This window comes from Vigna umbellata, chromosome 8, assembly GCF_029865625.1.
Source record: "Vigna umbellata cultivar VRB3 chromosome 8, Vumbellata_1.0, whole genome shotgun sequence".
Classification (NCBI taxonomy): Eukaryota; Viridiplantae; Streptophyta; class Magnoliopsida; order Fabales; family Fabaceae; genus Vigna; species Vigna umbellata.
Window position 1 is genome coordinate 25,097,029 of NC_142172.1, and position 72,089 is coordinate 25,169,117.

The 72,089-nt window shown below is 34.3% G+C and overlaps 1 protein-coding gene, 1 non-coding gene and 3 pseudogenes across 2 annotated transcripts; 2 read left to right on the forward strand and 3 right to left on the reverse strand.

Moving 5' to 3' along the window:
- Positions 1-4,623: 4,623 nt before the first annotated feature.
- LOC148194337 (uncharacterized) lies at positions 4,624-8,809 on the reverse strand (annotated as a pseudogene).
- LOC148194338 (small nucleolar RNA R71) lies at positions 8,172-8,278 on the forward strand. The gene has a single exon (XR_015781809.1). It is a non-coding gene; the product is annotated as a small nucleolar RNA R71 (small nucleolar RNA).
- Positions 8,810-27,515: 18,706 nt separating the features above from the next.
- On the forward strand, positions 27,516-31,522 carry LOC124820806 (potassium transporter 5-like). Its single transcript, XM_047292574.2, has 8 exons — positions 27,516-27,847; positions 27,953-28,178; positions 28,257-28,508; positions 28,596-28,646; positions 29,512-29,772; positions 29,859-30,026; positions 30,146-30,400; positions 30,480-31,522. Exons 1-8 carry the CDS (start codon positions 27,653-27,655, stop codon positions 31,379-31,381), a joined length of 2,310 nt encoding a protein of 769 aa, XP_047148530.1. The 5' UTR covers positions 27,516-27,652; the 3' UTR covers positions 31,382-31,522.
- Positions 31,523-46,274: 14,752 nt separating this feature from the next.
- LOC148194339 (uncharacterized) lies at positions 46,275-48,417 on the reverse strand (annotated as a pseudogene).
- Positions 48,418-53,344: 4,927 nt separating this feature from the next.
- LOC124820556 (nuclear transcription factor Y subunit B-5 pseudogene) lies at positions 53,345-54,418 on the reverse strand (annotated as a pseudogene).
- Positions 54,419-72,089: the final 17,671 nt, after the last annotated feature.

Genomic DNA, 72,089 nt, shown 5'->3' on the forward strand with positions numbered 1-72,089 from the left:
ATTCATCAAATTCTAACCCCCAATCCCTTAGGCCAGTTATATAATTTAATGAAGTTATGAAGAACAATTATCATCTCAATTGCAAACTAATTAGCTATGCCCAATTTCCCAATTGTGACAATTTATAATATACTCTATTTACAATCGTAAGCAATCCCCAATTTCCCAATTGTGAAACTGCTCATAGAGAAAGACATTCAAAGCATAAATAGAACACTGAGATAAATTAAAATTAACGAAACATCAATTGGAAAGGTTCAGAAGTTATAATCAAAGTACTACATCAATTCTCTAACAAAAAGGAAATTAGTTCTGCATACTGAAAATAAAAATCACCAAAAACCCCAAGGAGAAGAAGAAGAAATTTGCGTTCTGGATCCTCTGCGTGTCCGTCCTCTGTTTTCCCCTCCAAAATCGTGGCATTATATTGCCCTCCTACGTGTGTTCACCCTCCAAATTAGTGGAATTGGTCCGTTACTTCTCTGAGTAACTGTCCCTTTTTGTATTTCTCCTTTTTTCTTTAATCCTTAATTCCACGTAATATCAGAGGTTGATTACTGACCGTTTCCACAGTTCATGGAAAAATCCACAATCTGGGTGTGAACCTCTCTGGTTTCCATTCTGCACACCTTAGTTAAATCCACAGGTTGTGGAAAAAACCGCAGCTCAGTTATGGAACGCTCTGGTTTTGAGTTTACATCTCCTGAAGCAAATCCACAGGTTGGGTAAAAAACCATAGTTCAGTTATGACGCTCTCTGGTTTCACCTTTACATCTTAAGCACTTATTCTTCCTGATTTGTGATTTTAACCCTCACAAAACACCTATTAACAAGAAAAAACACAAAATCCAACTGTATGATCCGAAACAACTATAATGCTTAATAAAATGATTCAATTAATATAATTATGCATGCAAATGGCCTAAACTAGACTACTAATGCAACTACATTTTATTTACCTATCAAAATACCTCATACTTAAACTTTTGAGTGTCCTCAAGCAAAGGAAATTCCACTAATGCAACAAAATGATGAATGAATTTAAATGAAAATATACCCTCTTAACTCAAGTTCAATTCAACAATGATATTCCTCAAGCACACATTTCACAATTGTTTTAGACTGATGACTAACTTATTGGGTCCCTAAGTGCAAATAATTATTTGAGATATGACACTAGACAGCAAGGCAGATAATATTTGGAATTTTTGGTGTCTCATTAAAAGGATTTTCTATTAGGTTCCTGACTTAGAAGACATTTACCTACCAACTAAGCATGGATCTTCCACTCAATTACACTCAGTCTCAAAGGAGTCTCTCTTCCCCAGTAACATACAATCTCAAAGGGGTGTCAATTTATTCACTCAATTTTTTTTTTATTTTTTATTTTTTATTATTATTTTTTTAAAACAAAAGATATTTGACAGACAATTCTCCAGTAACCCAATGCATTGAATGTCACCATAGAAACCTAACAAAAAAACAGAAAACTTATTTATGTATATCTCAAAAATTATCTTCCTTAAGTGTCATCATGTCAATTCTCACTGTGTAGTGTGTGAAGTTTCCCAACAAACAAGCTCAAAAGAATTTTAACAGAGTGCTCGAAAAATCTCATTGAGCACACTTAGAACCTAGTGTTAAGATGATACATTTCCACTAAAACATGAGATGCAATGTATGCAGTCCATGCATGCACAAGAATAAAGTAGCGTAAGATGATATATGATATATGAAAATGCACAAGACAAAATAACATAAAATGATATATGCAAATGCACAAGAACACCCCCCACCTAAAAATTAACATTGTCCGCAATGTATAAAGATTGATGGGAAAGGCTAGAACTCACCAAATTACTAGGGTCGAGAACGAAGAGAGGCTAGAATTTCTTGCAAGAGATTGTGAACATCGTACTGATGCTGAAATTGGGCTTCTCGAAACTGGACAAACTCTTCATAATGGTTGAGTTGGTGAGTTTGAAGTTCAGTAGTAAACTGCTGAAGATGAGCAAGTGTGTCCATAGAAGATGTGGTAGAAGCAGAAGGAATCTGAGTAGAGGTAGGAGCGTGAGGAGAAGGACATTGAGCATCAGATTCAACAAAAATCCACCTTTCTTTCCCATGCACAGCAGTGAACTCAGGATTAGGAAGAGGTTGAGGTGGTATGCCTACCAGGTCACTCATTACCAAGTAATAACGATCATCCCTCTTTACCAACATTTCATTATTCACCAACATTTCTAGATCAAGTCTAGAAGTTCCTAGTATTGGTGTATCATCTTCCAAGGGGATGTTGAGATGCAAAGCAATAATAGTGATTAACCCTCCAATTGCTATTTGTCCAGAGGAAGCCCTACCTACCTTTGTAAACTGGCGTGCCAACCAAGCCCCTGAATCTAATTGGACATCATTCACCATACCCCACAAAAATAATAATTCAGATTTTCTGACTGCAAAAGTGTTATCACCCCGAGCAAAAAGAGTATGAGCCATGAGGCGATGAGCATATCGAAAACAGGGGTTATGTATATGAGATTCTTTAGAGTCAGATGAAGCAAAAGCACGAGATAAAGACAATTTATACCAAAATGAATGAGCATCAAATTCTCTGGGGTAATTCCTTTTACCTCCACAGGGAAATCCAAAAATTGCATTAAATTCAGCTAGAGTAAAATTATAATTAGTGTTATGCAATCTGAATGTAATTAACCCCTCTGTACAATTCTTTCCCTGCAAAATTTCAGTCTTTACGGAACTCAGAAATTCAAATGTAATTTTCTCATAAGCAGGATACTTGAGAGCAATAAAAGAACTCCAACCCAGTTTATTAATCATCCCAAATACTTCCTCCCACATGCCTAATGTCCTCAATGTGTTTTCATCTAAATACCGTGTAGGCACAATAACTCTCTTAATCAAAGAATCATACCTTAGCCTTTGTTCTGCATTTTGAAAAACAATACCAAAAGAGTTGTTATCAGGTGAAGAATGTGCTTGTTTGCTTGAACTTGGTTCAACTTCTGGCATTATTGAAGATAGTTGTTGCGTCGAGGAAGACGATGGTTGAACAACATTACGGCGATTGGGTTGACGTCGTTTCGGAGGCGGTTGCTGGTTGGAAAGTGTGGTGCTCTGTGTAGGCTTACGTGATGACTGACGGCGGCTACGGTTCATTTTGCTGGTGTGCGAAATTTATGACCTAGGGTTGCCGCTATCTGCTGTGGAGGAATTGGCTACCAGTGGTGAAGAACAACGCAAAACCTAAAAATGTAGAGTAATCTAGAAACTGCATCAGATTCCCCCCTCTGTTACGTTTTAAATTTAACATTTTTTCTTCTTCTTTCTTTTTATTTTTTTTATTTGTTTATTTTTTTCTAAATTAAAAATTTTAATTTTTTTTTTAAAATAGTTTAGTTATTTTTTTGGTGGTGATATAAGTGAGACACTGGTCCTATATTTTTCAATATCACCTCCTAAATACAATTTTAATCTTTGACCATTTACTCTAAAATTTCTTTCTGAATTAATGTCCGAAATTTCAATTGTACCAAAGGGAAAAACTTTTTTAATAACAAAAGGACCTGACCACCTAGATTTTAATTTGCCTTGGAACAATTTAAGCCTAGAATTATATAATAATACATGTTGTCCTAGGGCAAACTCTCTAAGCAACAGTTTTTTATCATGCCATTTTTTTGTTCTTTCCTTATAAATTCGAGCATTTTCATAAGCTTGTAATCTAAATTCCTCTAATTCATCTAATTGCAAAAGCCTTTTCTCACCTGCATTTGTTAAATTAAAATTCAGCAATTTAATAGCCCAAAATGCTTTATGCTCTAATTCAACTGGTAAATGACATGATTTTCTATACACCAATTGATATGGTCACATTCCAATAGGAGTTTTAAAAGCTGTACGATAAGCCCAAAGTACATCATCTAATTTTCTAGACCAATCTTTTCTAGATGAGTTCACAACTTTTTCTAAAATTCGCTTCAACTCCCTATTAGAAATTTCCACTTGTCCACTGGTTTGGGGATGGTACGGGGTAGCTATCTTGTGTCTAACACCATATTTTCCCAAAAGTGATGCAAATGTTTTATTATGAAAATGTAAACCTCCATCACTAATGATTGCTCTAGGTACCCCAAATCTAGAAAAAATATGTTTCTTGGTGAAAGAAACCACTACCTTAGCATCATTTCTTGGTAAAGGAATAGCTTCTACCCATTTAGACACACAATCCACAACAACTAATATGTATTGGTTTGAGAAAGAAAGAGGAAAAGGTCCCATAAAATCTATACCCCAAACATAAAAAATTTCAACTTCAAGTATATTGTTTAAGGGCATCTCATTTCTTTTTGAAATATTTCCTACCCTTTGGCATCTATCACAATGTTTAATAAAGTTATAAGCATCTTTAAAGAGGGTAGGCCAATAAATCCACTTTGTAAGACTTTAGAAGCTGTTTTTTCAACACTAAAATGTCCCCCATAATCTGACCCATGACAATGCCAAAGAATATTCTCAAATTCGTTTTCAGGGACACATCTCCTAATGATACCATCACCACATCTTTTAAACAACAAAGGATCATCCCAAAAATAAGATCTAACATCATGCAGAAATTTTTTTCCTTTGTTGAAAAGTAAGACCATGAGGAATTATACCACCTGCTTTAAAATTGGCAAAATCTGCAAACCATGGCAAGGAAGTAATAGCTAATAATTTCTCATCTGGAAATTCCTCTGAAATAGGCCTCATATCCTGGTTCATGTCATTAACTTTCAATCTTGACAGGTGATCTGCAACACAATTTTGCTTACCTTGCTTATCTCGGATTTCTAAGTCAAACTCTTGTAATAAGATAATCCACCGAATTAATCGTGGCTTGGCATCCTGCTTAGCAAACAAATATCTCAAAGCAGCATGATCAGTGTAAACAATAACCTTAGACCCAATAAGATAAGATCGAAATTTATCGAAAGCAAACACTATTGCAAGCAATTCTTTTTCAGTCGTGGCATAATTCTTTTGAGCTTCATTCAAAACACGACTAGCATAATATATAACGTGAAACACTTTTTCTTTTCTTTGTCCTAATACAGCACCCACAGCATAATCACTAGCATCACACATCATTTCAAATGGTAAAGACCAATTAGGGGCTGTAATTATAGGATCATAAATAAGTTGTTTCTTTATGGTTAAGAATGCTTGCATACATGCCTCATCAAACACAAAAGGAGCTTCTTTTTCAAGAAGATTAGTCATTGGCTTTACTATCTTGGAAAAATCTTTAATAAACCGCCTATAAAAACCCGCATGACCTAAAAAACTTCTTACCCCTTTTACATTCACTGGAGGAGGTAATTGTTCAATTACTTCTACTTTTGCTCTATCTATCTCAATACCTTTAGAAGAAATGTGATGACCAAGACAAATACCTTCTCTCACCATAAAATGACATTTTTCCCAATTTAACACTAAATTAGTTTCTTGGTATCTTTGTAATACTAAGGTCAGATTAGATAAGCAAGAGTCAAATGAAGAACCAAAAACAGAAAAATCATCCATGAATATCTCAATGCAATTTTCAATCAAATCAGAAAAAATGGAAAACATACACCTTTGAAAAGTTGCAGGTGCATTGCAGAGACCGAATGGCATCCTCCTGTAGGCAAAGACTCCATAAGGACATGTAAATGTTGTCTTCTCTTGATCTTTAGGAGCTACTGCTATTTGATTGTAACCAGAATAACCATCTAAAAAACAATAATATGCATGTCCTACCAATTTTTCTAGCATTTGATCTATAAAAGGAAGTGGAAAATGATCCTTTCTTGTGGCTTGATTCAATCTTCTATAATCAATACATACCTGCCACCCTGTGACTTTTCTTGTAGGAATGAGTTCATTATTTTCATTTTTCATTACTGTCATCCCTCCTTTCTTGGGTACAACTTGAACAGGACTCACCCACTCACTATCAGAGATTAGATAGATAATGCCCGCATCCAAAAGTTTAATTACCTCTTTCCTTACCACTTCCTTCATAGTAGGGTTGAGTCTTCGTTGTGGTTGACGTACAGGTTTAAAGTCCTCTTCCAAATAAATTTTATGCATACACATAGTAGGACTAATACCTTGCAAATCTTCAATTTTCCAACCTATTGCAGATTTATGCTCTCTCAAAACCCTTAAAAGTTTATCTTCCTTAGTGGTAGTAAGTTCACTGCTCACAATTATGGGATTTAGCTTTTGCTCATCTAAGAACATGTATTTAAGGTGAGAGGGAAGTTGTTTAAATTCTATCTTGGATGTCTCTTCTCCTCCGTCCTCACTCTTGTGTAGATCTTCTATTCCTCTCTTGGAATTGAATATTGGCTTGAGAACTTTTAATTGATGAGCACACTTCATCACCTCTTCATCAGTCAATTTTTTATTCAACTCCTTTGCTTCCATTCTTGACAATAGAGCTCTCTCTAATGGATTCTTCCTCACATGACAGTGTATGTCTTCCAACACAAGAGACTCAATTATTTCAGCCCTGAAACAGTCTTCTTTGTCTAATTTATGCTTCACTGCTTCATTTATAGAAAATGTTACTTTTTCATCTGCTACTCTTAACATCAATTCACCTTGTTCTACATCTATCATTGCTCTTCCTGTGGCTAAAAATGGTCTTCCCAATATAATTGGGACTTTAGCATCTTCTTCCATGTCAAGAACCACAAAATCAGCTTAAAAGATAAATTTATCCACCTTCACTAAGACATCTTCTACAATTCCATAAGGATAAGTCATTGAACGGTCTGCCAATTGTAGAGTTATCATAGTAGGCTTCACTTCTCCAATACCTAGCCTTTTAAAAATGGACAAAGGCATCAAATTGATACTTGCTCCAAGGTCACACAATGCCATACCCACCGTTATATTTCCAATCTCACATGGAATGACAAAGCTTCCTGGATCCTTCAACTTAGGAGGTAATTTTTGTTGAATTATTGCATTGCACTCCTTTGTGAGCATAATTGTTTCATCTTCTTGAAGCTTCCTTTTCTTTGACAACAAGTCTTTCATGAATTTAGCATAACTTGGCATTTGCTCCAATGCTTCAGCAAAAGGAATATTAATGTGGAGCTTCTTAAAGACATCAAGAAATCTTGCAAATTGCTTCGCTTGTTCTTGCTTCTTCAACCTGTGAGGGAATGGAATTGTAGGGACATACTCCCGCATTTTACTCCCACTCTCTGGATTTTTTTCTCCCTCATTCGTCTCCTCACATTTTCTCTCAACTTCATGTTTTTCACTCTCTTCTACTGTTTCATCAACTCTTTTATTGTTCTCTCTCTCCATCTTACTCCTTTTTTTCATTCTCTAACACTCTTCCACTTCTCAATTGAATTGCCTTACATTGTTCCCTTGGGTTTGGTATAGTGTCACTAGGAAATGTTCCAGGAGATCTCTCTAAGAACTGTCTTGAAAGTTGACCAATTTGATTCTCCAAATTTCTGATTGAAGGCTCCTGGTTCTTGAAATTAGTCCTTGTTTCATTCATGAAATTAGAAGTCTGCTCCACAAAGGTAGAAGTTTGCATAGTTAGCTTCTCTAATGCATTTTCCAACATAGACATCTTGTTTCCTTGATTGCTAGGTTGTGTTTGATATTGATATGGAGGCTTTGGTTGATTAGATTGGATTGGATTGCTCCAAGGTCTGGTTTGTTGATGTCTCCAATTTGCATTAAGGTTGGTGGAAAACTGATTTTGTTGTTGTCCCACTACATTCACTTGTGCCTCTTGTTGAGTGGCCTGACATTCACCATTTTGATGCATTCCTCCACAAAAGTCACACACTGGAGATATTGTATTAACATTATTTGCTTGCATATTTCCCAACTTCTGAGTCAAATCAGTGATTTATTGTGTTAACAACTTGTTTTAGGTTAGGATAGCATCCAAAGTATTAACCTCCAACACTCCAGCTTTTCTATTTTGACGATCAAACTGCATATTCACTGTGTTGTTTGCCATTAGCTCAAGAGTCTCCAAAGCTTCTTCTGGTGTTTTGAGATTGAATGATCCTCCACTTACTACATCCAAAATTGCTTTAAAAGAGGGTGAAAGACCATTATAAAATATCTGCACCTGTAACCAAACTGGTAGGGCATGATGTGGACACTTCCTAATTAGCTCCTTGTATCTTTCCCATGCCTCATATAAAGATTCAGTGTCTTGCTGCACAAAAGTAGTAATCTCGTTTCTCATTTTAGTTGACTTGGAAGGAGGAAAGTGTTTAGTTACAAATTTTGTAGCCATATCCTCCCATGTAGAAATACTTCCTTGAGGTTGTGATTGAAGCCAACTTTTTGCCTTATCCCGTAGTAAGAAGGGAAACAATCTTAAATGAATTGCATCATCTGAAACTCCATTAATTTTCAAGGTATCACATATTGCCAGAAAATTCTCCAAGTGAGAATTAGGATCTTCTAAATTTGCACCTCCAAATTGATTCTGTTGAATGACTTGCAACAATGCAGGCTTGATTTCGAAATTGTTAGCTTGAATAGGAGGTCTCACAATGCTCCCTTGATAACTATTAGGATTTGGCATTGAATAGTCACGAAGAGTCTTTCTAACAGGTTGGTCTGCCATTGTTAATGCCTCCTTTTCTTGTTCAATTCATCTTTGTTCTTGTCTTCTTTCTCTCGTTCTTCTTCTTGCACTACTTCTACTTCTTCTAGTAGTGCGTTCAATTTCTGAATCGTAAAGCAATTCTTCTGGGGCAACAGTACCTCGCATAAACAACTAAAAAAACACACAATACTGCAACAGAAATTTCGTGACAATAAAATTTGAAAATAAAAAATCAAAAATAAAAACAAAAATTCCCTAAAATCTACAACTCAAATCTTAAGCCAATTAGATCACTAATATCAACAATAATCAATCCCCGGCAACGGCGCCAAAAACTTGATAAACTATTTGGCAAGTGTACCAATTGTTATTATAGTAATTAAATATCGTCCTCTGAGATTGAAATAGTTGAGTACTAGATTACTAATTAGTATAATTTTGAGCAACCAAATTTCAAGTAAAATAGTGAACATAAACAAATGACAAAAATTTAATTAAAATTAACAATGTTAGAGAATTGAATTTTTGTACGCTTTCATATAAATTCTTAACCCTTCCCAATTGATGTGCAAATTATAATTATCTAATTGAGTTTATTAAGAGCTTGTTTGCCCCTAATCCCTTAGATAGGCAAACATATTCATCAAATTCTAACCCCCAATCCCTTAGGCCAGTTATATAATTTAATGAAGTTATGAAGAACAATTACCATCTCAATTGCAAACTAATTAGCTATGCCCAATTTCCCAATTGTGACAATTTCTAATATGCTCTATTGACAATCGCAAGCAATCCCCAATTTTCCAATTGTGAAACTGCTCATAGAGAAAGACATTCAAAGCATAAATAGAACACTGAGATAAATTAAAATTAACAAAACATCAATTGGAAAGGTTCAGAAGTTATAATCAAAGTACTACATCAATTCTCTAACAAAAAGGAAATTTGATGTAATCCTGCCCGACGTAGTCCTTGTTTAGTATTTTTACCTTTTATAGGTTAGCTTGTAAGGAGCATGGGTTACTATAAATATCCGTCTCCATCATTGTATCATTCACTTTTGAGATTAATGAGAATTGAATTTTCTGAAATCAGAAATTATTCTCTCTTGAAAGTCAGGCTAGAGAGTCCAAAGACTCCCTCTCGCCACCTTCCAAGCACCTCTCTCACTTCCATTTTCCATTTTCACGGTGCTTCTCTCCTCCACGCTACCTCTCCTTCACTGCCACCTCGTTAGAGCATGCGTCCGCGCTCTCCCTTTCATTCTTCAACCACGCGTCAACTCCTCCATTCCACTTAATTGGTTTTCCTCTCGCGCATCAGAAACGCCATTTCATTTTGCATTTCATTCTCGCGTCTTCTTCCACCACGAAACAGATCTTCATTTTTTCACATCTCAGAATCCACATCTTTCACTCTCACGTTGCACATCCCAGAGCATCTCACTCTCTCTTGAGAGCTCTCATCATCATGAACCATTGCTTCCATCACGGTAATCCTCTTTTTCCTCACAGATCCATCTTCTTCCATCATTTCTTTTGATTTTCTACCGTTTAATCCACTTTCCACTGAGCAATCTAGCTTTCCCATCGTTCAATCATGAGTTTGAACCGATTAATCGGTTCATTTTGAGCTTTTCCCCTTTTCTAGGGTTTCTATCGAATTTAACCTTCCGTTTCTTGTTCTTCTTCGAGTTTTTTATCATTTTCCGCTGCATTCATCTCTGGAGGAAGCTTCGAAGGAGCTCACGACACGCACATTCGTCATCTCCTCGGGCGTTCGTCCATCAAGTGGTATCAGAGCTTTGGTCGTCCACGCGTCAAAGGTAAGTATCTTTGTTTCGAATCTTGTTTCAGTTTGATTCGCATCTCTGTCTTTGTTCTAGTTTTGTGTTTTGATTCTGTCTTGATCCTGAGTTTGTTCTTCCATTCCGCTGCTTGATTCATGTTCTGGTTGAACACTGTGCGTTTAATTTCTTTCATTTTCACGTTGTTAGTTAATTTCTTTACTGTCTTGTGTTGATTTCGCGTTTGTTGAGTTTATTTTCTGTGTATGAGATTCAAATATGTTTGTTCGTTCTTGGATCTCAATTTCTGCGTTTATGTTTTCAAGTTGATATGTTCACTGTTATGAGTTTTGTGTTTAGGATTCTATAATTTTGTGTATGTGTGTTTTCTTTACTTTGAGTATTGTTCATCATTTTCATCAGTCCAAATTTTTGTTTGAGTCATTTTATTTGAGCATCATATTCTGTCTTGTCTATAGTCATGTGCATTCGTTGAAACTGGTGCAGTTTTTGATCTGTCCTAAAACTGATTTCAATTGTACATTTGATCGTCAAATTGTGTTTGAGCCTTGGTATAAACTCTATCAACCCACAAAAGCAATGACACATTCAAACGAATGAGCTGGTTGATAGATATCCATTGGCCAATCCAATTATTCTTTAAAGTTGAAACTGTTTTAGTCCATATTCTTTTGCTACATTCTTTTCTGGATTTTGAGCTGCTGTTAAAAAGCAAGTGCATACTGCAAAGATCAATGAAAGGCATAGCCTAGATCAGTAGCACGTTGTGAACACAACTTAACATTGTTGCAGCAATTGGCCGATCTGCACATGCTTTGCTTGAGTCTAGTTATTTTGTTTCAAATCTGGTTTAGCACATAGATCATTGCTAAACATCTTTCATCGTTGATTTAGTGTCTTGTTCAAGTTTGAGTTGCTGTTTCTGGTTCAATTTAAGTGTTCAAAGGTCATTTGATTCATTAAGTCAAAATTTGAGTTGAAGAGTTGCTTAATTTGAGTAATTTGGGGCTGACTAAGTCAAATTTTGAGATAGTGTGTTTCTGCATCTAGTTGCTTTACAAACAAGTTTGTTTTAGATATTTGAAACTGATTATGCAAAGAAACCATGAGTTAATAGCTGCCCTAAGCCTTTTCACTCTTTAAACCACCAAACTTTTGGCATTTTTCATTCACAAGTTGCTAGTTGTTTGCCTTTTCTGAAATTTGTGGAATTGGTGCATTTGAAATTGAGTTATCATTGCAGCAAAAGCTTGGCCATTCTGTTTATATGTAAAACAATTCAAAAGAAACATTTATATAGTTCTAAAAAGCTGACAAGCCAGTGCAATTGACTTTTATGAAAGCTGATGCATTAGAAAAGCCTTTTCTCTTAGGCATTTTATGGAACAGTTTCAACCAATTCTGAACTAAATTTGAATTTGGTGCAAATGCAACTTGTTTGGGTTTTTTTTTATTTGCTTTTAAAATCTTTTCTAGAGCTATTATTAGGTTCAGTTTGAGTGCTCACTTTCTTCAAAGCTTTGTTTCTTGCTTGTCTTGGTTGATAACTCTGGTTTTGTCTATCACATGTGCAATCTATTCTGCTGATCTTAATTTGAAGCTTTTAATTACTTTATTCATCTGATCTAGAGTTGTCTTAAGCAATAGATCTGTTGTGCTGTCATTATTTTATGGTTGTCCTGTTCTGTTTTGGTTTCTGATTTTGACCTTAGCTTAGCCATTCTTGATTGAGAAGTTGTTACACTCTGGTTTCTGGAATCTGAAAGAAGGTTTGTGTGCTTGGTAGTATCTTAGGTGGTGGTGGTCTGAAAGACTCTCAAGCCTTGAACTACCAAGGGAGAATCTTCCTTCCAAACCTTTTCATTTATGTGCTTTAAATTTCAAAAGAGAAGCCTGAGTGTTGTGAGTTTTGTAAGGCTGACTTGGCCTAATTCCTTGGCAATTTGAAATACAGAATTTCATTGTTCATCTAACTGTGTTGTTGACTGTTCATTGTGCAGGAAAAGGAGTTTGAGTGATCAAACTAGAGCAGCTGTGATTGTACTCATTTTAATATGCTCTTGCATTCATTTTGAACCTTAATTTGTTTGCTGAATCACTGCTACTTTACCTGTTCTGATTGCATTTTGAACTTCTTCATTTTGTTGTATCAACACTGTTTTAATTGCCAATTCCTGATTACACATACTTCTGCACATACTGCTGCACATTGTATTTCATTGGTTTGATCAGATTGGTCTGCTACTTTTGATTAATCTCGAACATTGTTGTCACCAGTTTGGTCCATTGATTCTGACCAGTTTAATTCACTGATTTGCTATACAGGCTATACTGGTCATTTAATTGTGAATCAACTTATTCTTCATTTTTCCTGCATTGTATCATGTGGTGTATCTACTGTTTTTGGTGTAGCTGTGTAGATCTGATTTAATTGTTGTCATATAACTAGTGCATCAGTTACAAGAATGCAGTGTAGGATGTCTACAAGTGAAGAATGAATCTGCTGATTAGTTGAGCACGAGGAAGAACCTACAACAAAGTCCACTAAAGCCAACAACTAGAAATAGCATTAATTAGGGAAGTTGCTTAGCTATATTGCTTCTGTTTGTTTAAACTGTTTGTGTTATAGCTTGCAATTTGTTGGATGTTGTGATTTGCTGAATTGGAATCTGGTTTGATTTTGATGTGTGCAGAGCTGATACTTGAGACTTTAGCTTGAGCATAAATTTACTGAGAAAACAGCAACCTAAGCACTTAATGTGGAAGCTTTGAACTAAAGGGAATTATTTAGTTTAATTGCTTCTGACTATTTAAACTGTTTTGGATTTAAATTGTTCATTGTTGGATTGCATGATCTGCTGAATTGGTGTGAATTATCTGTGCAGAGTTGCTTTCATTGGAATTCAATTTGTGTACAAGTTTAATTGAGCAGCAGCAGAATTTTAATGGAAAGTTTAGAAAGCTTGTGCAACCAAGAGAAAGGGAAGTTCTTACTGCCCTATATTTTTTTTGTGCAATCTGCTTAGCTAAGGGTTTTTAAGTGACAGAAACTTTGTGCAATTGTTTGTAGGATGAGACTAGCAAGGAGATTCAAGAGAATTGATTCCAGCAACAACAAAGTTGAGCAACAAAGCTGAATGAAGTGGACCAGGACCGTAGCAGCCTAGTATAGTTTTTTTTTTGTAATTGTTTTCTTTAATTTGTTTGTAATAGGCTTGTGTTAGCCTAATGTTAGCTTTAGATTGTTTTGTAAAAAGGCCTTTTATAAAGTCCAAGTTCTTTGGAAGAGTCCTTGATGCTCTTTCAAACTCTTGGCAACTTTACTTGCTTTAATTTTAGTATAGCTAGACAGGTGAGTGTGTCTTGTTAGCCAAAGCAACAAGCCTCACCATAGGAGTAGACTTTAAATATTGATTTGCTTTATGTTTCACGTTTAGGGGTGATTTAGGCTAAAAGGGATTAAACTCTAAGCCTTTTCACACTAGAGTCCGAAGAGTCTAGTCTTTTAGTGTTTAATTATTTGTGATTGTTTGAGTTGTGTACTTTGTTTCTAAAGGTGATTTTAGTTTAAGGGGTAATTAGTTAGTAGCCTAAGACATTTCTGGCAAGGCAAGACTTGGTACTTAAGCAGCTCTTTAGCTCACCTCTCTTACCTGGGACTTGTTTAAGTGAAAGTTTTGAACCCTTTAGATTAAGAAAACTTTTAAAAACAAAGATGTCTTCTTATAGTTCATATAGGTCTTCTAGGTTAGATAAAGTTGATGAAATGTTTAAACAAGCTAGGAATCTTCCATCCTTTGGTAAAGACATAGGTGCATTAACATACCTAGCTTGGGAAAAAGAAATTGATAAAATAAATCCTTGGTTTTATGAAGAGAGTGAATATTATGTCCTTAGCATATATCTCTCTAAGTTAGAAGAACATGCAAGTGAGTGGTGGGATGAAAGACAATATCATGTTAGGAAAGGTAGAAAGTCCTCCATACATAATTGGCATGATTTAAAAGCTTGCATGAGAAGAAAGTTTGTGCCTTCAAGCATTAAAAGAAACCTAGAACTAATTAGGGATTGCATTGATGATGGAAAATTATTTCTTGAGCGTTTAAATGATCATGGGTTTCTTCGTAGAGAATTAGAATTTGGGGCAAGACTTAAAGAACTCAAGAATAAGAAAAGAGAAAGAGAGATTGAGAGAAAGGAAGAGGAAGAAAGGAAAGAAGAAGAGAAGAGAGAGAGAAAAGAAAACGAGAAAAGAGAAAAGAGAAGAAGAGAGGAATTAAGAAAAGAAGAAGAAAGAAAAGAAAAAGAGAGAAAAGAAGAAAAGAGAGAAAGGCAAGAAAGAGAGAAGAAAGAGAAGGAGAAATTGTTGCTGATGACAAATTCTATTTTTTCCAAGACTATGGAACCTAAAAGGGAAGGTTTCCAAATCTTTACTTCTTTTCCAATCATGGTTTATTCTTCAAATATTGACTTCTCTTTCAAACCAATTGTCATTATATACTCTATAAAAACATTTTCAAAATATGACAATTCAAATCTTGAGTTATTCTTATCTTTAAGAAAACACTTAACTCAAGACAAAATTGAATTTGGACTTCTAAAATTTTCAAAGATTACATATCAAAGTATTAGAAGTTCTTATTCTCTTGTCTTTAAAGAAAATTTCTTTCTTGGATTGATATTAACTGAAGATATATTTGATGTGTATTGCAGATTCGTGTTTGATCCAGGAGGAAGAAAAATAGATCTAAAGTAATAAGGCCACTTCATGGCTCTGCTCCCAAGACTACGTGGAGCTTCTTCATAAGGCGATGCCAGATTTGAGGACAAATCTTTTTTTTAAGAGGGAGGGTATGATGTAATCCTGCCCGACGTAGTCCTTGTTTAGTATTTTTACCTTTTATAGGTTAGCTTGTAAGGAGCATGGGTTACTATAAATATCCGTCTCCATCACTGTATCATTCACTTTTGAGATTAATGAGAATTGAATTTTCTGAAATCAGAAATTATTCTCTTGAAAGTCAGGCTAGAGAGTCCAAAGACTCCCTCTCGCCACCTTCCAAGCACCTCTCTCACTTCCATTTTCCATTTTCACGGTGCTTCTCTCCTCCACACTACCTCTCCTTCACTGCCACCTCGTTAGAGCATGCGTCCGCGCTCTCCCTTTCATTCTTCGACCACGCGTCAACTCCTCCATTCCACTTAATTGGTTTTCCTCTCGCGCATTAGAAACGCCATTTCATTTCGCATTGCATTCTCGTGTCTTCTTCCACCACGAAACAGATCTTCATTTTTTCACATCTCAGAATCCACATCTTTCACTCTCACGTTGCACATCCCAGAGCATCTCACTCTCTCTTGAGAGCTCTCATCATCATGAACCATTGCTTCCATCACGGTAATCCTCTTTTTCCTCACAGATCCATCTTCTTCCATCATTTCTTTTGATTTTCTACCGTTTAATCCACTTTCCACTGAGCAATCTAGCTTTCCCACCGTTCAATCATGAGTTTGAACCGATTAATCGGTTCATTTTGAGCTTTTCCCCTTTTCTAGGGTTTCTATCGAATTTAACCTTCCGTTTCTTGTTCTTCTTCGAGTTTTTTATCATTTTCCGCTGCATTCATCTCTGGAGGAAGCTTCGAAGGAGCTCACGACACGCACATTCGTCATCTCCTCGGGCGTTCGTCCATCAAAATTAGTTCTGCATACTGAAAATAAAAATCACCAAAAACCCCAAGGAGAAGAAGAAGAAATTTGCGTTCTGGATCCTCTGCGTGTCCGTCCTCTATTTCCCCCTCCAAAATCGTGGCATTATATTGCCCTCCTACGTGCGTTCACCCTCCAAATTAGTGGAATTGGTCCGTTACTTCTCTCAGTAACTGTCCCTTTTTGTTTTTCTCCTTTTTTCTTTAATCTTTAATTCCACGTAATATCAGACGTTGATTACTGACCGTTTCCACAGTTCATGGAAAAATCCACAATCTGGGTGTGAACCTCTCTGGTTTCCATTCTGCACACCTTAGTTAAATCCATAGGTTGTGGAAAAAATCGCAGCTCAGTTATGGAACGCTCTGGTTTTGAGTTTACATCTCCTGAAGCAAATCCACAGGTTGGGTAAAAAACCATAGTTCAGTTGTGACGCTCTCTGGTTTCACCTTTACATCTTAAGCACTTATTCTTCCTGATTTGTGATTTTAACCCTCACAAAACACCTATTAACAAGAAAAAACACAAAATCCAACTGTATGATCCGAAACAACTATAATGCTTAATAAAATGATTCAATTAATATAATTATGCATGCAAATGGCCTAAACTAAACTACTAATGCAATTACATTTTATTTACCTATCAGGTTACTCCTATCATTAAGTTGATTCTCATTATAATGCTGACCAATATATTTCATATAATACATAATTAAAACTTTATACTTTTAAAAAAAAAAATATGAAATAAATATAAAAATTTATTTAGCATCAATTTTTTTTTCACCTAGCCAAGTCAAACTCTATCCAAACATAAAGACACTAGTACAAAATAGGGATAAGAACACGGGTAATACGCCCCGGTTTTTAGAAAACCGAAGCATATGTAGAAGCGGTGGCATTTTCGCAATTTCGACAAATTTATATGCCTCGGTTGTAAAAAAACCGAAGCATAAACACCAAATTAACTCGGTTAAAAATAAAATCGAGACCTGATGTTCTGCCACATGGCACCTAAAACTGGTTAATTTTTTACTACCTCGGTCCTCTAATCCAACCGAGGCATAAAGGTTTCAATTACCTCGGTCCTCTGACCCGAGGCATAAACCTTTCGAAATGCACACCCATCCAACATAAACCTTTCATTTGCAACATCCAACATCCAGAGCACGCGTTCGCTTTCCCTTGCTTATCCTCCCACCTCTACGAAACCCAGAAGCAACTTAACGTTGGCGGCGACTGCGGCGAGGCATGGTGAGGTGGCGGCGAGGCATGGCGAGGTGGCGGCGAGGCATGGCGAGGTGGAGGCAAGGCATGGTGAGGTCGTGGCGAGGTCAGAGCAAGGTGGCGGCGAGATCTCTTCTTCCCTTGTTTCTTTTCAGGTTTAGACGCGATTTGATCTCCGCGGTGTGACGGTCCGTGTTCGTGGAGGTGGGAGGTTGTCCGTGGCGTGCGGTCGCTGTCCGCGGCGTGACGGTCGCTGTCCGCGGCTTTGATTTAGGGTTTCGATTTGGGGCTTGGCGACACTTTTGGAGGCGCGACTCAGGCTTCGTTGGTGGCGGCCGGCGGCTGGCGGTGGATCTCGCCTTCGTAGGGGATGAACCGAAGGGCGAGCTGATGGTGCGGCGATGGTGGCGCGACTATGGTGGAGCGGCGAGGGTTTCGTTTTTGGCAGCGATGGCTTCTGGTTTTTGGGTTCTCTGTGTTTTGCGTTTTTAGGTTCTCTGCATTTTGCGTTTTTGGGTTCTCTGCCTTCAATTTCAAAACTCATCATTCAATTTTATTTTTGTCGACAGGGGTGATTGTTGGATTGCGAGTGCGATCTGAGAGAGGAGAGGGAAAGAGATTGATTAGAACTGAGAAAGGAAAGGGAAGGGAAGAAGGCTTTGGACATTGATTTGGGTTTTCTTCTTTGTTTTACAGTTTCTTCTGAGTATGGACTGATGAGTCAATATTTTCTCAATTTCACTTAGCTTATTGTACCGAATTTAATCAGGGAATTGTGCTTAAATGTCCAGTATTTTCCCATTTTTCTTAATTGTGCTTAATTTGATCAGAAATTCTTATTTTAATTAATTTGAATTATTTGAGCTAATTATTTTTATTATTAATTGTAGGGAAATTATTGGACAATATTTAGGACATTTGGAGGTGAAAAGAAAATGCCACATCAATTTTATTTTAAGCTAAAAATGAGTGAGGAGGTGTGGATTTAAATTATGGGGTGCACACAGCAGCAAGCACCAAACACGGGTTGTATCCAGCAAAGATGGAGGTGCACGAAGAAGCCACGGAGAGGTGAAGCGGCCCACACTTGGCATGCACAACAGCTCACGGTCCAGCTGATCCAGCAGCTTCACGTCCAAGCAGTCCAGCTGTGTGCGTTGGAAAGTCTTGCATCCAGGAAGCTCACAGCTGGAAGGAGAGGTGTCACGGCCAGCTTCCACACGGCCCATGGCAATTCAATTTTGATGTGGGTTTGGAAAAAGACAGCAAGCACGTCCAACTGGGGTGAACACGGAGATAAGAGGTCCATCACGCTCTCCATGCTGCACTCCACATCACGGTCCAGCTGCCAGCAAATTGAAAAGGTGCACTTGGGGAAATGAAAGGCTACGTCCAGAAGCACACGGAAGAGTCCACCAAGGGCAGCAGCAAGGCTTGGATTCACGCGGAATAGGTCCTGGAAGCTGGAAAAGAGAGGTGATTGGTTTTGGAGAAAGAAAGCATTGCTGGACCCATTTTGGGCTTGAACAGAAGCGGTGCTAGAATGAGAAAAGAAGGAGAATTGGAAGTGCTGGAGCACGCTGTTGGCTAGATCGAGGGGCTTCATTTAGTGGAAAGAAAGAAAATACACGCCTAGCATGGAGAGGTAGCAGCGGGGGTGCAGAAGGGAAATGAAGAGCTACGTCCACGATCCAGGGGCTTCACTAGATGAAGAAAAAAGCAAGTGCTCCAGCAGAGGGGGGGGGGGAATTAGGTTGGAGTGAGCAGCCACCCACGAGGGGGTCTCTCTCGGTTCTCTCTTCCAGCAGCTCTCAGTTTTCATTTCAGTTTTCATTTTTTTTCTTTTCTTAGAGAATAGGTGCTGGGAACATTTTAATTTTGGAAGAAAGAAAAAAAAAGTGTGAATGTTGTTACGGTGGAATGAAAATAGCTTCACTTTAATTTTATGTTGCTGAATTCACTCTTGCCTTTTCATTTTGCTTTTCACGCACTATTTGATTGAAGAATAGTCTAGCACACTGAGAACGTTTTTGTTTCCTTAAATTACATCTTGCACTTCATTTGGCTGGAGGTGACACACGGACATAGTTAGCTGAAGCATGCACACGTTGAGCTTGAAGAGAACAACACGTTTCTTTTCTCTTTTCTTTTAATGTGCAGGTCACGGCTAGGAAAAGTGGGAAATACACAAGAGAAGCAAGTATCGGTGATTACATTCCTTTTCTTTGCATTCATTCGATTTTGGGGAAAAACTGTTGATTCATGGTTGGAATGCATACGGATGCCATGTTCACGGGAGAAGAAGTCCATAGATGTGTTTTATGGTTTAGCAACTTCATTTATAATTTATGCCTTTGATTATTTGTTCGCTTCTAAGGTGTTTCTTCGAAATTGTATTTCAAACTGAAATGAGCATTAATCTTTTTAATTTAAGTGTTGCATTTTAATAATTTTAATTGTGTTTGAATATTTATTTTTTTGCATTGTTGAGTCTAGTTTTACCGTTTATCATGTTGTCCATTTCGTTCAGTTTTTTTTATCTTCCTGTATTTCCAATTTCCTCACTTACTTTAGAAACCGTTCAATCTCAATGTAGAAGCGTTCATCTATAGGACCGTCGGTCCTCATTATGTTTTCATTTACTTTAATGTTTCCAATTGTATTCGGTTGTGTTTAATTTTCATTTTTAATTTCGTCATTTGCATTCACAAAATATTTCACAAACCCCCCACTACGTGTTTGATCTGAGACTCGAACCACATTTGGTCCTTGAGAGACGACCTAGGAGTCACTTCCTAGTCTATACTGCATTCTTTATGCACAACTTTTGTTGGGAGGTGCGACCCTCTCATCAAAATGGCGCCGTTGCCGGGGACCAACGGTTCAGTCTTAGGTCTTTTTGTTGTGTTTGTGTGTGTTGTGTTTTGTCTTGTGATGTGATGTGATGTTCTGTTTTGTGTGTGCGTGTTGCATGTATAAATGTGTTGTGTTTTATTTGTTTCGTAATTTTTAGTATTCTTCTTTTTCCATGTCTACCTATTTTGATTTCGTGAACACTGCTTGTTTTGCTAGTGCCTCTGATTATGATTCTCCTTCTGCATGTTACTCTGATTGTAATTCATATTCTGCTGATTTCTATGTTGTGAACAATAAGACTCATCCTCTAATTTCTGAGAGTGCTCTTTGTGAGCCGGTTTCACTTAAGGAGGATGATCTTCATTGCGATCTCACCCCTGGACTGATACATTTGCTGCCTAAGTTTCATGGTTTTGCAGGAGAATGCCCACACAGACATTTGGAGGAGCTCCACATCATGTGCTCTTCAATGAAGCCTCCAGATGTCCCTCTTGATTACATTTTCTTGAGCGCATTTCCGCATTCATTACAAGGAGCAGCTAAGGATTGGAAAGACTCTCTCCCTCTGAGATCCGTTACCGATTGGGGATATCTTGAGCATCAGTTTCTGAGCAAATTCTCCCTTGTGCAGTATGGTTACAGCAACGGTCTTGGATGGAATGACCCTACCTTGGAATGGTATAATGCTCCACAGCATCATTATCAAGAACCACCATTCCAGAGTACTTTCATACCTCCACCAGTCCAGCAATACCAAAGTCAGCAATATGATGCTCCTGCCCAAATAGCTCCTCAGCCTTCTACTTCTGAGCCTACATTGCAGGAGTTGTTGGAGCAGATGACCATGCAGAACCTTCAGTTTCAGCAAGAGAACATGCAGTTCCAGCAAGAAATAGGAGCTGCCATTCAGAGTATGACTGATCAGATAGGGCAGATGGCCACTCAACTCACTGAGGAACAGTCTCAAGATTCAGAGTCATCATTTCAGACTGTTTGGATTCCAGATGATGATGGTGGCATCCACATAGGAGATGGGGAGCAGAGTTATGAGCTTACCACTGTGCAACCTACTTTCCCACCTTCAGATGTCCTTACTCTTGCATCTGAGGAGACTGATAAAGATCTTAAGGAACAGGCAGAAATAAGCAGTAATTCTGAACCAGGTAGACCACCTTCATTTCCCCACAGTCTACCAATCTTCAAGGAAGTGGAGGTAAACATACCTAATTTTGACTATGCTGTTGATGAATATGTTGTTGATAGGTATGTTGATGATTGTATTGTTGATGAGTCTGTTTTTAATTCTTCCTCTCTGCATGATGAGAATCAATTTTTGATATCAAATTCGTATGTTTATTCTCCATGCACTGAACATGAATCTGAATCTGTGGTTGATATTGTTTCTGAATTTGAAATTGATTCATGTTCTGAGAGTTTATCTGTTGTTCAGCCTGTTACACTGGGATTGGGTGGTATACCCCTGCATGTCATTTCTTTGGAACCACATTGCACTAACCATATTGCAGGAGGTACAAATGAATTTGATCAACAAACACCCACAATGGACAACAAAGGTGCTGACACTGACAAAAGCTTCAAGATCAATAGGCACCTGCTGAACCCACTCATCAACAATCACTTCTTCTTAGATCCAGCTGTGGAAGACATTTCCCTGCTCGATCAAATATGGAGGATGAAGCAGTTCTTCCTCAAAACTTCTTTGCTGGATCCATTGGTGGAAGACATCTCCCTACAAGTCCAAAATTGGCAACTGCCACCATGAGCAGGGGAGTTTTCTTTCTCTCTTCTCCCCCTTTCCCTACTTTTATTGCACTTGTCCATGATCTGTTGACTGTTATGATTTCTGATCTTATGCTTATGACACATTGAGGACACTGTGTAGTTTAAGTGTGGTCTATTGGGGGAGATTTTTAATTTTCTTCGTTAGTTTTTGTTTTCTTGGTTAAATTTTTTTTCTTTTCTAGGTTATTTTTGTCGTGTCTTGTGTACAGTTTTACATGTTTCTCTTGATTTCTGGACTTTGTTTAGGTTGTAGATGTATCTTTCACTTCATTGATACTCTGATTTGTTTGAAATCCTTGCTTTTCTCTGCTTGAGAAGATGATCATGATGATTGAGAGTTGAATTGATTGTGACACAAATGCCCTGTGTGAGAATTTGAGCCACTTTATGTTCTTTCTTGTGTGTGATATGTCTCTTGATTGCTTGCACATATGCCTTGGCTTGACTCTTTTTGATGATTCTTGATTGATATGCATGTTTGGAAGTGATAAAGGCAATTTTGTTCTTGAGCCTCTCTAGCCAAATAAGCTTACCTTGTTTTGATCCTTTGATAACCCCTTTTGAGCCTATACTTTCCCCTATTTCTTTGTTTTGAAGCTCATACACTAGCCCTAAGTGAAAAACCATGATTACCTTAACCTTAGGGAATTTTGGAGCTTTGGAAGTGTTTTGGGAACAAGTGTGGTCTCCCTGGGGATTCTGATGAATTGGCTAGTGAGTCCTTTTCTTATCGTGTTTTTGTAAATATGTGGTGTATCTTGTCTCTTGAAATTGTGTGCTGAATAGAGTAAAGAAAAGAGACAGGATGAAGAAAAAAAAAATATATAAAAAAAAAAAAAGTGAAAAAAAAAAAAAAATTTTGTGAATAATGAAGTCAAGAAGAGGATTGAATTAGAGGTCTGGGTGTGATTTTACTGTGTTTACACTTGTTCCCCATTGCTCCTCTATTTCTTTTGGTTTGTAGCTTCTCATCCATATTTACCCTCCTTTGTCCTTGGCCCCATTTCACCCATAAAAGACCTTTTGATTTGAACATGCATATGTTTTGAGTGTTGATATTAGAGGTTTGCCAAGTCTGTTGTGTTTGCTTTCTTGAGTGCATTGAGTTGAAATTCTTTACCTTATACACTTGAGAGAAACACTGATAGTGCATCTGTGAGGTTTTGTTTCTTTTGATTCACCTCTTGAACTGATTGATCATTTTGCCATGTTTTGAATTGCTTGGATGAATTTCATGAGTATCTGCTTTCTTTGATTTTGTGTTGGATATTGTCTACTTCCTTTCTTGGTCCAGATTCCTTGAGAACTGTGTAATTCTGTTTCTGTCATTGTTAGTCTTTGTTTTGTGTTTGCTGAGTTGTGTCATTTCCCTGGATGTTCTCTGAACTATTCCTTGATTTGCGTCTTGATTTTGCCCAGGAGTGCAAAAGACTAAGTGTGGTCTATTTTGATGAGTCAATATTTTCTCAATTTCACTTAGCTTATTGTACCGAATTTAATCAGGGAATTGTGCTTAAATGTCCAGTATTTTCCCATTTTTCTTAATTGTGCTTAATTTGATCAGAAATTCTTATTTTAATTAATTTGAATTATTTGAGCTAATTATTTTTATTATTAATTGTAGGGAAATTATTGGACAATATTTAGGACATTTGGAGGTGAAAAGAAAATGCCACATCAATTTTATTTTAAGCTAAAAATGAGTGAGGAGGTGTGGATTTAAATTATGGGGTGCACACAGCAGCAAGCACCAAACACGGGTTGTATCCAGCAAAGATGGAGGTGCACGAAGAAGCCACGGAGAGGTGAAGCGGCCCACACTTGGCATGCACAACAGCTCACGGTCCAGCTGATCCAGCAGCTTCACGTCCAAGCAGTCCAGCTGTGTGCGTTGGAAAGTCTTGCATCCAGGAAGCTCACAGCTGGAAGGAGAGGTGTCACGGCCAGCTTCCACACGGCCCATGGCAATTCAATTTTGATGTGGGTTTGGAAAAAGACAGCAAGCACGTCCAACTGGGGTGAACACGGAGATAAGAGGTCCATCACGCTCTCCATGCTGCACTCCACATCACGGTCCAGCTGCCAGCAAATTGAAAAGGTGCACTTGGGGAAATGAAAGGCTACGTCCAGAAGCACACGGAAGAGTCCACCAAGGGCAGCAGCAAGGCTTGGATTCACGCGGAATAGGTCCTGGAAGCTGGAAAAGAGAGGTGATTGGTTTTGGAGAAAGAAAGCATTGCTGGACCCATTTTGGGCTTGAACAGAAGCGGTGCTAGAATGAGAAAAGAAGGAGAATTGGAAGTGCTGGAGCACGCTGTTGGCTAGATCGAGGGGCTTCATTTAGTGGAAAGAAAGAAAATACACGCCTAGCATGGAGAGGTAGCAGCGGGGGTGCAGAAGGGAAATGAAGAGCTACGTCCACGATCCAGGGGCTTCACTAGATGAAGAAAAAAGCAAGTGCTCCAGCAGAGGGGGGGGGGGGAATTAGGTTGGAGTGAGCAGCCACCCACGAGGGGGTCTCTCTCGGTTCTCTCTTCCAGCAGCTCTCAGTTTTCATTTCAGTTTTCATTTTTTTTCTTTTCTTAGAGAATAGGTGCTGGGAACATTTTAATTTTGGAAGAAAGAAAAAAAAAGTGTGAATGTTGTTACGGTGGAATGAAAATAGCTTCACTTTAATTTTATGTTGCTGAATTCACTCTTGCCTTTTCATTTTGCTTTTCACGCACTATTTGATAGAAGAATAGTCTAGCACACTGAGAACGTTTTTGTTTCCTTAAATTACATCTTGCACTTCATTTGGCTGGAGGTGACACACGGACATAGTTAGCTGAAGCATGCACACGTTGAGCTTGAAGAGAACAACACGTTTCTTTTCTCTTTTCTTTTAATGTGCAGGTCACGGCTAGGAAAAGTGGGAAATACACAAGAGAAGCAAGTATCGGTGATTACATTCCTTTTCTTTGCATTCATTCGATTTTGGGGAAAAACTGTTGATTCATGGTTGGAATGCATACGGATGCCATGTTCACGGGAGAAGAAGTCCAGAGATGTGTTTTATGGTTTAGCAACTTCATTTATAATTTATGCCTTTGATTATTTGTTCGCTTCTAAGGTGTTTCTTCGAAATTGTATTTCAAACTGAAATGAGCATTAATCTTTTTAATTTAAGTGTTGCATTTTAATAATTTTAATTGTGTTTGAATATTTATTTTTTTGCATTGTTGAGTCTAGTTTTACCGTTTATCATGTTGTCCATTTCGTTCAGTTTTTTTTATCTTCCTGTATTTCCAATTTCCTCACTTACTTTAGAAACCGTTCAATCTCAATGTAGAAGCGTTCATCTATAGGACCGTCGGTCCTCATTATGTTTTCATTTACTTTAATGTTTCCAATTGTATTCGGTTGTGTTTAATTTTCATTTTTAATTTCGTCATTTGCATTCACAAAATATTTCACAAACCCCCCACTACGTGTTTGATCTGAGACTCGAACCACATTTGGTCCTTGAGAGACGACCTAGGAGTCACTTCCTAGTCTATACTGCATTCTTTATGCACAACTTTTGTTGGGAGGTGCGACCCTCTCATCATGGACTGATTATTGATTCCTGATACAGTTTTCTGAGAAATGAATGAACTGAAAAATGATACAGTTTTCTCTGAGAAATGAATGAACTGAAAAATGAATGAACCGTGAATGCGTGAACGAGAGTCAGTATGAAAAAATAAAAAAAAATACACTCTACTGCCTCGGTTATCTAAGAACCGAGGCATATTCTTGTCTCATTTTATCCCGGTCTATAACCGAGGCATAAAGTTTAATCTTTTTACCTCGCCGGTATATGCCTCGGTTATAGAACCGGTGCCTAAAAGCAAAAGTAACCGGTGCAGTATCCTCTTAGTGTACTAGTGAGAGCGTCCTTTTTCCACCTACTTTTCTCAATTCGTAATACATGTAAATCCAAACACAACAATAATATATACTACGAATAAAAAATGACATATGATTTAACTAAAATTAATTTATTGCCAAAAACATCATGTAATCAAAATAACAAATATATACCATCTGTCATTACTCAAACTATATTTAAAGCATTAGGAGAAAATTGACAATATTGTCACAATCAATGAAATAAAAATTAATTATGACAGCTGAAAGTTTTGATGGCCGGTCAGGAAAGTTGAATCGAATAATTACAAGATTCATTTGGACATGAATTAATGAAAATAGATAAATTTGAAGTGGAAGTGTTTGGCTACGTAAAATTTGACGCGCATAATTATATATTCTCATCCTTATGCCAATGCAGAGAAAGGAAAGCAACCGCAACACGCAGAATCTGTGAATGCTGACAAAACTACCTCCTCAATAAGCTTCAAAGTAATTACCCTCTTTAGTTCCAAAATGCGATATTATTCTTATTATTTATTGCCTTGATTAAAGAACAAAAAAAGGGGACATCATTAACATTAATACCGAAGTGGTGCAGGTGTTTACTTTCACGTACGTACTCATCTGAACCGTCATAAAGATTCAGATTATGCAGACACACCATACATAGCAACAAAAAACTTTCCCATGATCGGAGAAACACGGATACCGTTAAATGCATTTTTATTACTTCTAAAATCCATCTTTTATATTTTCAATTTTGTTAGTGTTTCTATACAAATGCTGACTTACAATACATTTCAAAAAGACATTTATTTGTATTTTTTATTGTATTATCTACGTCTAATAAATATAAACTTAACTAACTATTTATTTGTATTTTAAGCAAACAAATAGTTGATGCATCTCACTGGTAAAAGAAAAAAAAACAAGTTAACATAAAAAAAGGTATCAATTTCTATTTACTACACACACACAAAATATATAACTTCAAATAATTAACGTTTAAACTATTCATAAAAAAACATAATGAAACTTTTAAAAGAATATTATATTAGTGGAAATAAATACGTTACGTTCTCTTTTTCTATTATACTTAATTAATTTAATTTTAAAAAATTGTTAAATATAAATAAAAAATTATTTAAAGATTAAAATGCTAAAAACATTATTTTAATTTAAAAAATAATTAAATTTAAATAAATGGTCATTATAAAAAGTAAAACATAATAATATTTTAATTTTAGAAAAATAGTTAATTAATAAATAAAAAAATAATTGTGAACTCAAAAAGAAAAAAAAATCGCCCATTAAAATTGTAGATATTTCAAATTTTGACAATAATTAATGTTAATGAAATATATATTAATTGATTTTAATATGAAAGTAATAAAATAACACGAGTGAGATGTGAACTGAATGGTCAACATTCAACGATTTCAATTATTAATCGATTTCTATGAAATTCAACCAAATACTAAGATCGTCATTACAATAACATTCATATAATTTATATGTTTCATACGAATATAGAGATGTTTATTTAAACAATCCTTGTATACATAACATCCTTCAAGAGTTCTTGTCCTCTGGTCGGGGAACACTATGTTTGATCTTGTCATGAATACACTTACGATAAATGCATGTCTAATTTGAGCGACGATGATATTCTGATTATAGAACGTTCATTTAGCAAGCGAAAGCATCAACATGTCTTCTGAAGTAGTGGTAGAGGGTATGGAGAACAATGGAAACCATGGAAATACAAAGCAGAAGCATCATATTGAACAAGTTTCTGATGATCCTTCTGCTTTCATGGGGAAGAAGCTTTCATGGCAAAAATTGCGAAGAAATGATTCTCTCGACATGGAATCACGCAGATTCTCCAAATCCTCTCTTTGTAGAGTACGCACATTTATATACCATTTTCCCTTTCATTTCCATCTTTCGTAACATGTATTTACGTTGTCGATCACTCATTTTAATCGCAATATTCGATGTTCATAAAAGGGGCCATCGATGTCAGTGATTATGCAGCTAGCGTTTCAAAGCCTCGGAATTGTTTACGGCGACATAGGTACTTCACCGTTGTATGTGTATGCAAGTACCTTCGTGGATGGAATAAAGAACAACGATGACATATTGGGTGTTCTTTCTTTGATCTTATATACCATCACTCTCATTCCTCTTGTTAAGTACGTATTCATCGTCTTAAAGGCCAATGATAACGGCGATGGTACGTACGTAGGCACCATATTCAAAAGTTTTTCTTGCATGTAGTAATATAACGAAGTATATATAATTAATATTTTAGGAGGGACTTTCGCTTTATACTCTCTGATATGTCGATATGCGAAAGTGGGAATGACTCCAAATCAACAAGTTGAAGATACAGAAGTATCTAATTATAAGTTGGAATTGCCAAAGAGCAACCGTATAAAGATGGCTTCAAGGCTTAAGTCTATGCTTGAGAACAGTTCCTTTGCCAAGCTCTTCCTCTTGCTAGTTACCATGCTTGGCACTTCAATGGTCATTGGGGATGGTGTTCTCACTCCTTGCATTTCCGGTTATTAATTTCATTTCTGTTTCTGTTTCTGTCATGCAACCTCTTTCCTTTTTATTTTTTTAGTTAATTGATTCATTTGGTTTACAGTTTTATCTGCTGTTGGAGGGATCAAGGAAGCCCATTCTTCAATAACACAGAGTAGGTTCATACTCTTTATTTATTTTTATTTTTTCCTTATTTCAACCTAAGAGGTAATTTATTTATCTTTCACTTAATTATTTTTTAATAAATAATATATGTAAAAAATTACACTGTTATTTATTGAGTAAAATATTCTCATGAGGAGTAAATTAATTCACTTTCATAACTATCTTAAAGGTAAGATTAAAGGATGATTTTCTATATGATGACACTGTAAAATCTTTTGTAGTGAAGGTCTTGTAACTTTTTTTATATTTTTTACTCACTGATCTCTTCAAACAGAACAAAAGTGCTCTAAGACATTAAATTAAAAAAATAATAATACGGTTATATATATTTAATCACGTTATAAAAGTAAAATAATCATTAAAAAGTGAATTTTTATATTTAAAAAAAAAGAATAAAACATAAGAAATGATAGTGTCAACTGAATTTAGAAAATTTATGTATATAAAAGTATCATTTCTTAAATATATGGTAATAAAAGAAGGCCATTAATTCATTTGTCAATTTTTATAATCTAATATTCAGATGCATGATTTTCACAAGCATACATATCAGAACAATGACTTAAACCGGCTTAATAAAAAAAAAATTAATGTGCTCTTCAGCTAATTTTTCTCAAACTATTAGTTACCATTTGATATATATTTGTAGTGAATCATAAGCACTTGTATGATTGACAAACAGTGTCAGTAATTGATATGGAACCAAAGAATAACAATATAAACTGAAAATTGATATCAGGAATTCAGGATCATGAAACTGCTACATATGACCTATGATGTTCGGTTTTAACTTCTAAGGCATCGGAAAGTTGTTGGATAATAATGATTCATACAAATTCCTTCTTTGTGCATAGATGCGGTTGTTGGAATATCCATAGCAATCCTGATATGCCTTTTCATGGTTCAAAGATTTGGAACTGATAAAGTAGGCTACAGTTTCGCTCCTATTATTTGTGTGTGGTTCGCCTTCATTGGAGGCATTGGTCTCTTCAATTTCATCAAGTACGATTCAACAGTTGCCAAAGCAATAAATCCAAAATACATCGTAGATTACTTCAGAAGAAACAAGAAAGATGCTTGGATTTCTCTTGGTGGTGTTGTGCTGGCCATAACAGGTACATTTGTTTTTTGCATAAAAGGTACATTTGATTTGCCGTAACACTGGAGAGTTCATAGGAATTTTTCTTTCCTTTTTTGGCAGGAACTGAAGCACTATTTGCTGATGTTGGACATTTCACAGTTCGTTCCATACAAATAAGCATGTGCTCTGTGACATACCCTGCTCTCCTACTTGCCTACACTGGACAAGCCTCATTTCTTCGCAAAAACAACGATCTCGTTTCAGACACTTTCTACAAGTCCATACCACGTACTTCAGTTTTACCTTTAAAAACCAAAAACATAGTCAATCCTGTTTGTTCCAAAATGATAACAACAAAACAAATTTGTATCATGACAACTAATCAATGATGCCTTCATATCTTGCAGATCCTTTATATTGGCCAATGTTTATTGTTGCTGTTATGGCATCCATTATAGCTTCTCAAGCCATGATCTCCGGGACTTTCTCCATCATCCAACAATCCCTCTCACTTGGATGTTTCCCTCGCGTGAAAATAGTTCATACATCAGCCAAGTACGAAGGACAAGTTTACATCCCCGAAATCAATTTCATTCTTATGATTGCATGCGTTGCAGTCACAGCCGGATTCAAAAGCACCACAAAAATAGGCAATGCTTATGGTGAGTCACTCTCATGAAACCTTAAATTTTAAGAAATCATCCAATTGGGCACAAACTGAAGCAAAATTTGTGGTTGCAGGGATAGCTGTGGTGTTCGTAATGACACTTACATCTGCTTTGGTGGTGTTAATCATGATCATGATATGGAAGACTCAAATACTTTTGGTTATCAGTTACGTGCTTATCATTGGTTCTGTTGAGCTTATCTATTTAAGCTCTGTGCTATATAAATTCAGAGAAGGAGGGTATCTTCCTCTTGCATTTGCTGCGGTGCTAATGAGCATCATGTGCATTTGGCATGACGTGTACAGGAGGAAGTACTATTACGAATTGGATCATAAGATTTCTCCAGAGAAGCTTAAGGGGATTACTAGTGGAAAAAACTTAGCTCGAATGCATGGACTTGCCATATTTTATTCTGAACTTGTTCAAGGCATTCCACCAATTTTCGAACATTATGTTACAAACATTCCTGCAATGCACTCTATGGTTGTGTTTGTGTCGATCAAATCATTGCCTGTTAGCAAAGTTGCTGCAGAAGAGCGGTTTCTGTTTAGGCAAGTGGAACATGAAGAACTCAGTGTGTTTCGATGTGTGGCCAGATACGGATACACTGATGTGCAGAACGAGGAAGAGGCTTTTGAGAATTTGTTGGTTAAGAGGCTGAAGGAATTTATAGGTGGTGGATTTTTGGCATCCGAAAGAGTTGTACTTGAAGATAAAACTGAAGAAATAGTGAATAGTGGTGAGTTTGAAGGTGTTGAAAAAGAGGTGGAAGCCATTGAAAAAGCAGTGCGAGGAGGTGTTGTTCATTTGATTGGTGAGAGTGAGGTGGTTGCTAGCAAAGGAGCCAGCATAAGGAAAAGGATTCTAATAAACTATGCTTACAATTTCTTGAAAAAGAACTTGAGGCAAAGTGATAAACTATTTGATATTCCTCACAAGCGTATGGTCAAAGTGGGCATGACTTATGAACTTTGACAATGATCAGTCAGAAAGGAACCAGGAAGAAGATTTAGATTTCAATGTTCTTGTCAATTCTCTCTTTCTAAATGTTTATGGATGGTATAAATAAATTTGAGAAATTATTGAATCCTCCTAATTATTCTTCTATTATATTAATATTCTCTTATTCTACTCCATCACAACATCAAAAGATAAGTTTTTCTTTTTTTTAAATGTAATTAGTTTCTTTCTTATTTTATTAAATAAGAAATAGTTAACTAAATAAAAACATTAAAATTAATAATCATCTAAAATATAAGAATTTTTTTTCTTTGCAATGAAATTATAAATTGAAATGTTTTGTCTTTTCTAAATATGAACTAAATATTTAATTAATCTATTTGACTAAATAATTCAAATGAACTTCATAGGATACAATATTGTAATTTTTCAACATTTAACAAAGAAATTATAAAGTCCAATTTACTCAATTTTGTCATTTAACTTTTTTTTATGATTCCTATTTAAAGATCTAGAGTCATGTATATATTTTAACAACAAATTTCCTTCATCCGCTAGTCTCCATTTTATTAACAACTCGGCATCGACATTTGTCTTGAATCGTTCAAACAATATAAAATGATAAGTTTAAGTATCGTTTCCTAAGAGACTTGTGTAATCCTAAATAATTGTATGATTAATAACTCATTTAGACTAAACAATAAATAAATTGACAAAGAATTAAATGATGGATTTTGATAGTTAGAGACACTCGGAAGAGGGAAAATGTATGCACACACAAAATTGTCTCCTCTTCACCAACCAATAAAGTCAACTAACTAAAACACTCAAATCCTAATATCTTAGGTGAAAAAGTCTAGGTTTTCTCACTAAGAACCAATTCCTTGGACACTTAACAAGTTAACCTGCATTAAGATCTAAGTTTTAAGACAAATAATAGCTCAAGCTTCATTCCTAGGTACAAGATCCATTATATTGCTTGTTTGAAGTCTAGGGTTCCCTAAATTATTTCCAAAACCTAACGAATCCATAAATCAAGCTATTCACATCTCCATTTCAAGCAAACATTAAGAGTAGAAACAAGAAATTAACATTTAATGGAAGAGGTATATATATAATGAAAGAATTTACAAAGTACATGAAAGTTTAATGACTACAAAAACCCCTAACAAGATGGCTTTGACTCTCCATTTTCATGTAGAGCAAAAAGCTTAAAAAACAGAAGATGAAAGAAGAATGAGAGACAAGGAGGAAGAAGAGGATGTTCACACAAGCCTCAAGCACCCTCTATGAGCTATAAAATTGAATTCGTGCCTCAAACCACCAAAGACCTGGTTTCCTTCGAGATAACTTGAATGAATAGTTATTCTAATTTTGGTGGACGCAAACTAGACAGAAAAAGTGCTAGTGGCACTTGTTATTTGCTTGGATGCTCATTAATCACATGGCATTCTAAAAAGCAAGCATGTGTGGCTCTATCCACCACAAAAGCTGAATACATAGCACCTAGGGTTGTTGTGCTCAATCCTTATGGATTAAAAGCCAATTAGAAGACTATGGAATTTATCTAGATAAAATTCCTTTAAAATGTTACAACACAAGTGCAATAAACTTAACCAAGAATCCTGTTTTGCATTCCAAAACCAAACATATAGAAATAAGACATCATTTTATTAGAGATCATATATCAAAGGGTGATTGCAAAATTGAATTTATAGACACTCTACATTAATGGACAAACATTTTTACAAAACCTGTATATAATTAGGAATGAATTAGACATTCTTGATCTAAGTTGTGCATCATAATTGTGAAACGCATTTTTGCATTGCATAATGGTACATAAATAAAAATCATAATACTGTCATACATGAAAATATTTCAAAAAGACAAACTCTGCACAATTTTTAATTTGTTAAACTACTAATATAATTGATTAGAGGGTCAACAATTGGAACTTTAAATGTTTGAAAACTATTGTGGTTGATTTTGATTAATCCTTATATCCAAATCTGAATATATGATTGAATTGGTCTATGTTAACACTGTATTTACTTCAGATTATTAGAAATCTAAATATGCTAGTATCAAGCTCAATATACTACCAAGTTTGTTTCATTGTGGATATTAATCTGATATTTGGCACTTGATACTGTGAAATTGAAAATGATTTCATGCTCTTAATCATTGAATATCCGTGATTGATAGAATGAACTGATGTACAATACCCTGCTATTGAATATTGGTAATATATGGTATAGAGAACATGATTATGCAAGTCCAAGTCCAAGTGAAAAAGATTCTGCTATCAATATGCTTTGTTTATATAATAATGAAGGTTTTTAATCGATTAAGCAAACAGTATGATCAATTAGATGACCTATTCTTGTTAAATGTGCATTTAATGGCTAGATCTGATCTGATTTCTTAGTCTGATTGTTCATTGGATATTTGTATTGTGTACAATGCACATTATATGTTTCATCAAATTTAAATTCACATTGAATTTCATTGTGAATAGAAATATGAGAATCATTTTGATTCAAGCTACGCTCTTTTAATTCTGCTGCATAACTCTACTGATATGTATCAAAATTAATAACTAACATTTGTCCTATGATTATATTTGAAAATCATACTTGATTTGAGTATTGAAAAGTGTGCTTGATATGCTTATGATTTACAATCTTTAGTAGTTGATATCATTGCAATATTACATATGTTTAAGAAATTCTGCATTCGGATACATGTACAAGATGTAATAGTTTTATTCATTATGACTATGATTGATTGAAATGACATTTCATCACTAAAAAATGTATTTTTTATCTGGTTTAGATCATTGCACTGTCATCTTCTATCAATTGATATATCTAGAACATTCAAATGCATAATTGGACTTCCTTATGTGAGAAACATGTTTGTTGTTTGCATTGAATAAAATTTCCCAGCATATATGGTTATAATTACCTTGGAAAAAATAGTGTGTTGAGGTAATCTTGATCTTTGCATTATTCATACATTGCTCACAACATTCATTAGTGCACTTATTATTTTTTATAGGGGAGCATCATATGTTTAACTGATGCATTCCATGTACTGCGCACATATGAATTCCATTATACTACATTGTTCTGCCATTTTTTGCTAATGTCCAAAGAGGGAGAGTTAATAGAAGATGTTGGTCATCATAAAAAAATGAGGAGATAGTTGATAGGGGAGCCAGTCTCTACATATATTGTTTTTTTATGATGAATGGTTTTAAATTATTACAAATAGTTTTAATCTTTCTTGCACAACAAAATGGCATAACAAGTTTTTAAATCATTAACATGTTAGTGCTAGAATATTAATCCTTTCTTAATTAATGAAATAGACCTAAACAGATTGAAAAACTAGGTTTCTGGTAATAATAATCGATTACATAAGTGATATAATCTGTTAGACTAAGCTAGAACACTTAGAAGGCAAAACAGGGACAAAGCACTATGTTATAATCGATTACATTAGTTACATAATCAATTAAAACAGAGAGAAAGACATAATTTGTTATATAGATAACATAATTTGTTAAGAAAGGCAAATGAATAACTAATAATGCTAAGTGGCTAAATCATCGATTATATAAGTTCCATAATTGATTAAAATAGAAAGAAGGGTCTAATCCATTATACAAATAACTTAATCTGTTAGGTTAGTTAAAAGAAGCAGTTATAAATGTCTAAATAATTAATTACATAAGTACCTAATTGATTAAAACATAAAGAAAAGCTTAATAAATTATGTTATTAACATAATCGATTAAATTGCAATTGTATTTGGTTTTTCTATATAAACTAGACTTAAGACTTGATTCTTTAACGTTTTAATTGGCATATACTAACATGCTCTCTGAGTTTTGAATATAGGTTTTCATTGGTGATCAAGTAATCAAGAATTCATTCAAGATCGACTGGATTTAATTTGGACTGATACATTTGCACTATATGAGTGTGTTCTAATTAGTTTATCATTCATTTGAGTGTTGTGACACTTGTGTTGGGTTAGCCATGTTAGAGATTGAGAGTTTCATCTCTTGTATTGGTGGAGAGTGAGTGTTTCCTCTCTTGTTGGAAGAAGACTGGATGTAGGCTTGTGAGAAGTTAAACCAGTATAAATCTTTGTGTGCTTTGATCTTTCTTTCATCTCTCTTTACTTGGTTGATTCATTTATCTTTGGTTATTGATTTCAAGATTCAAGAACTCTTTTAAAGATTTGAAAATGATTTTGAAAAAGGTTTAAATCCAATTCACCTTTCTTGGATTGAGATATAAAATCTCCTATTTTTAACAATTAGTACTTCACATTCCCAAGTATATAAATGGAGTACTTATATCTTTTCGAAATTTATTTCAACTCTTCTCTTCCCTCTTACATTAAACAAAAGTATCCTTGAATTCTTATTCTAAAGCTCAAAACACCTTGGAATATGCTTGAGAATCATGACATTTCTCACTTTCGATTTGCAAAAGAACAGTGTACCATCAATAGATTGTACCATATTGATTGTTATCTTGTTTTCCTTGACTTTTACCCTTTCTAATTAACATTTGTTACTTAATGTCTTCTCTCATTATTCTTGCTAATTCATCAAGCAACTGTAAAGACAATAAATGTGTTAAGATCATCTTGTCTCAAGCTTTCTTAGGGTTTGAATTCCTTTGTGACTACTATTAACAAGAAACAAGATCATTGATGACTTCAAACATTCCATATGGAATAGAGGAATTTTTCACTTAATTGACTAATAGACTTTCTCGTGGTCTACTTTCATTAGAGCTGTCAAAACAAGTAACCCGGCTCGACCCGGTCCAACCCACCACGGGTTGGTCACTTAGTGAGCTAACCCAACCCAGCTCACTTATTAACGAGCTGAAAAAGTTTGAACCTGGCCCGACCCACCACGGGTTGGTGGGTTAAACGGATAGGCTCATTGGCTCATTTAATTATAAGTTTTTCTTAAAATAAAAAAATTACAACTTTTTTAATTTAAATTTAAATAAATTTCACACTAAAATAATGTTAAATTCCAAAGACAATTCAAAATAAAAAAGTATCATACAATCCAAATGTAATCCAAAAACATGTACAAAAGGCGAACAAATAAGTTTTTAATATTGATAATTTTTGTATCACTTGTCCATTTATAGTATTAGAGTCTTGAATAGATAAATCTATAATATTTTTCTATCTTAAAACATCTTTTTCTTTATCACCATCTACAATATAATAAAAAAATGTTAATTAATCATATTGAAACACAAAATAATAAATAATTTAATTAAATTAGGTGGGTTCATGAGCTAACCCGACTCATCACAGGTTCAACCCGGGTGAGCCGGGTTCTAAGTGAGCCGGCACTAGTAAAAAAAAGGGATTTAAAAGCGCTATATATGTTTCTTCATGGTACTAACTCGGTTTTGATGAGAACCGAAGCCTAAAGGGTTTGCTCGACTTTGTTTATGCACCGGTTGGCTTTTTGACCGAGCTGGTAAGGTATTATGCCTCGGTTAAGTGAAGAACCGAGGCAGTAATATGTTTAAATTTCTTCCGCGAACAGCAGCAACTGCACCACTTTCGTTCATCTTCTTCTCAGCGCCAGAAACCCGCGAGCAGAAACCCTCGGTGCCATCTCCGTTTGCTTCCATCTCCGATTGCTTCCATCGCCGGTGACCGCCGTTTATCGTCGTCGTCTCCTCCTCTCCGTGTGGTCACCACTGCCAAGTGCTTTGGTGTTTCATCCGCTTTGCTTCCATCTCCACCGCGTCTCAGTTTTCGGTGGCTATTGCGTCTGCTTCCATCTCCGTCACTGGTGCTTCCATTTCAGTCGCGGCTTTCAGTCTCGCCAAGCTTGCTGCCACGCTCCCAGGTATTGATAAAGAAAATTTTCATTGCTTCCATTGCTTGTGTATAGGTTATTCATCCAAATCATTTGTGGTATTGATAAAGAAAATTTGGCATGAAAAAGGAGGACGTAGTTAACCAAATCAATTTGCTTGTTTAAAAGTGACCAAAAGCAAGGGAAAAATAGAAAATTGTGGAAGCAAAAATGAAGCCTCACTGGTTATTATTGATAAACTTGATTTAATTATAGATATGTATTCTTAAAATTTTATGATATGCTTGAATATACTGTTTGTTGTTTTGAATTAGCCTTAGTTTCCCGTTTAAGATTCAATACAAAAATTATTTACTATCTCCATATTTTTTTAACAAACGTACTTTTTAGAAATGAAAATAGAGGATATGGTAATAATAATTTACAAGTATTGAATCTTGAATTGTCCGGTTGGACAGTTTAAGAAGAGTAATAAATTTTTCATAGTTTATTATAACATATCAATTTTAATATACATTTCTTAAATTTCACGAAAATTTGTCATTGTGTTTTGTATTGATCTTCGGGTGCATATTTGATTGTGATTTATAATCACTTTCATTTCGTGTAACCTGAAGACCAATGCGAAATGCTGGCAAAATTTCGTGAAATTTAAGATATGTCGTTTAAAATTGATATGTTTAATAAACTAAAAAAAGTGAATCTTCTTGAATGGGATAGGGTCACACCTTGAATACAAACACGATCAAAGTGATCATTCAAGATTATTGAAATTGTGTAAACAATTTCAGTAAACATGCGTACGGATAGAGGGTGGATTAATTTACCACGCATCAGCACTGAGTACGAGAGAGGGGTAGAAGAATTTATAGAGTTTGCGCAACGTAATGCGAGTACAAGTGGTGATGATGAAGTCAAGTTCAGATGTCCCTGTGTGAACTGTTTGAATGGGAGGAAGTTGAACGCAACTGATATTAGGGAACATCTTATCTGTGATGGTTTCATACGAAGTTATACAACATAGATATGGCACGACGAATTAACAGACTTTCACATTGTCTCTACAACTGAAAATGTTTATGATTCCACAATGGATATGGAAGATCAAGAAGAAGAAGACAACTTAGAGGACATGATCCGCGATGTTGGCGTAGAAGCTTTTGCCCAAGCGCATGTGTATGAAATGATGTCCACTGATGCGGAGACTCCTTTGTATGCAGGTTCAACTAAGTTCACACGGTTGTCAGCGGTGTTAAGGCTCATGAATTTAAAGGCGAGCAATGGATGGAGTGATAAGAGTTTTACAGAATTGTTGTCGTTGTTGAATGAAATGCTGCCAGATGGAAATACGTTACCCAATCGTAATTATGATGCAAAAAAATTCTTTGTCCGATGGGTATGGAATATAATCGGATACATGCACGTCCGAATGATTGCATATTATATAGGAATGAGAATGAAGTTTTGATAAAGTGTCCAAAATGTGGGTTATCACGATACAAGTCAAAAAACAACGGTGAAGATGGTGGTCACACAGAAAAGAATGGTTCTGCAGTGAAAGTAGTTTGGTACCTTCCACTAGTTGCTAGACTTAAGCATTTGTTTGCGAATCACAAAGACGCTAAAAACCTAAGATGACATGCAGATGAGAAAACAACCGATGGGTTGCTTCGTCATCCAGCTGATTCAACGCACATTCTATACAAAGACTTAGTTTGATGTTGTATGTTGTACAGGCTACGAAATTAATAATTGCACATTCTATACAAAGACTTTGGATGATAAAAGCACAGTACAAAATAGTGGCGTCAGTCTAGAAGCTGAGTCGCTACAGTTTTCCACATCCAAAGATCAACATCCTGTAGTTGGATCCATGAGATATTATGGTAGAATTGAAGAGATATGGGAAGTTGATTACACTAAGTTTTCCGTTGGACTCTTCAAATGTAAGTGGGTAGACAATAAGAGTGGTGTCAAAATAGATGAATATGGTATGACACTTGTTGATTTTCAAAAGGTTGGTTATGGAGACGAACCGTTCATCATGGCATATCAAGCAAGTCAGGTTTTTTATGTCAAAGATCCTGCGTTTGACCATTGGTATGTTGCTCTCCAAGGAAAAAGGCAAATTGAAGATAAAGAAGAGAATCTAAGTAATCTTTATATCGTTAACAACCTTCAATTTAAAACGACAATAAATTTGGATGACGACCCTCTAATTGATGATATACAAGCAATACGAGAAGATCACAATAAGGGAATATATATATGACCAATCCATATGATTATGTATGAATTTCATATTTGTGTAAATATTTATGGCTTTTATTAAATAATATATGTTATTTTATAAGTGTTTTATTTATCTTTCAATTTATTGTGACAGATATATGGCTGAGTCACCTCATTCGTCAGGCGATGAAGTCCCCACCACTTCTAGACGGACGAGAGGAGCAACGAGCTTACGACAGCTTATACTTAGAAGAAATGCAGGTGAGAGGACACCTGTCATTATTGACGTGGTCACTGGAGTTGCATCTGGCCCAAATGCAGATGTATTTAGGTCTTACCTTGGAGTATTGGCACGTGATTGTATCTCTATACTTACTCCATCCTTTGACCATGTTTCTAAGGCTGATCGGAATCTTATCTGGCAAGATCTATTAGTAAGTTAAGCAATATTGTTCCAAATTCTATATTCATTATATTGATAAATCTGTATTGATATAAGGTTATTACTTTCTTTGTTGCAGATAACATTTGATATGCCAAACGTCGAGAGCTTAAGGAATAGGTGTTTATTTGCAATTGCAGAAAGATTTCGAGGGTTTAAGACAAAATTGATGTCTAGATATATATTTGGACCAAAAAGTAATGAAAATTCATGTTCCAAATATTCAGCAATTGACGAAGAAACACGGTGTCAGTTTGTAGAGCTTTGTTCATCCGAGGCGTGGCAGGTAAGTGCGGTAAAATCATTCAATTCATCATTCATAATTCTCTACTATGACAATTGTTTCATTTTGTCACAGGAAAAAAGGTCAAAAGCATAGGGAATAAGCGCTCAGAATAAAAATCCACACCTACTGTCTCGTGGTGGATATAGGAAGCTTGAAGAAAAAATAATGAAGCAGAAGTCAGATAGCAGACTTCCACTTTCTGAGGGTGGTGACCCTCCTCCTCCTCTTTCACCACCATCTCGGCACGAGAAGTGGAAGTTAGCCCGTATAAGACCATCGGGCTCCTACACTTCCGAGTCTGCCAGAGAAATATCTGAAAGAATTGTAAGATGTCATTTCTTATATTTTTACATTAATTTTGTTATATATATTACATAGATCTTTCTAATGATTTTGAACTTTTGTTATGTGACAAGACTCCTTGGTTGAGCAGAGCTCCCAAGGTCAATTCATACAAGAAGGTCGTCAGGATATTCTTGCCACAACTATTGGACGACCTGAGCACCCAGGACGGGTGCGTGGTGTTGGGACTGGCATAGGCATACGACAGTTTTTTGGGTCTTCCTCGCGTCCATATTCATACGAAAAGATGAAGGAGGACATAAGAAAAGAGATGACGCAGGAGATCACAAAGAAGGTTCGGGCAGAGTTGTATGATGAAGTTGCTGAAATGGTTGTGCGTCAGTTCCAGCAGCATTATGAGGATTATGGCAATCGTCCTCCGCCATCTCCTGTAGCGGAACATGTTGTGCCCCTTACAGGTGAACTTATTTATATTTGGTTACTAATTTACTTTTTGCATAACCTAACATTTAATTTGACAGGTAGAAGTGGTAAAGGAAGTTGTTCAGCTGCCGGTGCTCCAGGGGAAGGCATGGATGAAACTCGTCCATGTCAGTTATATATTCTTTCTGATACTGGGACCATGCTAGTGGCTCGTGGTACAGTTTATGAGACAGTCACTGTAGTGCATGGTGTACAACTTTCAGAAGATGAGGTCAAGGTCACGGTGGATGAAGTTGTCATAGCAGATGTCGTTCTTCCTGTGCCTACAGATGAGTTCTTCACTGTGGAAGAAGCATTTAAGCCCTTTGTCGCCTGGCCTAGACATTTGGTTGGTGATGTATCTAATCCCCCGGTAAACACTCGTACTATATACTTCTCAATTTTAATATTTACTTCTAATTGACGTTATAACATAACCATTTTTCCATTTAATAGCAGATAGGTCAAGAGGGAAGTTCTACACCGAAGAAGACTCATTTATCTGAGGATAACCCTCTTGGTGCGTTAGACGAGCTTGCTAAAATCATTTCAGATGCGCCGATGAATGTACACTGGGATTGTACTACATTTGGAAGAGAAGCTCAGATCCCATTGTACTTGCATCATCAAGATGTTAGGGAGCTTGCGTCGGGGAGAGAAGAAATTAATATTACACTCATTCAGCTGTGGATGATGTAAGTTTATGAAAACTTTTTTATATAATTCTATTTCATCAGCTTACTTATATCAGATTATTTCTTCGTTTTAGGTATATGTTTGATGTTAGTAACAAGAAGGGGTTCAACGATGTATATGGGTTCATTGACCCCTCTATGACTCATGAAATTTTTGTATATGATTCATAAGTTATTACCAATTTCAGGTGTCATTGGCAACTACTTGTGATCTCCATACCGGAGAACACTGCAGTCTGGTTTTGTTCATTGCAGAAGTCTCCTCCCAGCCCTCTTAGACATGTAGTAGATTGGTAAGAATCTCAATGTTTCGACTTTTTTTTATATAAATGTATGCTAAAGGAATTATTTTTAATAGTTCCCTTGCAACACATATGATGTTATCTGGGAGATCTACTGCTACAGCTTAAAAGCTTGCATGGGTTGCCCTTAAGGTTTGGTATTTTAGTCCATACTTTGTTACATTTGGTTCCATTCAATTGATGTTACTTAACATTTTATAATTATGATGATATATTATAGTGTAATATACAAACGGGGTCATATGAATGTGGTTACTACGTCATGTTTTCGATGATGACCATTATTCGTGCACATTACACCAGTGGATGGGAAACGGTATTATTTAGGTTTCAATTTTATTTTCCCTATAGTTTAGATTTCAAATACACTAAGTTAAATCATTGTATTTTATGCAGAGATTCAATAGGACTGCTCCAATCCTAGAGAAGTCACTTCAACTTGTGAGGAAAGCACTGGCTAAATATGTAATTCATTTATATAATAGTATATAGTAGATATTAGGATATAGTAAGTTCTAAGTTTATGTTTCTAAGTTGTTTGATGCTTTTCTACATTACTATTAGTTTAACTTTGTACATTACATTGATTTATGCTTCAAACTTGATTTATGATTATAATTGGATTGATTTATGCTTATAAGAAGTTGATTTATGATTCAATTGAATGTATTTATGTTTTATTATAATTTTCATTCAAAATATACGTGTCTGGATTATTCTCGACTATTCTAGCTATAAATATATATGCAGGTCTGTTTCTGTTGTTGGGAATGTTGGAGAAACATACCTCATTTTAAAAAAAAAACAAGGATATATGCCTCAGTTAGTGCCAAAACCGAGGTAGAAAAGCAACTTATGATCTTGGTTATGACCACACAAGAGGCAAAAAGTACTGCGTAGAAAAAAAAAAGACCTCTACTGCCTCGGTTGTAGCTTGAACCTAGGCAGTAAAGTGGGAAATACAGCCTCGGTTCCCCTAACCCGAGGCATATAGTCCTTCGAAAAAAAAAAGAAAAAAAACCAAAAACTTTTCTGCTTCGGTTGTGATTGAACCGACGTCAAATCCTCTCCCTTTATGCCTCGGTTCAAGCCCGAGGCCAAAAGTAGTCCACTTTTTGCCTCCCTTGTATATGCCTCGGTTCGAGAACCGGTGCCTATAACATATAACAACCGCTGTCATTTCGCCTGACTGTACTAGTGCGGATTGAAAACTAGCCCGCATAAAAAAATTACAATTTTTTCAAACCCAACTTGGGTCAAACCTGTGGTGAGTCGAGTTGACTCGCAGGTTACAATCCATTTTGACAACATTAACTTTCATTGTAATCCTACTTTTGTACATCTAACCTTTCACATTTATTGGCTACCTACGTTAACCATCAACTAATCATCTACTTGTGATTGTTAAATTAGTGAGAACTTACTTCAGTCTATTTAATAATACATTTTATAAGATTTTATATATGCAACTCACCAAAGATACAAGTCTATATTCATTTAGTATGGGATCATTGTCACATTTATGGATTAGTTATAAAAGAGGAATTGCTTCCCTTTCACCACTTCCACATCTTTGGAATACTTTTATATCTTCCATTATTTCCTTTTTCATAGTTTCAAAAAGAATTTAATAAACGAAAATAAAAAATCATTTAGATTCGACTTTTACTACTCTTACAATCTTTCCTAGACATGTGATTTTGTAAACACTTCTATTAACGTATTGGTGTCATGGGTTGATAAACGAAGAATGCTATGTTTTTCAATTTGAGGTTAAGACTTTTTTTTTTCTTTCAAATATCACTAAAGAACGGTTTAAAATCCTCTTTTACTATATCTATCTCCTCACATATATCACCAAGATATACTCTTTTAATCTCACAAAGTATATATACTCTTTTAATCTCACCAAGTATATACACATGCCCTTTTTTATCGTTCAGCACTAGGAATTAGAATCTCCTACGATAATATACCTTGACTGAAATGTTCTTTTTCCACAAATTCTTGTCTAAAACTAGCATTTTTCTCTTCAACAAAAAACAAATATACATATTTTCAAGAAAACATTACATATAATTTTATTCCTTTATAATATAATTGCTATATAATTATAATATAATTTACTTTTAATTTTTATTCATGATAGAAAATTGGTCATCGTATTTTTGTAAAATATTCTGACCATTAATAAATTTCTACAAGAATAATTCTAATATTTTTACTTACTACAGGAAACACATATTTAACATGACCAAAATTTGATGGTAACAAAAAAACAATCGACATTAAATAATTATCGTTGGATTTGCGTCATACACACGTGACTTTGAAATCATGATGTTATAATTTGTCAATGACATAGCACTATGTCAAAAAAGGTTTTTCATACATGTTAAAAAGGCTTTTTAAATCAGTTTTCGAGCAGATATAGATACGGGGGTATAGAAAGTTTTCGCCTTTCCATACCTGTCTACTCTGAATAGATATAAAAGTTTGACTTTTTTAATACCTTATATTCATAGAACAGGTATAAAAAATCACATTCACTTTTATACCTGTTGGTGTTGAACCGGTATAAACAATGTTGTTTTTTTTTAATATATAATCTGTATGTGCTACTATCGATATCCAAACCTGCATAAAATTTATTTCCAGAATAATCAATATTGTTTCTATTATGAATATACATCAAAATAGTTCCTCAATGTAATATTTTTACCTAACAAAGTTCCTAAATATGTTTCTTAACATAGTTACACTTAAAATGGTTCCTAAACTCAAAATGTAAAATTGAATACATTTAATCATTTACAAAATGTTAAAAGAAATCCAGTTCACTGCTCCCGAACATCCTTTATGACATGTTACTCCATTGGAGATGTATCTTTCTTCTTCTTCTTCAACATCCACCATCCTCGAACATCCTAGTCAATGGCTTCCGAGAAGGTCTGTTGTGATGTCGGCATCAACAACCAAGGAAATTGTTCCCAAGAAATCTCTCCCACCAAATCGAACATGGGAAAAGAACTAGCCAGAATTGTGTTAAGATCTTATCTACGTAAAAATGGTAGAAGAAAAATGTCAAATCATTGCCTAGCAGGTTAAGTAAAATTTCTCCCCAAGAAGATTATGCAAAATAATTTATAGATAGGTAAGCCACGCACTTTCCAAAGTGTATAATTCAATTTTTTAATAATAGATTATGAATAGCTAATTTCTTAAGAGTAATTACATATTAACATAGTTTTTTTTACAACATTTTTATATATTATATATAGTCTTTTCATTAGTTTAAAATATGTCAGCATATGAAATAACAAATAAATAATAAATTAATAAAAAAATATACATATATTATGTCAAAATATTGTAAAAAAAAATCTATATTAAAATATATTTGTTTTCAATTATTTATGATTCATAACATGGATTATAAATATATAAGTTCTAAATATTTCTCAAGTTTATTCAAGGATAAAGAGCTTACAAAATTTGAAGTTTTGAATCAGACTCATTTGCTTTGTGGTACCTTTTTCATTTGTAATCACATGAGAAAATGTCACTCCATACAATTCATCCATGAAGACAGAGCTTACTTTCATATTTCTTTTAGAAGCTAGTCACAAATGTACTCGTAAATTATAATAGAATATTGGAAACTTAATAATCAATGGAAGCCGGTAAGATAACTTTAAACAGAACAACCAAACAAGTCACATAATCATTCATAAAAACATAAGCAATGCCAAGACTGTATAAAAAAGTGAACACAATAAATATCAAAGAAAAATCAATTTGATTGACAGAAGAACAAAACCAAAAGCCATCAATACAGAATTGTCAGGTAAGGTAACTAATACTTTCTAATATTAATCTGAAAAATCAACAAACCCTATAATATATTAAAAAAGCAGTGACTTCAGTTAGCTTCAGAGGACTACAGAACGTCATTAGTATTGACACAATTAACAGAACTGCAATACCTTCATACTGAAGGTCATGATTCTAATTATAGTTTGGTAAAACAAATATAAAAATACTTCAGTAGTGGTTATTGTTTAAACATAGTATTTCAAATAGTGAACAGAAAAAACATGCATACTTTCACTATTATCAACAGGAGAACTGGTTTCATAGTTCATATATTCTAATTATAATATTCTACAACCATTTGTTTGCAACTCTTTTTAAACAAGCAAAGCTTATATGGGACATTATGATCTCTGTTTGCTGATTGTTTTCCTATTTCATTCAGTCACTCCATTCAATTAAATTTTATGTTTTATGTTTTAATACACCTAAAAATCACCGAAAATAACTTCTTTCTGATGTCACCTTTTGCAAAACAAAGCCTCCCACCAAATCAATTCTCACAACATCTTTTGCTTCAGGAATTACTTCATTGTTTAAGCCATAAAGGGTCTCCGTGGCATTCTTCGACTTAGAAACCTACAAGCAAATCAAGAAAAGATTTCTTCAATTTTTGAACTAGTGTAAAATTAGCTTTCCCCAAAAGATAAAACAAACATGGATTCAGATGATTACCGAGTTTGTAAGAACAACAATTAAGTCATCTTGAAAGTACTCAAACAGATAATAGTGCACTATAGCTTCCCTCGTAAACAAAGGCCATGAAACCTTCATCCTTTCTTCCAAAATTCAAAGCAAAATCAGCACTTAAAAACAAAAACTTTTGGCATGGTAAGGGGAATTAGAGTTTTATTGTTTTTTATTTGATGATGGCAGGACAAACCTCACGAGTGATAACTGCTCCCCAATCCCAGCCTTCTGCAATTCAGTTGATAAGATTTTGAAAGTGGGAATAGTAGACTAAGGCCACCTAAATGGAAATTGTGAAAAGTGTGTCAGGTACAATTACCAGATACATTGTTGTAACGATATATTACTCAGATTCAAATCCACTCCCAAAGAATACATCGACATTCATAACAACCTTATTAAAAAAGTATGAAGCCAACTGCATGCAAAATACATTTCTTGCAACTATAACTTTCTCAGAATCCTAAACCACACCAAAATGTAGTTTTTATCAAGTGGTATAACTTTGAACTTTATACAGATATTAAACAACCGTAAATGTGATGATATTGGTGAGTTTCGTGTTCAGACTAGTATAGAAAATTCAAGACACATATTGTACTAAATATAATTCTCACCATTTTTTGTAAAGGCATGTCTCCCATGAGATACATAAACCTATAACAAAGAAAGTAACACATCAAATTTTGCATGTCGAAATCAATAATATAGCTTTTGTCACTAAAAGGGTTGCTCTAGTGTGACTTACAAACATCAACAGGTCCATCTACAAAGCATTCCACAACCATTGTATGAAAAGGGGTCCCTTCTGGTCCTTCATGATACATAACCCGAAACTCTTCACCATCTTGTTTTAACTGTTGAAATAAGTAATATTATCACTCGAGAACTTGAATGCACAATCAAGTATCTTCAATTATACAATGAAATATTGTTGGACAAAAAAGAGAATCAACTAGGCCAATCATCTAATGTGAATTCTTGATTTTTGTGAAAGAAAGTCATCAATTAAACATGCAAAAGAAAAAATCAGGATATGAATGAATGGAAGATGGGATAAATAGGAAAAATTCCAACAAAACAAATGAAACTACTAAGAGTCAACAACATACTTTCCAATCAGTGTGTGACGTATTAGATCTTTCACTATCATCTAATGAAACACTCCTCAACATATCAAGAAAATGAGATACATCGACAGTCTTGGCTTCTGCAAATCGGTCAGAGAATAAACCCTAATTTATAAAAATGTACTCACCCACGGCAGACCACGAGACGACATCACACCACGACAAGGGTTTCACCCACCATAGCCGAGAACTTCAACCACGACGAACAACTTCAAATGCTGAACAAATTCAAATGCCGAACAACTTCAAACGCCGAACAAATTCAAACGCCGAACAACTTCAAACTCTGAGCTTCACCCGACCACCTCGACGACCGAACGAGAACAATGGCAACCGTAATGAAGGAGAATGGAGAAGAAAGGAGGAGAATGAAGGAGGAAGAATGGAGAAGAAAGGAGGAAAACAAAGGAGGAAGAATGGAGGAGAAAGGAGGAGAACGAATGAGGAAGAATGGAGGAGAAAGGAGAAGAACGAAGGAGGAAGAATGGAGGAGAAAGGAGGAGAACGAACGAGGGAAAATGGAGGAGACCGGTGGAGGGAACGTAGAACCAGAAAGAAAAAGAAATTGCAGAGAAAAGGGCAGTGGGAAATATGTAAAAAAATTCATACCTGGTATAATATTTAACCGGTATAGATTAATAATTTATACCTATTTTAGAGTTAATAGGTATAAAAAAATATTTTATACCTATTATGATTGCAACTGTTATAAAAATATTTATATTTTATTACAATATTGTCTCCGTACCTCTTTCCATACTTGTGTTTATTATAACTGATTAGAAAAGTTTCTTATATTTACAAAACTGTCACCATGCCACTTTACATACCTGATAAATTTTAACAGGTATAAAAAATCGCTATAAAAAGTATATTTTCCACTAATGTAGGATCAACTAAACTAACCCTAACTTATCAATAATTTTTAAATTTATTTTTTATTAAAGCAGTTTTGCATTGGGAACGAATTAAAAATAATCTTGAGCACTTCCATATTCAACAAATTTAAACAAAAAAATAGATAAAAAAATATAATGGATGAAAGAGGTGAATGTGATAGAAGAAATGTGTTTAAAAAGAGGAAATATATGTAGAAGAATGTGGATGAAAGAGAAGAGAAGAAAAATATGCATGAAGGAGATGAGGAAAGAAAATGCAGATGAATGTGTGAGGATGAGAAAGATGAGTTTGTGTAGAGGAGTTGAGCGTGTGTGAACAAGTTAGGTGTGAATGAAAGATAGTGCGTGAAAAAATTTATAAATGTGAATAAAGAAGATCATTATGATGATATTTTTATAAAAAATGAGAAAACATGAGTGAATAGATTTGTCTTCTTTAAATTTATATTATTAGATTAAAAGTAATTATGACATATTTAATAGAAAAATACACAAATTTAGAATATGTAACTTAGTCTTCGTTAAGCCGTTAACTTAAATAAATATAAATCTTAAAAATAAATGAGGTTAATATTCACTGAACTAATAATGATAACCTATTTATTTTATAAAAATTTATAGTTAGTATATGTAAAGTTAATGTTAATTTAAGTTATAAGTTGACCTAATAATAAAAGTTGGAAGAAAGAGTGGGAGAAGTTATATTTAACTCTCTTCATTAATATTTAGAAAATATAAAATTGTTTTTAAAGAATATAAAAGGGAAAATAGAAAAAGGTTGTGGATTCAATTTTTCCACTAACAAAATTAACAAGTAATATGTGTTGATAAAAATAATATTAACTTAAATAAATAAAATATAAAAAATAAACAATATTAGCATCCATTAAATCATTCTCACTATCTTGTAGCTTCCTTTTTTGTTTTTTTCAATTACTGATATTTTGATGCGGTTTTAGATGAATGAATTGCAACAACAGATGACGTTATGTTTATTATAAAAAATGTTTAACTTGTTTTATATATACTTCAACTTATCTGAGAACTTCTTCCCACAACGGTGGTTAATTAAATTATATATGAGCTATATAATATGCTTTGGTCTTTTTGTTTTTAACTTGTTTTATTCCCTCTCGTACATTTTTAACGCATGCCAACTATAAGAAGCAATATAAGACAAAATTTCTTGTTTGGTTTCTCTTTTTACGAAGAAAATGAATATAGACACACAAACTGATCTTCACTTGTTAGAAGATAATGATCCAAATTCTACCCAATAAATTAAACGTCAAGTTCATCGAGACCCAGCAAACGGAGGAGTTCAAATCCAATACGACAGAACATGTGTGGTATGGAAGGTAGAGACAGAAAATGTGGTCCCTGATTTTGCTCGGGTTTTTGAATTTCAACTGCGTTTTCTGTGAACAGATCCTGCTGCTGAGCCAAATATATTGGATACTGGACAACATGAGTAACTCATGAAGATTCCGACAAAAGTCAAGGAATAGAAACAAACAAAAGTCTTTGCTCTTGTTTTCCATTTTAATTAATTACATATCTAAGTAAGAAAAATGTTTGTATGTATTTGTGGTGCTATGGCTACCATTCCATTGATCTCCACCAGATTCATCTCCACTCAATAATGTTATTCAATTCATGTGGTAATAAGGTGCATTTAATGAACAAATTATGACCATTAAGATATTTAAATTTTAATAGTATTAAAGAAGCATCTCTACTAATAAATAGAATGAATCTGACAATAAAAAAATATTTATATCAGAACAAACTTTTAAACAAGAGTAACAATGAGAAAAATAAAAGAGAAAAAAAAAAATACTTGAATGTCCTATAACTTAGATTGATATCTCCAAACTTCTCAACTAGATCAATTTTATAATCAGTCAAGAACAATAGAAAAAATCATTTAAGCTTGATGGCTAAACTTATAAGTTACCTTTACAATGTTAATCAAATATTTATTGATGAATAATTGTTAATACAATTAATACAAACTCAATAAATTTATTATAATATGTAAACTTATAATTAAATACAATAAAAAAAAATTTGCTTAGCATAGCCAGGTTAAGTAAATTGTCATTATTCGCTATACTATTTTTTGGATAACTTTAATTTCTTAATTATAATTTTTATGTAATTCAATTTTCATGCATGGTTAGTATATTATTAACCTAAACTAAAAGAAACTGTCTTAATAAATAAAATTTGAAAGTCATTATTATAAATTTGAATATATGTGCATAAATGACAATGTGAGAAATTCAAAGTGTAAATAAACTTTAAACTATTGAATTCATTTTATGTCTTAATTAATCCATAATTTAAAAATAATATTAAAAGAAGTGACGCTTTGTTTTTATGGAGATTTCAAGGTGAATCTCGTCCATCGAGAGCACCTTTGACTAGCTTCCATATACTTGATGTGGTATTCGTTCATAAAAGCAATGGTTGGCTTCCATAGTTGTAATAGCTTTTTTTAAGAAACGAATAATACTTGTTATTAATTACAGTTGGTCCTCAATTGCACTTGGAACAAAATTATCACCTACTGCATATTTATCCCACTTAGATTGGGCATGGTTAACTAACGAAATCCCTAAATCTTATTACTTATTGGGACTGCTGTCTATGTCGTAGAACATGTAATCAATCCATATTGTTCCAAAAGGGATACAAGATTTGTTAGGAGGGTTAAAATTTACCCTTGAAAATTGCTCAGTGCAGTGAATGACTAGATTTCTGGGAGCATAATGTAACGTAATGGATGACTTCATAACTATGAAATGGGGGCAGACAAAAGGTACGAAAACACACTCTGGATATTATTAAATTACTATTATGAAATTTTATTAATGAAAAAAATTGTTACAAAAAAAATTACTAATAAATTTTAACTATAGGCAAATATTTCATCCGAATTTGTTGATAAATTAAATTTCTTTTATTATTAAAAAAATATTTATTGGTAATGTAGAATTTTTATTAATTTTCATTGCTAAAATAGAAGTTATAGTTTTTACTCTAGGTTTTGACCATGGTAAAATTAGTTAATAATTATATATATTTTTTTAAATTTATAAGTAATAAACTTCGTTTTTTAAATTTGTCGATAATTAAATTTTCTTAAAATTTGTTTGTAATTGAATTTCTTTTAAAATTTGTAGATAAAATAAGTGTTATATTTAATGAAATGTTTGTTATAAGTTAATTAAAAATATGCAAGAGGAGACTATGTGATAATGACAAAGTCAAAGAAGATGGAGAATGTGACAATAGAAGAAGAGGAGGAGGACGAGGAAGGAAAAAAAAAACGAAAAGAAAATCACGATGGTAAAAGTAGACAGAAGGAATTAGTAATACCTGAACAATGTATGTTTGCATTGTCTCAGGTTTCAGAAGAAAGGTGCTAGAGTAGTTTAGGAAAGTTTACTCATAGGACATGCACAATTAATGGAAAGTGTTGGTCTTATTACATTAGCTACACATAAAGTATTATTGTTTGTATATAATTTCGCTTTTGTATACAAAGTCTGGTCATTCTAAATATTTGTTTTCATACACCATCACACACATATGTGCATGTGTATACATATTTGTTTTTACTTGAAGACATTTTTTTGCATTAACATATTTGTATTGCATTATAATAAAAGTTTATATTTTGTAAAAGAACCTTTCAATTGTTTTTAAAATGAAAGAATTTAAAAGTTACTTTTTCTCTCCATTTCAGATTCCTTCCTTCAACATACATTGAGTAGAAATGAAAAAAAATCCACAAACATTAAGTCTTGAGACTTTGTATAAAAAAAAATCCACAAGTTCAATGCTGAGACTTTGTATAGAAGGTGTTATCAAAGTTTTTGAACAACTCATACCTCATTTGTGGTGAATTTCTCCCATTTATCTCCTAGAAAATACTCAACACTAATACTTTTCTCGACATTCAAATCTCAATCTTACATTAAATCTTAAATTTAAAAAAAAAGGTAAAATTCTTCACTATTTGAAGCAATAAAGAGTTGAATTAATAGAGTTTTTTAAAATAATTTTGCTATATATTATTAATTCAACATGTATGAAGAAATTCTAATCACCAAAAGAATGATCACTGAGGTGTAATTTTGGAATTTTACTAGGAGATACATTAGTACTAGATACATTAGGTAATTCATCAATTTTGGGATTTGAATTGTATGTATAAAAAACTATAACACTACCTTGTGTGTGGGTCTTATTTCTTTTCCTTCTTTTATATTACTTAAACTTCGATATTTCTAATTAATATAAAACTCTAAATTTATATTTAAATTCCTAACCATTAGGAAATATTTATTTCCCTTTAAACAAGTTCAAGTAAGTCTACTATGGTCAAAAGTTGCTTCTAAATAGGAATGATTTAAGACCCTAAAAGAGCTGAACATTTAAAACAGGAACAAGTTAGAGAAAAGCAAAATGATTGGAACATGAGAAAACTAGGTTCTAAACGTTGAGGGTTATAAATCCAAAAACAAGAAAGGAAGAATTAAAGCTCAAAAGCAAAAACTGCACAAAACGAAAACCTTTAACATCAATAGCAATCGTATGTGATATATTCATATGCACAAGAAATACTTTCGTCGAATGCATCCACCATATCTCTTAGGGTAAAGGGAAGTGATTTTCTAAAATGGAGAAATCCTTACTTGAATCTGGATTAGCCGACAATTGCATACTGATTAATGAGATTATTTATCTGTTAGCTGCATGTACTATGGTTAGTTATATCCTTTTGGCTCTCTGATGCTCTCTAGCCTCCAATTCACTATAAAACTGTGGGAAGTGAGTGCTTGCAAACTTTTCTTTTCCATTCTCTTACAGAGATTAACTTAACCACTGCAGAGCATTTTATATGCTAATTTCATCGCTGAAATTAATGGAGAGTGAAAACTCTTGGAAGCAGCCTTATCAATTGTTCAAATAAAGATATTCGAATTCCCAATTTGCAAGTAAAGATGATGTGAAGAACCAAGGATAAAAAAGTTATAGCCAGCAATGTCCAGATTAAGAACTTGAAATTCGCATTTACAAGTAAATATGACGCATGCGTATTGCTAGTGAATTCTGGAAATGATTAAAGCTTATTACTGGACATACAAATACAAAGATTAGTGTCAAACCCAGAAATTTGAACCCTGAAGAGAAAAAAGATAAGGTCTAAACACGTCTACGCATATAGGACTCACGTCATACATATATACCAAATAAGGATAGAAGCACCTTGAATATCTGAAATGTGAGGAGAAAAGTAGATCAGATGAAGAACAGGTAGCAATTTGACCTACATGAATCACGTTGAGATGGGAATTGGAGGAACAAGCATTCACCTTGTGGAGTTAATTATATGTTTGCAATGTTGTTTTCGTAAGTGTTACTCTTATTTTGGGTTGCTCTCTCCCCCTCCAACTCCCTATACTTATGCAAGTACCTTCTAAGAGGCTCAGCGTAGTCATCAAACCCTAGGGTAGCCAAGGCCCAGCAAATATCGTCACCATTGACGGTTTTGCGCTTCTCCTTGTGACACTTGTCAGAAGCTTCACCAGTGACAAAGCTGATGAACTCAGACACACATTCCTGCATGGTTTCTTTTGCTTCTTTTGAGATCTTGGCATTGGGGGGAAGAGTTTGCTTCATGATTCTTCCCACATTAGCTATTGGAAGCAACCGATCCTGCTCCTTGATGACCCCATCTTGTGCAGAGGTGTCACTTGCAGTTGCAGTTGAAGTTGAACATGTGAAGTTGTACTTAAAGCCTTCTCTGTCTAAGACTTTGCCAATGTTGATGTTGTCACCCATCTGTGTAGTTTAGTCGTGTCAAACACAGACACGTTGCTCTCAGTTGATCAGTACCAAATATATATAATGTAACTAGCAAGCTAAATTGCATATGTATTGTTGCAGATACATGTCATGATTATAAACGTGCATGTCTATGTGTATGCGCACCATGTGGGTATTTAACTGATGACATATGGCAGCTGAGTTTATAAGGGGACACAGTGGCAGGAAATTCCGTTTGTTGCTGTGAGTTAGGTTTATATCTTTTGAGATGGTTTAACCTTAGATTTCTAAGTGTTCGTGGGGCAATTCAACTTCCCGAGATCCTTGAAGAAAATGACTGAAAACTTGTAGCAATTATAGAGAGTGGTCCCCTTCTTTTTCTACATTTCCTTTTATATCTTATTGTACCTTAGTATCAATTCACTCAATGTCATCTTCCCTTTCCTTTTATATCTTATTTTATTTAACTGATTTCTTCTACTAATGCTGTCCATAATTTGGAACCAAGTACAGAAATGCTGTAAATAATTAATTTGAACTTGTGGACAATATGAGTGCACGTTGCTGTGTATTGTTGGACACGATTACACGTATATATGTTACCAAACTATGACCTATAAAATAATTATTTTAAAATAATCTCTTGGATTAATTGTGAAATTATATTTAGAATAAAATTAATTACAATATTATGAGTGATTTTTAATTTTTATTGATACTAAATAATATTTAATGAGCTAACAATTTTTTTCAATAAATCAATTTTATATAGGAGAAAGAGAATGGTTAGTTATTTCTATTATTTTTCTATTCAATTCTCATGAAAATATAGATACAAATTTGAGAGATTTATTAGTAGAAAATCATCCTATATATTCAAATCATTTATATAGATTTCCCATGGAACAAATATTTTAGACACTTGAAAAATGCTTAAATCTTGAAAAATGTTTAAAACATATAATTTGTTGGATCTTGATGGATAAAGTCAATTTGCAAAATTATATATCTTATACGATTGGAAAATGATAATACAATTAACATTATTAATTATATGAAAATAATAGATTTTTTTTTCAAAAGCATATATATATATATTATTGATAGCTTAATCGCACGTTACATTATATACTTATCTAAAATAAAACTTAAGGTTCGATGGCTTTCAAGTGTTTGGTATGGCTTTGCCCGTCGGGTGTTCTAACCCCGCCTTGAACTGACCATCAATCACCCTCACACCGTTCATTCGACACGAACACCCTTTTGTCCTCCTTTCGCTCTTGACTTAAGGATGAGGCCTTTCCCTCATGCTGCATTTTCTGGACTGCACGCATCTCCTCAATCCGGATGAACTCGACGGCCCTCTCCTACATTTCTCCCAAGGTTAAGGGTGGTTGTGCGAACAGGCTGTCCGTAAAGGAACAAGGTCTTAAAGCTCTAGCCAAAGTGCTCATGATGAACTTTTTGCCAACGTCTTTCACCTGCCGAGCAGTTCGATTATATCGGTCCATAAAGTCTCTCGGGCCTTCATCTTTTCTCTGCTTGATTTTAGTTAGTTCCTCATAAGTCATGTTTTTCGCCCGATTAGAAGCAAACGGTTGCTCAAACAGATTTCGTAGTGTACCAAAACTGTCTATAGTTCTGGGACGTAGAGAATGGAACCATGATAAAGCTTCTCCTTTGATGGACAGAGAAAAAACCTTGCACCACACTAGCTCGTTAGGCGAGTATATCGCCATTGCATCGGTAAAAGACCTCAAATGCTCCTTCGGATCGACCGATCCATCATACTTTTCAAGAGCTAGGAGCATTCTATCCAACATTTGCTCCTCCATGATTGTAGTTGTAAAAGGGTGAAGCGCCCTTGCCCAAACGGCGTTGACCAGGCATACATGGGGGCTCCTAGAACTGTTCTCCTCCTGATCAGAACTCTCATGATCAGTTTCAGGAAATTCCACTATGAGAGTCCGAGTGGGTGCTGTCGACTACTGATTCGACGGGGCCCTCTACCTCGCGTCGTGGTCCCTTTGCCCCGCATCGGTCCCTCAGTGTTGTGTCACGCTCGGCCCTCAACGTCACCATCTCCGCCTGCATGGCTTCCATCCTCCTTTGCATCTCCTGCATTAGTACCAATAGGTCTTTTGCTGCCATTCTTATGGTCTTGCTAGGGTGTCTTCAAATATCCTTGGCCCCACGGTGGGCGCCAAAATGTTCCTACTGAAATGGGACGAGGATAATTACTTGTCTGAAAGTCTTAGGTGCTGAACGTCTCTCCACTCCTTGCTCTGGTAACCGATCGGTGTAGGGAATTTTCTCTGTAGGCCTTTAGTAATTCAATAGTGAGCAAAAAGTGAGTTTACCTCGAAATTAAACCCATAAGAATCTGACCAATTAATTTACCTCTTTATAGTCATTAATATCTGTCTTAAGCAGTCATCAATAACTGTTACCGTATTGATTGGGTTTTAACTCTATCCAATTGTTGTCGTGATCGAATAATTTATAAGAATCTGACCAATTAACCCGACCGTTTGCTGCCGTGCGGGTCTAAACACATGCATTGTATAATTGAAAAAATAAAACATTTTTTAAGTGAATTTAGTGGATTGAACCGAATTATAAAATATTTGACTCGTAAAAGGTAAACCAGATTAACTTGATTATTTTTAGGTCAAACTCATGATGAACCAATCCTGAAATTAGTTAACATATACTTTGAAGTATAATTACAAATACAAGACATCTTGATCAAAATAGAATGAATAATAGTTATCCTGTGCTCCGTGTTGTTTAAAGTTTTTGCGTATTTAATGAACTAGGACTACCCATATTTGTAGCACATTATATACTTCAATTAACCTTATTCTTAATTACTTGTATGATGTTTGTATTTTTTTTTCTTTTAATTAATTTAATATGCACGTAATGTTACCGTTTATAATTGTGTTACAGAGGTGTATGCATATTAAAAACATTTACTTAAAAAAATAGATGAAACTTAGAAAAACTTCTAGAGAAAGAACACATGAGATTAAGGAGATAAATTAAAGCTCACTTAAAACAGTAACATAAAAGACAGAGATAAACTAATATAAAAATGTATATTTTTATTTTATTTTTTTAAATCTTCTTTATAACCTGTACGTCTTTTTTGATGGTCTGAAACATACCTTTTTTATCTTCATACATTTTCGTCTTCTTTGTTTCTAATTTAAAAGAAAAACAAGTTTTAAAATAAAAGAATAAAAATATTTCACTAATTTAATTTTACATTTTTTTTTTCTAAAATTGCAATTATGAAAAACAAAGAGAATAGAGTCATTTTCAAAGTTATTTTTGTGCTTTTCTTTATAAGCTTAAGGGAATCTCATAATAAAGAAAACACTTCTTTACATGCCATTAATAAATGTTAATGTCTCGTATACTTATTCGAGTAAAGTTAAAACCTTTTTTAACAAACAGCTTTTGCCCTTGTTTCATTGTTAAAAATTGTAAGAAACTGTATTAAAAAGATGTGCTGTAAACGAGTTAAAAGGTAAAACAAAAAAGGAGGCTTGATGTCCGCCTCAGAATTTGAATTTCATAAAACAATTTAATGGTTAAGGCACCCTTGTTTAAATAGGCATAGCTAGGGATGTCCAAGATTACATGCTTAACCTTTAGTCAACAATAAAATAATGAAAAAAAAAATTCCTTTAGATTTCTTTCACCATTAGGTCGATCCTGCATAGTTAGGTCCCATATTTTAAAATAAAAAAATAAAAAAATAAAAATAAAGGCATTAATCAAACGTAAAACAAAGAAATAAATCTATATATATAAAGGAATAATCCACTGTGGTCAAATCCTATATTCACATAATGAGATTTTTTTTTTTATCATAAGAAAGATATATTAATATAAAAGTATTTGAGTTGTTTCAATCCATACGCATCATATAAAATATACCAAGTAACAGAATTAAACAAAACATGTTTACTTCTATAGTTACACTCAATCTCCTAGTTAAAAAATGTTCATTTCTTTTCTTATTGTCTAACTTTACATACTGAGTTGCCTTGTTCTCTAACTATTTTTTGACTTAAATGTGTAAGCCTTCACAAGTTTTGTTTACTCAATTCCATCCATACTAATCATTCTATCGGTAGTAGGGAGAGTAATAAATTAAAAGGAATTAAAGGCTTGAATCTATTAACCATCTCAACGAAGTTTATGGTTTTACTATAAAGGAATCTCTAACTTCAAGTATTATATAAATAATTTTAATTAGAAATAAAATGGGTCACCCGGTCCAACCCGGTCCAACCCGGTCCAACCCAGCCCGGCTTACCATGGGTTGGTCACTTAGTGAGTCAACCCAACCCGACTCATTTATTAGTGAGTTAGAAAAATTTGAACCCGGTCCGACTCACCACGGATTGGTGGGTAAACGGGTTGGCTGACTGACTCACTTAACTACAACTTTTTTAAATAAAAAAAATTACAAACTTTCTATAATTTAAATCTAAACAAATTCCACTCCCAAATTTCACTCTCAACATAGGTGTTTAATTAATTTTGAAATTAAGGAACTTAAATAATTTTTTCAAGCAAAAATAAAATAATAAATATTTTTTTATAAAATTAAAATTAAGTTCTAATAAAATAAAATTAGGTAGGTGGATTGGTGGGCCAATCCGGTCCACCACGGGTTCAACCCGCATGAGCCGAGTTTAAATGAGTCGGGTTGAAATCTGACCTGCATAAAAGAAATACAATTTTTTCAAACCCAACCCGGCTCAAACCCGTGGTGTGGGTTGGCTCGCGGGTTATGATCCATTTTGACAACTCTACCAATAACATTTTAAAAAAACATCAATCATAGTATATATATATATATATATATATATATGTGTGTATATATATATATATGTGTGTATATATATATATATATATATATATGTGTATATATATATATATATATGTGTATATATATATATATATATGTGTATATATATATATATATGTGTGTATATATATATATATATGTGTGTATATATATATATATATATGTGTATATATATATATATGTATACATATACATATATATATATACACATATATATATATATATAGATATATATATATATATATATATATATATATATATATATATATATATATATATATAATTTTAAGTACAATATATATCAACATCTAATTTACATATTATTTTTAACTATTTAGATATTAACTGCTTGATAAAAGATTTTATTATAATTCTTATCTTTTGTTTGGTAGTGTTTCGGTTTAAGGGATCAAGGTTAAGTATATTTTCCCACACAGTCTTCAATCTCTTAGCTTAGGTCAAAGTTCTTCCTTCAATCCATGTTAGTCGTTGTTTGGTTAAACTCAGGTGCTACCTGTATAAAGTACTTTGAGGCTAAAGTCAGTGTATGTCGGATAATGTTGGCAATTAATGTGTAATCATGTAAACAACTACCTGAATACCACAAACTTGTATTTATAGATTTCAGGATGGACTTCTAACTAGTATTGGTCTAATCACGGCTCAAATGGTAATGGTCTACCTTAAGGTTAATATAATTATCTTAATGTTAACTCTGCTTTTAGCCCGACCGATCAATTTACCGACCAGCTCACAAGGGACCATGGATTGGTTGATCGCCCGACTCTTCAGTTGACCAGACGGTCGTACTATATAAGCAGTATACTAAATTGTGACTTTCCAAACAATAACACTTATATATTAGCATAATCTTAACTCAATGCAATAAACTTAGGATATTTTCTCAATAAAAAAACTCTTTTACATTTTCAAATATTACACAATGTGATAATTATTAAGATATGTCATACACATTATTTAAACATATACAAGTATGTCATGGAGGTAGATGTTGTTGGGGAGTGGACAAGATTTTTCGCACCAGTACCTCTCGTTCATAGGTACAGTTGGGCTTCCCACGAGGTTGGGAAATAAGTTTCTCCCTTCTATACTGATCGATCCTTAAAGGACTTCAGGGTGTCGTTAACTTTTGCAGACACCAAATGTTTTAAGCTCGTCGTTTGCAAAAGGAACGAACAGGAAGGCCACGGGAAAAGGGGGTACACATTGGACTTCTTCTGTGCGTACACTACAATATTTCATGACATGTCCCTCCCACGATCTCATAAATTACCTTGATTCAAACACTATATGTAGTAGGGCGTTCTGTAAAATTTTTATTATTTACTATTATAGAACTGTCTTTTTTAACTTATCTAAGTTTTGTAGTTTATTGCAAATCTCATGGTTGCTTACGTTGAGGGTTAATCAAGCGCCTTCGCCATCATGGCTACTCGTTGTAAGGAACAACTCAAGCAACGTGGGGAAGGTGCTTCGTGTCCCCCTCCCGCCATGACTGCCACTTTCGCTCAAAGGGTCTAAGATCTAAGAACGGTTCATCCTTCCTCGTAGGTGTCCCAGCCTGCACTTGTCATAATCATTCTTCCTACGTCCAAGGATAAAGGGAAGAGAAAATCCTCTAAAAAGAAGTCCTCCGCCTCCCAAACGAGAAGTAAAAGGAGTTCTCTTGAAAGGCCTCTCCTCACGGGACTGCTTGACCTTAATGGGTGGCCAAGTGAGCAAGCTAGAACGTGTCGAGCAAGGAGAAGGCATTCTTCAAGAGCACCTTTGAACTGCATCTACAAGCAGGGATTTACATGACCTAGTCCATGGGAACTCCTAAAGGTACCACCTCCGCGGAGGAGTTGCAGGCCGCTAAGCAGAACTTGGAGAGGCCCTAAAGGAAAATTAGGAATTCAATCGCTAACTGGATGATGCGAAGAAGGTTTGTGTGACCTTTGAAGAAGGTAAGAAAAAGGTTGTCTCTTCCCTAACCGAGGCTCGTACAACCTATCAACATCTTTAGCTAGAGAATGATGATCTCAAGCTCAACTATCAAAGAGTGAGTGGTCGGTACAAGGACTTGTTGGCCGAGCAGTACAATTTGATGGCGCAAAAGACCAAGCTGACCAAGCAAAACAATATGCTCAACAATGTTGTTTATATCGATCACATCGTCAGCTTCAACAAGGCGTTGGTCCAAACAATTGTGTTCTTCAACATCCATACTAACTATGAAGGTTTCGATGTCATGAAACATGTTGTTCATGGGTAGTTGGTGAACATACCCACGCCTCCCGCTTAGGCCGACGAACATCAAACGGTCGTCCAAGAAGAACCTCAACATATTGAGGTATAGGCTCAAGTAGAAGAGGCCGAAAAGGAGGAAGATGAACGAGAGGAGGGTCAGGCGAGTGAGGAGGAATGAGGTACCTCCTAGGTGTTGGGTGTTAATATTGTGTTAAGTTATTTTGTATTCAAGGCCGATCGAGAAACAAGACTTTTGAATTAGGTTGCCTTGTTTTTCGTTTGGTCATCTTTTGTATGCCCTCATACACAATTCAAAATTAATGCAATATTACTTTACTTCAAGAACCTGTGTTTAGTTTTGTTATTTTCTTGAATTCGACGTTCAGTTGTTTAGTTCTGGAATTTGTGTTGTTATCATGTGATTTTTCTTTAACATACTTGACCGATTGTCGAATTGCTATGTTTTAAGAGCTTTACTTAGGTCGTTGCGTGCATACTCATTATTTGTCTCGATGAGAGTTTACGAAGGGTGTTCTCGTCGATTGATTAGTGCAGAAAGTTTACTTAGAGCATTTCCTAAACTTGCGATTTTGGTGCAATGAGAGTTCATGAAGAACGTTTCTCATCGATCGATTAGAGCTAAGAGCTCACTTAGAACATTCTCTAGTCTTGTGATTTTGATGCAACAAGAGTTTACAAAGAATGTTCCTCGCTGATTGGTTAAAGGTAGGAGTTCACTTAGACCGTTCCCTAGTCTTGCGATTTTGATGCAATGGGAGTTCACGAAGAACGTTCATCGCTGATCGGTCAAAGCTAAAAGTTCACTAAGAATGTTCCCTAGTCTTGCGATTTTGATGCAATTATGATTGTTGGGTTAAGTGACTAGCATAAAGAAGTGGTTAGAAACTTTTGATTTCATTAATCATCGTAATGCTTTACATTAAGCTTCTACTATAATAAAATTTGAGATGAGACGCATTCCACGTGTTGGGGAGTAATTTCTCCTTCGAGTATTCGAGTTGATATGCTCAATTCTTCAAATCTTCAATGACTCTGTATGGGCCCTACCAGTTTGCAGCGAACTTCCCATGTTTGTGGTTTCTTCTAGATTCGCACATCTTTCTCCGTACTAATTCTTCCTCCAAGAAGCTTCGTGATTTAACCTTGGTGTTATATCTCTTGGCGACCATTCTTTTTTAGGCTTCCATTCGTACTACTACCGCCTTCCTTCTCTCTGGTAGGGTGTCAAGTTCTGATCTTAGTTGAATTCCATTGAGCCACAAGTCTCCAAACTGCCTCCTAATAGAGGGTTTGCCTACTTCGACCGAAAGAATAACATTTGTTTCATATGTAAGGATGAAAGGGCTTTCGCCGGTTGTACCATGTGGTGAGCAACGGTATTCCCATAAGACTTCTAGATCCACCCACCATTCTTTTAGGTCCCCTAAGCGATGCTTTAACTTGGGCATGATGGTCTTGTTGACCTCTTCAACTTGACCATTCGTTTAAGGGTGCTCCACCGAGCTGGTTACGTGTTTTATGCCTAAGTTTTTTTAAACTCGACCAGCTTTTTGCTAATAAACTATCACCTGTTTTCAGTAATCATTGTGCGGGGAAGATCAAAGCGAAAAATGATCTTCCAAATGAATTTCTGAACCTGTTGGGTAGTGATGGTGGCTAGAGGTTTGGCTTCCACCCACTTAATGAAATAGTCTATGGCCACCAAATGGAATTTCTTCTAGGTTCTCCCGATCAGGAATGGACCCACAATGTCCATCTCCTACTGCATGAATGACCAGGTGGAAACAATGTTGTGCAACTCAACGGATGGTTTATTAATGTTGTTGCCATGCTCCCGACAACTTTTGCACTTCTTGACGAATGCGTTGTAGTCTTTCTCTAAAAGTTGGCCACTAATAGCGGACACATAGGGTACTAGCCTTTAGTGTGCATCATTTGATATGCAAATCACAAATCTCGTTATACAATTCTCTTAGGACGTAATCAACTTCGTCACTTGAAATGCATTTCCATAGAAGAGTAGAAAAGCCTTCCCTGAAGAGTTCATCCCGACAATAACATATCGGATAATCCTTTTCGAGTATGTTGGGTTTATAGCGTCTCCACTCTCCTAATTTTTCAACAGTCGGCTGAGTCAGTGACCGTCGAGACCAACATACACTTGACTGTAGGCTTTGCCAAGATTTGCTTTATGACAAAGGTTGTCCCTTCTCCTTACCGCTTGACAGTTTAGAGGACGTTTGCCCGTGCGTTTTGCTTCCTCGAGATGTGTTTGACCTTCGTCACCTTCAAGCTTTTCATTAACTCGTTGGCCTTATGGAAGTATTGTAGAAGTTGATTGTCTTTGATCTAAAATTCGCCATTCGTTTGCCCCACCACCAATTGGGAGTGCGTTCGACATTCCAAGACCTTAACTCTAAGGTCTCTAGCCAATGTAAGCTCAACCACTAGGGCTCGTACTCGACTTATTTATTACTGATCTTGAACTTACATACCAACGATTGCTCTATGACCACACTATGCGATCCTTCGAGCACTGCCCCTACTCCTCCACTTCGCATATTTGATTATCCATCGACATACAACCTCCACGATCGAGCGGAGTTCTCGACTTCAGAGAGTAGTTCTACAGCAAAATCTGTCAAGTGTTGTCCATGTACAAAAACACGTGGCTCGAAGCATAAGCCAAACTCAGAGAACTCCACTGCCAACTTACAATCCTTTCTGCTAGGTCAGGTTTCCTTAAAATCTTTGCTATCAGGTGGTCAGTTCGGACGACCAATTGATGGCTTTGAGAATATAGTCCTAAACATCAAGCGGCGGTTAATAAGGCTAGTGCCACTTTCTCGCTTTGCTGCTATGATGTCTTTGGGTCCTATAAAACTTAGTTGATGAAGTATTTTATTGAACATATATCCAATTTGTGAGAGTATTCGTCTAATGACTTATAAGCAATCATACTGATTGCAAATTCTGAAGAGAATTCAAACACTTGTTCTATTAACTTAGTAGAGTTAAGGATTACTAGGCTGCATATCAGGGGATACCGGGATTGTCTATTGGAAACTAGAAGTGGGTGAAACTCAACTAGTTAGGGTAACAAGAGTTATTCGTTGACTAGGCATACCAAGAGTGGTGAAGAATATTGCACAACTAGGAGTGGATGAAACTCAACTAGGCAACATATCAAGGCATACCAGCATTGCTTAGGGATACCAGGAGTGGTGAGAATACTCTGTTGTAATCTTATTGAAGATTATAAGGGAGCCCTCTAAGGTTAGAGGAGATTGGACATAACTCAGTTGCAGTAAACCAATATAAAAATATTTATGCATTTACTATTTCATTCTTTCTTGATGCTTCTCTTATAAAAACTTTGTTTCAAATATAAGAGCTTCCTATATTAAACATCTATTTATTAAAGATGAAGTTTCACTGAAACATTGCAGTGAATATTCTTAATAGCACTTGAAAATAATTTATCGTTTAAGCTAATCGTAAGGTCGAGGGTTTAACAACTTACGTAAAAATATTTATACTCGATGAAAGGGCTATATTAGATAGGTTGCGAAAAAGTTTTTCATTAACATTATTTAACTCCCCCCCCCCCCTAAATACTTCTGGTTCACCACTATTTATAGACATGGTGGACCACTAGGCGAATTGCTCTTAACCGTTAGATCTCACATATCCAACGATCTACAACACGTGATGGTTACTTTCCCCAAGCGTGGGAAATTCAAATCTGTCACCTATTTATTAACCAACGGTAATTACCTCCCTTTTTCAAACACTTCATTAATCTCAATCGGTGCATGGTAACAGAACATCACCCAACCTAGTGCAATTCTTCAAAGGAATCATTAATCCCTTCGCCTTTCAAGATAGACTCTTGGGAGCCATGTATATTGTATCACCATAAGGTCATATCCACGTGATGGACCATATGACCATATCTACGTCAAAGTCTGAACGATCACTCCAACAAGAGATTAGTACCATTAATCATTAGCTTAATAAAACAAAACAAGATTACCAATGATTAAGTTGAAATTAGGCCCTCATTAATTTGAAGCTTACTATGAAAACTATAAATACAAGTTTGAAATAAAGATGTAGGTGATTCACATTTATGACATATTAATTGTTACAATTGTCGACTTTGACATCAATATTAATTGTTACAATTGTTGAACACTAATTTTGACATCAAAGTATCTTTTGCAATTAACCTCCCAACACAACCAAACAAAATAAAAAAGAAACAACAACTCTTACAAAAAATTGGATGAAAAGAGTTTGAAGAATTGTGAACCTCGACTACACAAACCACAATATATATATATATATATATATATATATATATATATATATATATATATATATATATATATATATATATATAATCTTATAATTTAAAACAGAATTTTGTTTTACATGCGCACTACAATAATCTTATATTAAATATATTGTTACTTGATAAGTAAGTTTTTTTATTTTTATTTTATATTTTTTTATAAAATTTAAAATAACTATATTTTTATTTTTAAAACACTTAAAAATAAATATTTAAAACTTTCCTAAAGTATATAAAATTTGATTTCAATTTATTTATAACATTTTTTATTTATATTTATCTAAAATTTTAAATTATTCATTTTAATTCCTAATATTTATTCTAAAATAAATATGAAGGACATTTATTTTAAAATCATAACTCTTTTATTCTGGATGACACATTTATATTACAATATTATTTATAACTTGGAATATTAATCTCCATTTAGTACATACAAGTTTGAATATGCACATCCTATTTTATATTTAATAGGTATAAAGTTTATATCTAATTTTTATTCATATGGGGTATGGGTAATGAGTTTATCTTGCATCTATATTCATTACCAAATCTTAATTAAATTATATGTTTTTTCAAAAAAATTCAAGTAACATAAAAAGAAATATAATATTGTAAAAAATTTAACATTAAAACATACACATATTATTTTTTTTCAATATCAAATGAAGAATTATAATTACATAAATATCTAGAGTGTCAAATAATAATTGCATAAATATCATAATAGAGTATAATATAGCACTTGCATAGTTGTCATATGTTCTTATGTGCTAAGAGAAAAACAGTGATTAAAAATGAATAAAAGTCATGAAATCTGTTTCCCATAAATAATTTAATTTGATGAAATTGTAGTTTTTATTCTCTGAAATGCAATACACAATTAAATGAAATTGTATACTGAACAAAAATATGTAATCTAGCCAAGGGGGGCAATATTTTAGACATATGAGCAAACTGGTGGAAATAGATTGAGTCAGCGAGAGAATGAAATATGGTATAAAAAGAAGTATTTTTTAAATCAAATAAAATTAAGTGTCAAAAAGAATACATAATTAAGTGTCAAATAAATTAAATCAAAGACTCTCACTAAAAAAATCATTTTGTTGAGGAGACAGATAAAAGGAACCAAAATAAAAAAACTTAATGTTAGAGGTCTAATGATCTAGTAGCATGTCATTTGTATGTTTCTAATGGTTGACTTAGAATAGGAATCCAACGTGTCATGCATAAACTAAAATTAATAATCATTTACCTACGTCTATAAATGAAAACGTATTTAAGGTTGCATGGATGTACACAATGTATTACAATATACTATAAATTTGTTTGTAACTTTACTATAATTAGTAATGATGTATATGGCATTACCACTTTAATCATTATAAGCTAGAGCTACTTTAAGCTTTTATGTATTTTAAAATCTTCTGTTTGCTTTGCCTTTAATCTTTTTACATCGTTGCATATATATTTTTAGCTCCTTTGATCATTTACATTTCAATTCCGATTATTTTGTTGCTTCTTATTTTTCAAATTTACATTTGTAAAAATCTTTACTTTTCTTCATTAAAATTTGCATGAATTTGTTTAATAATACCGCTTTTCTCAATCAAATTATATTAATTAGCTACTATTTCTTTATATATCTAGTTTTAAATTGTCACTATTTTAAAACACTAATGCAGAACACTAATTGAAAAAAAAAGTTATAACATGGATTATTTTAGACATTATATTTTAGTTCTATAATTAAAGCATATTTAGGTAAAATAAAAATGATGACTTTTTTATTTCGGTTATCAATTAAAATATAAAGATTCTTATGAATGCTTCAACTTCTTAATATCGAAATTTAAACTCTTTCTGATTTTAAAAAAATTATTTAATTTTAAAGGTATTTAGTCTCGGTTCTTATAACTAAAGTCTAATGTAAGTTTTTATTTAATATTTGTTTTTCTTTTTACGTATTAAACTTGCACAAAATACTATAAAATCAACAGAAAAATAACACATTATATTTATCATACATAGAATAAGACAGAATCTAGATACAAAAATATGTTATCCTTACAACAAGTAAATGTGTTAAACACTAATACAACATATATCAAACATAAAAAATATACATTAAACATAAAAAAACATGCTTTAACATAAATATATAAAAAATTAAAAACATATTTATAAAAATTAAAATTTTTCATGAACCTAGGAGTACAAAACAAGTTGGAACTAGAAGCCTCACAAATCTTTGAAGTACCAAGTGATAAATTGCATCTAGTCGTGAAGAACTTGAACAAAAAATAGTTACATTAGCCTTTCAAATAAAAAAAAAACTTAGCAAATCTTTCTCTCTCGCGATTTGAAAATGGAACCATAGTGGAAGTTATGGAGTTTGGGACGTGGAAGGGACGGGAAGAAAGGAGAATGAAGGAGTAGTAGCACTGGCCAAACGACAACATGATAGCATTTGACCACAAAAATAGTGGAGGATGGTGACAAAGTGACATTCGTAGAGAACCAAAACAATGTAGAAAGATAGCAAGCAGTGATGCTTTCGTAAAAAATAATGTCAGACATCACTTTATGATTCAGTTATAATAAAAATTGAATCTAAATCCTCTCGTTTAGATAAAATAATTAAAAAAAAATCAAAATTTTCGAGCACAGATGTTGTGTAGGTTCAATATACACTCATATCCATAAATCTCCACACTAGTAAGATATTGTCCGCTTTGGGCCAAACCCTCATGGATTTACTTTTGGTACCAGTTCAAAAGGCCTATTACCAAGGGAAGTATCTTATGTGTATATAAACTCATGTCTATTTCGTATTTTATCTTATGCGGGACTTTGTTTGTACCCAACACCATTTGGCCTTAGTTCCTTAAAAATCAAAGTAGAAAAGGATATTTAAGTTTAGTTATTGAATAATTGAAGTCAAATCCTCTTGCTCAGATAAATTAATTAAAATAATAACAAAAATTTTGAAAATTTTCATGCATCTTTCAACGTCGATTGTTAAGGAATGGAAGCAGAAAATAATGTATGGATCTGATTATAGTATAACTGAAGCAAATACCCTCGCTCATATAAAATGATTAAATTAATAGTGAAAATTTTGAAAATTTTCGCGCATCTTTTGGTATCGATTACTAAGGAACCAAAATAGAAAGTTATGTATGGTTTTGATTCATTTGCGTCTTTATATGCTTCATTTTCCTTAAAATCAAAGCATATCACGCAATTTAAAAAATGAAAATTTCACTAGTGCAACAAATATTAAAATTGTTATAACAAATTATAAAATAATGTAAATGGTATAATTTTTAGCTATTTTTTCAACCAAACTGACAGAATCATAATCATAAATATAAGTTTTATTGTTATAATTGCCAAAATTATATTTTTTTTCTTTTAAATTTTGAAATATTCAAATCACTAATACAAAAATAGTTTTCCTCGTCATCGATTAATGATGTTTAACAAGTCATCGTCATAAAAGATAGTGTGATGACAATTTTTCAATTTCAATTAACTTCTTAGTGACAGTTATTTTAAAAACCATCATTAGCATGATTATAAATATTACTATAATTAAAAGTGGAGTGGACAAGAAATGATGATGACTATAAAATATTCGTAAATAAAGGAATGAGCTATAAAAAAGCTTACGGTTATATGCATGGAACTATCGTTGATTGTCCTACACTTTCACAAAAAGAAGTGTGATCTTCTTCCCTTATGCGACCTATTTTCTTCTCTGTGTTTACTCTTGCCCCTCGTGAGCTTACTCTAATTATTACCCCACTTATTCCTATCAAACGCACAAACTTTGTTGCTGCTACGCTCCATGTGAACACCATTTATGAACCTTTACACAAACCTCCGTGCAAACCTTCACGAACCTCCATAACCTACAAACCTCCGTGTAGTCTACGAAGCTCTTATGCATCGTATAAACCTTTGTGTCGACCACGTGAATTTCCACATCGTTCTCCCTGCACTGATAGCTTTTTACAACATCGAACCTCCGCGAGCAAACCACACAAACCCCTCTCATCCTTCGTGAGCAGCCACGATTAACTAACACAACATTCGTGAGCAGTATTCTCCACCCACGCTACCATTGCTCCACGAGTGCCATTGTTCTTCTTGCTCCAAGGCTCCCTTGTGTTGCCCCTCTTATCTTCCACATTGTAGTTATCGCTACACTACATTGCATTTTTTCTTAAGTTTATTACATTTTTTATGGTCTAGGGTAGTTTTTTTTATGTATTTATTTCCTTTATTTTATTTAAATACTATTTGTTATTTGTATATTATATAGTTAAGTTTAGTAATTTAGAATATGAGTAAGTTATATTCTATTTAGTAATTTATAATATGTGATGAAGTATTGAAAGTATGGTAACGTGTTGGTATTGAATTTGAAGGTGTCTAACCTTTGACTAATATTGTTAGACTTTGGGAAAGTTATTTTTAATTTGTTATGTTACAATTTTTATAGGACGCGCATTGAGTGATCCTTAGTTTTCCATTTGGGATTTACTACATCGATTTGGCTAGTACTTCTCGAATTTTGAGCAATCTAAACTTTATTTAAATTTAATAGAGGTTGTACTAACAATATAATTGAATTGAATCTTAAATCGTCTAGTGGGACAGTTTGAGAAGAGTAATCACTTTTTATTAGTTGATTAGTACATAACTTATAATGTACATTTCATATATTTCACTTAATTTTGGCTCATTGCATTTTGTTGATCTTCAGGTGCACATTTAATTGTGGAGATCTAGTGTCACTACTTTCATTTTGTGTCACCTGAAGATTAATGTGAAATTCAATTAAATTGTTTTGAAATATAAGTGATGATGATTAGAGTTTATGTAGTATTAACTATAATAAAAGTGAACTTTCTCGAATGAGATAAGGTTATAGTTTCGATAAGAAAAAGTGACATTTACATGATCGAAACAAAACATCATTTCAATGACCTATGTGCAGAACATTGATCGGAGTTAGATTAATTCATCTTGTATAACTGATGCTTACGAGATAAGGGTGAAAAAATTTCTGCAGTTCACAATTCATAAAGTCAAGGTCAGAAGTGTACAAGACAGAGTAACATAATGTGAATTGTTTTAATGGTAGGATATTACATGTTTTCGAAATTAGAAACCATCTTTTGTACGATGGATTCTTGAATAGTTATACAACATGGATATGGCATAATGAATTGTTAGACATGCTAGGTCTGTCGAAAACACTTGAACTTGTTAGACATCGTAAATAGACTTTTTAACAATGGTTTTGAAAATAACCATCTTTGTCTTCTAACTTGATTTTTTTCTTTGGTTTAAAATTTTAACAATAGTTACAATGGATCGTTGTTATTTTTTCAAATTCTTAACAATGATTGGTATCTAGAACATCATAAATTTTTTGCTGAATTGCTTACTTGGTCCCCAAATTCAACGTTTAATGTCTTGTTGGTATCTACTTTTAAAAACGCCTCTATTGCATCCCAATGTGGTACGATTGCACCAATCAAGTCCCTTCTGTTAAGTTGGCAAAAACAGAGTTGACTCCGTGGTGACGTGACAAAAAAGTATGCCACTTTTTTCTCTTTTGCCTCTGCTTCTCTATGCAACTCAGACCCATGTCTTTCTCTCTCTCTTCTACTTCTCTTTAATTTCCACTCTCTTTCTTTCTTTTCCTTAATTGGATAAATCAATTTCCACTTTATCTTCCAAAGCCTCTATTTTTCCTCTGTTTTCACTACCTTCTCAATCCACGCCTCCCTTTTCTTTTCACACCAACTTACATCAAATTCCCAATCGTCTTCTCCGCCATAGCTCACCTCCCTTTTCGTCCAATTATTTCACTTGCACCAATCAAAACCAAAGCATGCAAATAGAGTCCTTACCACCTTCCTCCTTTGAGATCAACGTCATAGTAGGGCTCATGTTTGTTGGCAAAACCACCTCGCTCCTCTGTCGGATTCAATTAGAAACTGTCAACGACAAGTAAACAATTCTCTATTTATCTATAATTTTATTTTTAAAAAGCAAAACCCTTTTCCTGAAGTATTTTGTTTGTTTGTTGTTTATCTTAATTTCTGCTTGAATAATTGGTTGTTGAATGTAGATTGTCATGGTGATTATAGGTAT

Bases quoted from the DNA above. Each gene is read 5' to 3' on its own strand.
- LOC124820806 (XM_047292574.2), top strand. From the start codon at position 27,653: ATGTCTTCTGAAGTAGTGGTAGAGGGTATGGAGAACAATGGAAACCAT. The intron at 28,647-29,511 runs GTAGGTTCATAC...CTTTGTGCATAG, and splicing joins CCATTCTTCAATAACACAGA to ATGCGGTTGTTGGAATATCC. The intron at 29,773-29,858 runs GTACATTTGTTT...CTTTTTTGGCAG, and splicing joins TGTTGTGCTGGCCATAACAG to GAACTGAAGCACTATTTGCT.